Raw genomic sequence first — 72,089 nt, 5'->3', positions numbered from 1 at the left:
ATGAGCAGATGCAAATTATTATACACAGAATGGATAAATAACAAGGTCCTACTGAATAGCACAGGGAATTATATTCAATATTCTGTGATAAATCATAATAGAAACGAATATTTAAAAAATATATGTATATGTACAACTGAATCACTTTGCTCTACAGCAGAAATTAACACAACATTGTAAATCAACTACCATAATGAAAAAAGAACACTGCTATGAATACTAGCATTATCATGAATGATTGCAATATATTATTATTATTTTCTTAATTCTCCTAAAATAATATCCTCTGAATGAATAAATCACATGTTAAATGCTCTGTACCTCACACTGGAATCTTATAGAGTTTATTTATCTTGTCTTTTATAGCTTTGCACATCTAGGTTTTAAAGGAAAATTTCAGTTTTTGAATTTTCAGTTGCCTCTTTGCTGCAGTGACAAGCAGCAAAAGAACCCTGAGAGAAACAGAAAGACTTCATCAAGATACTTTTTAGTATCTGTGTCAAACTTTCCTTAAGATCTCATGTCCTTGGTCAAACCGGGTCTCCAGATGGCACTGTTGTCAGAAAGACCTAAGCAAATAGATGACCCAAATATATTTTTACATTTGTGCTTCAGTTTATACATCACTTGTTTCCCTTTTGAAATGTTTTTCAGGTCATAGCAGCTTTAAGATCCCTCTTCAGCAGTTACTTGCCATTCTTGCCCTATTCTTCCTATTTTCTGTGTATTAGATACTTTTTCAGTCTGGAATTTATAGTTCCCAGTGCAATCAAAGACTTTGTTGAGAATCCACTTTTCCTTCCCTGGTAAAGTTGGTTTTTGTGACAATGAAAGCACTTAACTATTTTGTTTTACAGAATTTTTACTCAACAAAATTGCTGTAATCGACAAAATCACATATCTCTGTGGACCCACAATAGTGTGTCTTAAAAAAAAAATTCTTTAAGAACATTTAATGTTAGATATACCCTCTTTACAGAGTTTTAGTTTTTAAATTTTAACTAATGAGACTTTTTAAATTTTATATTGGTGTGTAGTTGATTTGCAATGTTGTGTTGATTTCAGGTATACAGCAAAGAGTTCCAGTGATACATATATAAATCTATTCTTTTTCAGATTCTTTTCTTTTATAGATTATTACAGAATATTGAAGATAGTTCCCTGTGCTATAGAGTAGGTCCTTGTTGGTTATCTATTTTATACATATGTGTGTATATGTTAATCCTAAACTCTTAATTTATCCCCTTCCTGTTCCCCTTTGGTAACCATAAATTTGCTTTCTTTGTCTGTGGGTCTATTTCTGATAAATTCATGTATATCTTTTTTTTTTTTTCCACTCAGCAGGCATTTTGGGATCTTAGTCCCTTGACCAGGGATCAAACCTGGGTTCCCTCAGTTTTAGTGCCAACTCCAAGCCAGTGGACCACCAGGGAATTCCCTATTATTTATTTGTTTTAGATTCTGAACATAAGCAACATCCTATGGTGTTTGCCTTTCTCTGTCTTACTTCACTTAGCGTAATAATCTCCAGGTCCTCCATGTTGCTGCAAATGGCATTACTTCATTCTTTTTAAGGACTGAATAATATTCCATTGCTTATATGTCCGCATCTTCTTTACCCATTCCTCTCTGATGGACATTTAGGTTGCTTCCATGTCCTGGCTATTGTAAACAGTGGTGCAGTAAATATTGAAGTGCATGTATCTTTTCAAATTACAGTTTTCTCCAGATATATAGGGGCTTCCTCGATAGCTCTGCTGGTAAAGAATCTGCCTGAAATGCAGGAGACCCCAGTTTAACTCCTGGGTTGGGAAGATCTGCTGGAGAAGGGATAGTATACCTACTCCAGTATTCTTGGGCTTCCCTTGTGGCTCAGCTGGTAAAGAATCCATCTGCAGTGCAAGAGACCTGGGTTTGATCCTTGGGTTGGGAAGATCCCCTGGAGAAGGGATGGTTACCCACTCCAGTATTCTGGCCTGGAGAATTCCATGATTGTATAGTCCATGGGGTCACAAAGAGTAGGACACAACTGAGTGACTTTCACTTTCACCTTCACCAGATATATGCCCAGGAGTGGGATTGTTGGATCATATGATAGCTCTGCTTTTAGTTTTTTAAGGAACCTCCGTACTATTCTTCACAGTAGCTGTACCCATTTACATTCCCATCAGTACTCAAACTGGTTACAGATTTTTTAAAAAATATAAATTTATTTATTTTAATTGGAGGTTAATTACTTTACAATATTGTATTGGTTTTGCCATACATCAACATGAATCCGTCACAGGTATACACGTGTTCCCCATCCTGAACCCCTCTCCCTCCTCCCTCCCCATACCATCCCTCTGGGTCATCTCAGTGCACCAGCCCCAAGCATCCAGTATCATGCATCGAATCTGGGCTGGCGATTTGTTTCATATATGATATTATACATGGTTCAATGCCATTCCGAAATCATCCCACCCTCACCCTCTCCCACATTACAAGTGTGTTCATTTCAGTTCAGTCATTCAATCATGTCTGACTCTTTGCAATCTCATGGACTACAGCATGCCAGGCCTCCCTGTCCATCACCAACTCCAAGAGTTTACTCAAACTCATGTCTATTGAGTTGGTGATGCCATCCAACCACCTCATCCTCTGTCATCCCCTTCTCCTCCCACCTTCGATCTTTCTCAGCATCAGGGTCTTTTCAAATGAGTCAGTTCTTTGCATCAGGTAGCCAAAGTATTAGAGCTTCAGATTCAGCATCAATCCTTCCAATGAATTTTCAGGACTGATTTCCTTTAGGATGGACTGGTTGGATCTCTTTGCAGTCCAAAGGACTCTCAAGAGTCTTTTCCAACACCACAGTTCAAAAACATCAATTATTCAGTGCTTAGCTTTATAGTGTGTTACCTATGGGCATAATCTTGAACAGCAAGTCTGTAAATAGAGTGTGTTTGTTTGTATTTCAGAGTATTTCTGAATTCTTCTCCAGGAGCCTCCTTTTTGTAGCATATAAAAAAGCTATATCTTTCAATAGCTTTTGCAAACATCAAATATCCAGATGATAAGCAGAAGCAGGCACTTTTGAGAAAGTTAGCCAAACATTGTGTGCTTCCTTTCCATGCAAATGATCATATACCTCTGTTCTAGGACTTACGTTAGGGTAAGCATTGTGAGGACAAGAGGGCAAGTGTTTTCTGGTGTACACTAATTTGCAGAATTTATTCATTCCTGTTTCTTACAAATAGCATCTCATTAGCATGACAAATACAAAGCCTAATGGCATATTCTTAGTTGGATAAGTGATCCAGACAGTTTCATTAATAAATGATCGCAGAGTATTGCTAGGTTCTGCCTCCAAACCACCTGCCCTGGTTCTAAACCCGTGCCACTGTATCTCAGCCTCTTCAACAGCAATTTTGTGTTAAGGCTTTGGTGGAAGATCTCCTGGAGGCCCCAGTGAAATGCCCGCACTGCCTGGGAGGAACAGGAAGCCTGTTTCATTACCATAGACTGGCAAGCTGCCAGCTTCAGTCACTTTACATCTACTCACTGAGTTCCTTTTCTGTGTAAGGCTGTGTAGTCAAATGAGGAGAGAGGTGGCTCCCCGAGGACATGTGGATTGTTAATATTCGATGGTCACAAAGGAAAAAAAAATATGAAGCAGGATGCCCCAAGGCCCAGAGATACCTTCACAGATTGCTGCAGTGGGGCTCACTCATAGAGCAGTGTGTATGAGTGGGGAGTAGAGGGTGATTGTAAATAATACTGAAATGGAGGCAATGGAATTTTTCTTTTCCTTTTTTTCAGGATTTTAATTTTGTATTAGAGTTCAGAAGGCATAAAGTATGTAGGATATAGTACATTTACTTACACATGTTCATACATTTACAGACTGTCCACAAGCCTAAAAGTTCTGATAACTATTTGTTGAATGGATAGAAAGATTCTAGAAAAATGCCATCCTGGCCTGGTGCTCTGTGATGACATTTGTGTAGTCTTTCTATTCATTCAACATATAGTTATCAGAACTTTGAGGTTTGTGGACAATCTGTAAACATAACATCAGGTAAATGAGTAAAGGCAGATAAAAGGAACAGAGAAAAAGACAGTGAGGTGGGAAGATGGGCAGTGGTAGGTGACAGGCTGTGAGTGCTGGGCGAGGTGGTGGTTGCTATTTTCTTTAAGGACGGCAAGTGAGGCTGGATGGAAGTAAGGGACCAAGCTTGCAGCTGTGGGAGGGAGCAGATGGAGCATTCAGAATCGGAACCACAAGTTCAGTGATCAGTGGCAAGAAAGCACTTGGTGTGTCCAAGGAAGAGGAAGGAGGCCAGTGTGGGGAGCTAGGAGGAGAATTTAGGAGAGGGAGTTAGAAAGGAAGGAGGTGGGGGGCACATACAGAGAGCCTGGAGACCTAGTATAGACTTGGGATTTTACTCTGAATGAGCTGTCAAGAAGCAACATTAGAACTAGACATGGAACAACAGACTGGTTCCAAATCGGGAAAGGAGTACATCAAGGCTATATATTGTCACTCTGTTTATTTAACTTACACGCAGAGTACGTGCGTGTGCATGCTAAGTCACTTCAGTTGTGTCTAACTCTTTGGGTCCCTGTGGACTACAGCCTGCCGGGCTTCTCTGTCCACAGGATTCTCCAGGCAAGAATACTAAAGTGATTGCATGCCCTCCTCCAGGGGACCTTCCCAACCTAGGGGTTGAACTCGGGTCTCTTACACCTCCTGCCTTGGCAGCCGGGTTCTTTACTACCTGTGCCACCTGGGAAGCCCCCTATATGCAGAGTACATCATGAGAAACGCTGGGCTGGATGAAACACAAGCTGGAATCAAGATTGCCAGGAGAAATATCAGTAACCTCAGACACTCAAATGACACCATCCTTATGGCAGAAAGTGAAGAACTAAAGAGCCTCGTGATGAAAGTGAAAGAGGAGAGTGAAAAAGTTGGCTTAAAGCTCAACATTCAGAAAACGAAGATCATGGCATCCGGTCCCATCACTTCATGGCAAATAGATGGGCAAACAGTGGAAACAGTGACAGACTTTATTTTTGGGGGCTCCAAAATCACTGCAGATGGTGACTGCAGCCATGAAATTAAAAGAAGCTTGCTTCTTGGAAGAAAAGCTATGACCAACTTAGATATCATGTTTAAAAGCAGAGACATTACTTTGCCAACAAAGGTCCATCTAGTCAAAGCTATGGTTTTTCCAGTAGTCATGTATGGATGTGAGAGTTGAACTATAAAGAAAACTGAGCACCAAAGAATTGATGCCTTTGAACTGTGGGGTTGGAGAAGACTCTTGAGAGACCCTTGGACTGCAAGGAGATCCAACCAGTACATCCTAAAGGAAATAAGTTCTGAATATTCATTGGAAGGACTGATGCTGAAGTTAAAACTCCAATACTTTGGCCACCTGATGTGAAGAACCAACTCACTGGAAAAGACCCTGATGCTGGGAAAGATTGAAGGTGGGATGAGAAGGAGATGACAGAGAATGAGATGGTTGGATGGCATCACCGACGCGATGGACATGAGTTTGAGTAGGCTCTGGGAGTTGGGGATAGACAGGGAAACCTGGCATGCTGCAGTCCACGGGGTCACAGAAAGTCGAACACGACTGAGTGACTGACCTGAATGCAACTGAGCTGGTCATTGATTGGAGGATGTTCAGCTGGTGAATGATAGCATTGGACATATTTTAAAAGAATACACTGGCTGCTGTGTTGAGATTAGGCTAGATTATGTTCAAGGACAGAAGCAAGAAGATGGAAAGTATTACAAAAATCTAAGAGAGAAATGATTGCAGCTTTGATCCAAGTAGTCTTGTTGGAGGAAGTGATTAGAGGTCAGCTTTGGGATTTTTGTTTGAAGGTAGGATTGGCAGGATTTGCTGTTCTTTACTTTGGACATTACATGTCAGTACTTTTTTCCTTTGAAGGTGAAGGTGTGTGGGATGGGCTCTGAGCAGAGAGAACATTGGTCGGTGGGCTTTCTTTAGCCAGAACTTAGGAATCTAAACTCAACACTTACAGTTATGTGGTCCTGGAGTTGTTTGTAAAATATCCAGAAACTGAAATTCCCTCCTCCATGACTGCAGTCTATTCTGGAGAGTCCACTCTGACAGGGTATATTTAGGAGCCATGAGCTATTCTGAAGAGCCCCTTGTTAACAAAAGCAAGATCCAGGTAGGGTTAAAGCATCCATGTTGGACATTGTGCATGCTACATTTTCCTCTAGTTCCAATATAGTTTAAGAATTCAACGTCTTCTCTAATCTTTTGGGAGTTATGGTGGTTAATTTCATCAGTCAACTTGGCTGGGCCATGGGGTGGCCAGATGAAACATTATTTCTGGGGTGACCGTGAAGATGTTTCTGGCAAGATTAGCATTTAAATTGGTGGCTCAGTAAAGTAAATTATCCTCCTCAGTGTGGGTGGGCATCATCTAATCTCTGGAGGGCCTGCATAGAACACAGAGTGGTAGGAGGGAGGGATTGGTGCCTTCCTGCCTATCTGCTTGAGCTGGGACATCAGAATTCCCCTGCCTTGGCCCGAGGTTTATTCCACTGGTTCCTGGTCCTCAGACCTTGAGACCCAGACTAGAGTTACACCTTGGACTTTCCTGGATCTCCAGTTTGCTGATGGCAGATTAAGGGGCTTCACGGCTTCCATAGCCGTGTGCTCCAAGTCCTCAAAATAAATCTCTCTCTCTCCCTGAGAAGCAATATGCAGCCGCTGCTGCTGCTAAGTCGCTTCAGTCGTGTCTGACTCTGTGCAACCCCATAGAAGGCAGCCCACCAGGCTTCCCCGTCTCTGGGATCCTCCAGGCAAGAACACCACAGTGGGTTGCCGTTTCCTTCTCCAATGCACGAAAGTGAAAAGTGAAAATGAAGTCACTCAGTCGTGTCTGACTCCTAGCGACCCCATGGACTGCAGCCCACCAGGCTCCTCCGTCTATGGGATTTTCCAGGCAAGAGTACTGGAGTGGGTTGCCATTGCCTTCTCTGGAAGCAATATGCTATTGGTTCTATTTCCCTGGAGAATTTTGACTAATATAAGAATCCTTTAAGCTGGAGGAGATTTCTAGTTGAAGACAGAGTCATTTGAAAGTCAAGAGGGATTCTTAAATAAATTTTAAAGCAGTCAGAGCTACCTTTGATCCAACTTCACTTTCAGGGGTTTCTTTCTGTCTGTAGCTATCTTTTTCAAGTATGTGTTCTATCACATTCACATTTATCTTAGCCTTACCTAGCTGCAATTCCTGGCTAAAATATTTACTCATTATTTACTCTATTTAACAGACATCAAACATTAGACATCAAAATCTTATTTGACCTGCAGAAAATTTCCAGAAGTGGAGCTTTGTGACTGATGGTAACACAGTAATTTTTATTTTGGGTGGGCGGCAGATACCTCTGCCGTGTGCCCACAAATCATATATTTTTTTTGCAATCATTTATTGCAAGTGAGATGCACGGTTCTGCTGAGCACAGATGCTAAATCCAAAGGGCCATTTCTTTATCAACAAACGTCTACTGAGAGCTGCCCGTGTTTCAGGCCTGGTGCTCAGTCTGGGGTCACAGTTATAGTGAGACACTCAAGACAAGGATTCACGTATCATGATTTGTTAGGGAGTATTCCTGGGAAAACACTTCTAAGGGAGTGGAAAGGTCACTTCTATGGTGAGAAAGGAGGTCTAGTCAAATCTTCAAAGAAAATTTCTTAAATCTTGTTTAAAATCTTTAAGATTAAAAGAAAACAACTAACTCTTTGAGGACCAATGAAGCCATTTTCCTGTATGGCATGTGGGGTCCTATTTATCTGGCCAGATACCAAACCAGTGCCCCTGCACTGGGGGTGCAGAGTCTTAACCACTGGACTGCCAGGGAAGTCCCTTTTCTTTTGGTTCTGCTCGAAGGAGACAATCTGTACAGCTACTACAGCTCATCCAACTATTAGACTCAAATTCACATGATCAGCTGAAGTGCACAAAAAGGAAAACTTAAAGAATCAGGCTAAGAACAAGACCAGAGAGGGTTAGCAATGCTACAAGGCTTGAGAGATACTGGGGCCCTGGGAAAATGTAGCTTTCTCCAAAGGGCTGTCCCCCTACAGTATTAGCCAAAGTCATTTAGGGGGTAACTTTGGGTCAATTTCATAAGGAGCCCCTGGAGACACTGGTCAGTTTAGTATTGTCCTGAACTTGGAGCAAGGAAGATGCTCCAAGAAGGTAAATTCCAAGATACTTCCTTTTCTCTTATTCAAGCAGGCCAAGTGAGTTCCAGAAAGCTCAAAAAGGTGCAGGAGTTTGATGTTAGGAATAAAAGTTCACCTAAATACTCGTTGGCCTGAAAGAGGTGAAGGGATCAGAGGGCAGTTAGTGGAGTTCCAACAGCACCCTCTTCAGACTACCCATTGCACCACATGTTGAACTGATTCCACACACAGAAGCACTTTGGGCCAGAGAGGCAGACTGGTGCTTAGAACTGTGGAGGGGGTCTAACTGAATAAGCTTGCCACCAACTGGCTGCTTGATCTCCATGAGGAAGGGCACCATACTGAAGGTTCAGTATCTGTCTCTGGGGCTGACTGGTTGGGTCTTCAACAGCCTCCATCACTAGACCAGCTTTGAGTGAGTGGCAGCACAGGTGGTTGGGTCCATGGGTAGCCTCATATCTGCTGTGACCGGGTCTGCCATACTGGTATTGGGAAAGCCAAGGACAGAGGCTACCTGACATTCACATGAGACATTCCACCCACAGGTTATTTATCTCATGCTCTGCAGTGGATGCTATCCTGTGGACATCGACATGCAGAGCAAAAGTTCACAGATTTTGTGTACATTTGCACAGAACTGCCCAAGCATCAGGGTCACTTACACTGTAGCCTAAGCCTGATGCAAACCCCTCTCTTGAGCAGAGAGCATCAGACAGTAAAAGAGATGAAACAACTTTCCTAAGTGCAAAACCTGAAGAGGGCTACCAACTTCTGTTCTTTATCCTAGTGGTAGCTGGAAGAGGTATAAGGTATAATAACTTGTTCTTTATTTTGCAGAGGATCTGTCACTTGTTCCAAGTCACCTACTGCCTAAGAAGATCACTGATGTGGCAAGTCCTTGAACCTTAGTGGGTTTTAATCTCCCATCCCATGTAGCACCTTTGCTTATCAGGCACCCAGAATACTGCTAAATTAGTTTTGTGCATTGAGTACAGTTATGAGGTCACTGATTCAGTGAGCCAGTGTGATGCTCTGCGGAATATCTAGCTTCTAAAAGCCTTTCTGAGTCATTGTTAAAAGGAAGAACTCTACCCATTTACTTGAATGAAATCTTCTGATCCTTCTTATTGATAGTTGTTGAAAATAATGCATTTGTTTTAGAAAAAGGTACTATCAGTGGTACAGCTAACACAACAAGAACTACAACTTAGTTGTAGTCATTTGCCACAGTGAACTGGCTCTTCCCAAGGGCCAGATGAGTCCAATAAAAGGAATGTGATGGAAATTACCCCTCTGTATATTTTAAATCTTTGAGCGAATCACTAGTTTCTTACATTCCAGATGGCGTGGCTGTGGTATTGTTTCTGATTTGTTATCTTTGGGCCCAAGTTCAGGGGCTTATACTTGGATTTTTCTAATATGATGGACTTTATTCCATAGGTCAAAGAATCAATGTAATCATTGCTGGCTGCTAAATACATTATCCTGTGACTGTGTTCAGGATCACAGAAATGCCACTGAGGGGCCAGGGACACAGTGTGAGAATGACTTGGGTCAACACCACATTATCATCTGGCCCCCATCTACCCCTGCTCTTATAAGTGTTCTATGGTGATGTTTGGAAATTCCTGGTACCAAATTTTAGTGTAGACACAGGATTTAAAGTCCAAGGCACATGTAGGTACCCCCTGTTTCCTAGTGTGCTGTTATTTGTGTAAATGTTCATAGTTCTCTTTGGGGAAGAATGAGAGACTCAGTATTGTATTTCCTTGCTGTGGATTGCAGGATCCTCCTTCAGGGGGACTTGCTTTTCCCTTTAAACAATGGACTCTATGTCTGAGGACTGACTCAAGTCTGTACGTTAGGGAGGGGGCAGTAATTTGTTCATTAGTACAGATGACACCAGCCTTCTGTTCATCTGCTCTTCATCTTCTTGAAGAACACTTTTAAATTAAACATCTTTTATTGTATATTATCAGGCAATGCCCTTGTTGTCTGCTCATCTATCTTGTCCTAGAAATACCATGGCTTATTAGAGATCACCATAGGGACTTGCAGCTTTGATGTCTACTGTGGTAACTGTTCTCCTTGCCTGGTGATGAAGTGCTGCCATCTTCTACCTTTCCTACCAACACAAGGCCGTCAGTTCTATAACAGCATCCTACCTTCACTCCCAACCTACTGAGAAAGATCACCAATAAGCTTATCACGGATGCCTCCTCACTGAAGGACACTTTATATGTGCACTCCCTGACTCATAGTGGAGGGGTATCCTCCAGAACTTCCCAGGGTAGATAGCCTCCTGGTGGAGACTTAGATGTTGCATAACTACCTTGGCCCCCTGTTTTGAGCCTGCTGATTACGTTCTCAAGTTCCACCAAAGGAGTTCTGGTATTTTTACCTCAGTTAATGGGATTTGCTGTTTTTTTCAAATTTCCTGGGAACAAAGCAAGCAAAATACATCAGGACTGGCTGTTGCTTGGGTGTTAAGGTCAAGAGCATACCCTCAAGTGCAAACTCTCCGCATGCACCCTTCTGGTCTACCACACTTCAGTGACCACTTCCAGGCACACCTTTCAGTTCCTCCCATGCCTCTAAGTCAGGCTCTGTATTTCTTTGAGTAAATAATTCCTTTCATCCCTTAGCAGAAGCATACTTTGCTAATAAGCTCATGCTGGTCCGATAGTCAGGAAGGGAGCCCATCTTGACAGGCAAGTATAATTTTGCTAAGCACTGGTTTCAGTTGAGGCTTCTGCAGTCTGCAATTGACAGGCAAGTATAATTTTGCAAAGCATTGGTTTCAGTCGAGGCTTCTGCCGTCTGCAGCCAGAGGAAGCTGCTGTTCTCCAGTTAGAAGAATGGAAACACTTTTTCAGCTCAGGGTTTTAAGGAAGTTGTGGGGTTCAGTGATTCTGGGTGCATCCAGGTATCTCTGTCCCAAGTCCCAGGATCCTATCCCTTCTCCATCAGAATCTGCGTTCAGTGTGAATAACTTGCCAAGCTGCACTCCAGCCTCCCTGCAGCTTTGCTGCTCTCTCTCCAGTCTTAGTCGTGGTCCTCAGCGTGTTTTCCCTGCAGCTACAGACAATGATGTCTCCTCAAAGGCCATCATGGAGAACTTGTGGCTTTCAAACTATGTTCTGAACTAGTAATTGGCTGATCTAAATTTGTAATTTTCTTTCTACGGCCCATTAATGGGATTTCATAATAACTAGGAACCCTACAGTTCTTGTAATTACCCTCCCTACCATATGTCCCAAATGCTAGAGATATTGTACAGTCCAGGGAACCACTTCCTCTCATATCTCATTCTAATTTGCCACATCCAGAAGTTTTAGCAGTAGCCCCTGTTTTGTCACTTTATCCGTCACTAATAGTGGGGTTCCTATTGCCATCTAGCCAGTGGGTCAACCAACTCCAGACTCTTATCTTGAGTTTCAGTCAGATCATTTTTGATACCAGCTGTCTCAGGTTGGCATTTCCAGGAGCAAATCCTGAGATAAGGATTTTTGTGAAAGTGACTTATGAAGAAGTGTCTCAGGGAAGATTGGCAGAAAAGTGGGAAGGTGAGACCAGGAAAGGAAAGATAGTCAAAGGTGAGGTGCCAGACAAAGTATCACAGTCAATGGTGAGGTTCCAAAGAACCACTGGGAGAAAGTTAGACTCCTTCCTGCAGGGAAGGTCTAGAGATGCCTCAGGGCAGTCAATGCTAAGAGGCAGTGGAACCAAAGTGTTTGTGCTTCTGCAACTCTGGACCAATGGTGAAGGTGGTTGTCACTACTGGAAAATCAATTTCCAGGCAGGTGGGCACAAGAAAAGAGTTCTTCTGGTCTTCTGAAGTCCATCCTTCTGTAAAGAGATATGGTTCCTGGCTGTTGGAAGTGAAATTGCATTGCTGGACATTCTAATATGCACAAAAATGTAAAGAATACTAAGAGGATTTGGGGGAATCACTGAGGCTATCTTTCAGACAATAGACAAACAGATAATTAATTTTCAGAGGGAATGATATCTATTGATAATATTGTTCAGCATAAATAATACTCCTTTCCACTACCTTTGGACATTATTCTCCAGAGTAGATTTTTAGCCTCCAAATTTCCAGATAGTCTCTCACTGTTGAACTCTGTTACTTAACTCACTCCTTCTCTTTACCTCCTTTTCATTTTTTTTCTTTACTGTACCCATTAAAAAATCTATGCAATGATGAATTATTGACCATTTGTGCATATTTTTGATGTTTAATCTTTTTTCTGAACATAACTTTTAATAATTTTATTATTTAAACTATTTTTAAATGGTTGTCTTTGTTCAAAAGAAACTTGACTAATATGAAGCAATCATTCGATAGAAATGTATTGAGTACTTTATATATGCACGATAATGTCCAGTACTTTGGCCACCTCATGTGAGGAGTTGACTCATTGGAAAAGACTCTGATGCTGGGAGGGACTGGAGGCAGGAGGAGAAGGGGACGACAGAGGATGAGATGGCTGGATGGCATCACTGACTCGATGGATGCGAGTCTGAGTGAATTCCGGGAGTTGGTGATGGACAGGGAGGCCTGGAGTGCTGCGATTCATGGGGTGGCAAAGAGTCGGGCACGACTGAGCGACTGAACTGAACTGAACTGAATGTTCTAGCCACTGATGTGACTAAAACAAACAAAATTGGCAAAAATACTTGCCCTCTAGTATGGATTCAAAGAACTAATATATACTATGTTCGATGGAGAGAAGGTAGATCTGAATGGGGGTGGGGGGGATTTTATGCATATGTGTGTGTATGCTGATGTGTGTGTGTGTCTTTGGAGTATGATCAGAGTGAACTCCTGGATTTGGGTGAGAAGGGGTCTAAAAGAAATGTACCAGACAAAGGCTATAATGAGCACAGATGCCTTGAGACAGGAGCGTGTTGGATGGGGTCAGGGAACACACAGGAATCTGGTGTTAGAGCTGGAACTGGCTTCAGTGGAACAGACCAGGAGGAAAGCTGGGCTGTTGAATATACAGGATTTTAGGGGCCATTTTAAGGACTCGTTTTTTTACTCTAAGATGGGAGGTCACAGGAAAAATTTGAAAGAGAGTGTCATGATCTGACTCATATTTTAAAAGAATCACTTTTAATGCTTTGTGAAAAGACGCTCTAGGGACAGAAGCTGGTTAGAAGGTTGTTGCAACTGTGACAATAAGAAGAGGGGGATAGCATTGGATAAGTGAAAACAAGTCAAATGGTGGGGAAAATGGTAATAGGATTTGCTGATAAATTGTATGAATTAGATACAGAGTTTATAACTTGACTGGTAGGAACATTTCATACTTTTAAATATTCATCTCCAATTCCTATTTCCTCTAATGCTGTACCATAGTTTTTAACTTTAGGGACGACAAATTCACTTACAGAGAGAAATGCTAAAACTAAAAGCATATCTGTGTGCTACTAATAACTTAAGAGTAGCAATTAAGCAAGGAAGCATAGTTTTAAGTTGTAGAGGAGCTGCACAGAAAGCAAGAATTATCCTTCGTTTTATGAACTATTGGATTCTTGATAATAATGAAGATATGAGGTTAAGATAGATAGTGCATGTCATAATACATCTGGAGAGATTTTCATATATGAAACACCTGTGAAAAATACACTTGCACACACATTAATTCTGTACGTGACTTCTTCAGACACTAAGTATGCTAAGAAGAAATAAGGTGAAATCAATCTGGGTGAAAATCTGTCACTGAAGTTTTACCAAGGAGGTACTTTATAACTGCTTTGAGAGAAGGGCAACCCATACAATAGGGAGCCAGGCCAACGAAATTAGTCAGAAGTGGAAATGGGCAAGGTGTGTAACGGGACAAAGGTTGGCCTGATGAGAGTGGATGAACAATACTAAAATAAGTATGAATGACTTTTCCCGAGATAAACAGCTGTGTAAGAAGCATTAGTTTTAGTTTCTTTTCCTTGTATGACTGAAAGACTCAAGGATGCTTAATCTGATTTGGTTTGCAGAAACTTTGAAAATCTAATAAGTGGTAGGAAATGAACATTAACACAAAATTTTACATTTGATCTAAGGAGTTTGTAGATATTCTGAAGCAGGAAGATCCATGGAAACCAGGTGGCAAATGCTGAGTGTTTTGCTATTAAGCAGCAACTAGGCTTTAATATCTCTTTCCTCCTGAAATATTTCAACTAACTTTGCCAGAAACCTTATCAGAATTAGAACATCATAGATCCAACTGAAAATTACAAAATGGACTGACTGTGTGGCTGGAGAATAATGAGTAGATCTCTAAATTCCTCCATTTTTTGAGCATAAAGAAGGGAAAAGATGCTTTGATATCTTTAAACACTTGATTATGTCCCTTATATAGAAGGGTTGCTGAATGTATTGTTATTTATGCATAGATGAAGTTTTTTAGTGAAATATATTTAATTTTAGAATGGAGATGAGTAAGGACATTTAAGGAAAGCTTAGGAAAGATCCATCAACTAGCAATTTTAAAGAATAAGCTAAAAATTGAAATCCAGCTTTTCCGTACCATAGTATTCTGCAAGTAATCACGGCATCAGGCTATAGACCACTAGGGCAGCGAGTCATGGTTGCTTTTTTGCTAGTAAATTACATATTACCTATGAGCTGTTTATTTATTTACCTATTCCAGGCTCTTTAAAATGCACCCTTGGTAGAGCTCTCTGGGCACAGGTACAAAATAATAATGGCTTGGTAAGCTGTGTGCTCTGGAAACGCTGCAAGCAAGTAGATTCAGGTGGAATTGACACAGCTGAACTGGTGGCTGTCAGTGAGGTGTGGGCTGACCTCCAAGGATGTAAGTGTCAGCTCAGCGAAGCACTCTGTGAACAGAGTGAGACGAACAGCAATTATCTCTTTCGGAATAGCCATCTTGGGAACAGTCATTTTCTCTCTTCAATTTCTGGGTTGAAAACTGTACTGCATGCTTTAGGGAGACGCCTTGAGTTTTATGTAGTACCTTATTCTTTTGCATGGCACCCTGCCTTGGATATCCATATGGCAACCAGGTGAAATTGATCTGAGCCAAGACAAAGAAGCAGGCTGCACTGATTTGACTAAGACCTGAAAAATAAGTGAAAAAGGTACAAAGGCAGTGCCCACATTATTTACTCTGACATATAAAATAGCTAAAATATATGGTTTTGGGGATCACGCAGGTCTGAGTTCTGGTCTTGGCTTTGCCATGTACTAGGTACTTACTCGGAGAAGGCAATGGCACCCCACTCCAGTACTCTTGCCTGGAAAATCCCATGGACGGAGGAGCCTGGTGGGCTACAGTCCCTGGGGTCGCTAAGAGTCAGACACGGCTGAGCTACTTCACTTTCACTTTTCACTTTCACTTTTCACTTTCATGCATTGGAGAAGGAAATGGCAACCCACCCCAGTGTTCTTGCCTTGAGAATCCCACGGATGGGGGAGTCTGGTGGGCTGCCATCTATGGGGTTGCACAGAGTTGGACATGACTGAAGCGACTTAGCAGCAGCAGCAGCAGCAGCAGCAGCAGGTACTTATGGGCATTAACTTCTTGAGTGTTGGTATTTTCATCTCAAAAATGGAGATAATAGTATTTTATTCTTAAGGTTATTTTGAGGATAAAACAAGTAATTTATATGTAAAGCAGATTGCCTACTATATAGCAAGCTCTCTATGTATGTGTCTTTTGTGGTCAGTGTGACCTTGGGCTCACCTCACTACTGTGAACACCTGGATGTGGTCCCCTAGGGTTTCCCCCTTTCTAGAAACTGCTAAGGATGTGTGGGACTCTTTACTCTTCTTGACTGCTCTTGCGGTGGTGGTAATGTCCCTGCTTCTCCGAGTCCAAGAAGAAAAACCCTGTGCTCATTGTCAGGGCTCCATGCAAAGAGGTGTGTTTCTAGCCTGGTCTCACAGTTTGCAGCTTAGATCAACTTTCCCCATGAACATGGCACTATGAACATTTTTGTTCAAAAATTTCATGTTTAGCTTTCATGTATGAATAAATTTAGAAGACCACAATTTTGCTGCCTATACTGGTTAAGAAACAGAGTCAGCTGAAAACTGATCATGGGCGTTTCCCAGTGTGATGAAACAGTCCTTCAATATGATTTAAATAAAATTTAAAATGAGTTATCTTGTATATTTTTTGAAAATAAAGACATCTTTATTTTAAAGTAATATGTGATAGACAATCTTTCATCACACTCCTCTAAAGTAATTGCTGCTAAAAATTTTACTTTATATCTTAAGATGCATCTGCAAGTATAAACTGTATACTTTATAATACTGTATACTTTATAATACAGTATACTGTATAATGTATATATTTTATTTAAATGTAGTTACACTAGACAGTCTAATACCTAACCTGTTTTTTTACCTCAACAAAATATTGTGGATGTCTTCCCATGTCAATATAAAAGTCTATCTTGAAAAAAAAATGTTAAGTAGTATTCTATTATATGGATGTATCCTTATTTATTCACTCAATCTCTTATCATTGGACATTTTGATTATTTTATCCATTTACTACAGAGCATTCAATGAACATCTCTGTATAACATATTTTTATACTCATAATTTATTTCTTAAATAATAAGAAAGGGAATTTTAGTATCAAATGGTATGCACATTTTTAATATTGGTAGAAATAGCCCTCCAGAAATGTTGAATATTTTATATTTCTTTTCAAAATGCATGAGATGTCCCATTTCCCCACACTTTTGCCAACACTAGGCTAATTTAAAAAAAAAAAAAAGTTTTAATTCTTTGTTAAATTTGATGTGTCCTTGTAAGCTATGCTACATCTGTATCAGAAGTCAACAGTGTGAACATGAGAGCCAAACATTTCGCAAAATAATGTGGTCTGTTAGTCCTTCTGTACAGACTTTCCTTTTCATACAGCAGACTACAGGTTATTTCCATGAGAAAATATTTTCTATTTTCCAGACCACTGGAAAAAATATCAGGCTTGTAAACTTTTTTGATACAATGACTGAATTTCTCAATAAATATTTATTCCACATATGACTAAGTGACTGAACTGAACTGATCCGTGATTTCATATCAGTTCATTAATCTGGCTTCCATTAAAGGTATTGTGATCTATTTTTAACATTTTAGGAGATGTAAGAAGTTATCTCAGTAGGTTAACTTTCAAAGACTTTACTAAAAGACTCCAGGAAAACTTGAGGGCTCTAGACAGGCTACATACAATGCATTTATTTTGTCGGAGGCTGTATTTATCTCGAGACCTCATTATCTGGGAAAGTGCCATGGCTCTGTGGCTTGAACTCCTGAGGGAGATATTTTCACCCACCATAATATCAGCTTCTCAGTTTTGAAAGTGGAATATGAATCACAAATTTATACTCTTGTCTCCAATTTGTGAAAAGATAGTGCATAGAGAAAATGAAAGCAGTAAGTGGATGAAAAAGCTCTTGCACTTGTCTCCAGCACGTAAAGACTCTGTGCCAGGCGTTCACCACATGCTCATGTTCAGGAAAACTCTGTTCATTAGAAAGAGTATTTGAATAATTCTGGCCATCAGATGAGTAAAGGGAGGATATAAAAATGCTCCGCAAGTCTCTGCAGAAGATATCATTTGACAACAGGCAAGCTGTGAAAGAGGAGAGTGAAAAAGTTGGCTTAAAGATCAACATTCAGAAAACTAAGATCATGGCATCTGGTCCCATTACTTCATGGGAAATAGATGGGGAAACAGTGGAAACAGTGTCAGACTTTATTTTTTTGGGCTCCAAAATCACTGCAGATGGTGATTGCAGCCATGAAATTAAAAGACACTTACTCCTTGGAAGGAAAGTTATGACCAACCTAGGGTAGCATATTCAAAAGCAGAGACATTACTTTGCCGACTAAGGTCCGTCTAGTCAAGGCTATGGTTTTTCCAATGGTCATGTATGGATACGAGAGTTGGACTGTGAAGAAAGCTGAGCACCAAAGAATTGATGATTTTGAACTGTGGTGTTGGAGAAGACTCTTGAGAGTCCCTTGGACTGCAAGGAGATCCAACCAGTCCATTCTGAAGGAGATCAGTCCTGGGTGTTCATTGGAAGGAATGATGCTGAAGCTGAAACTCCAATACTTTGGCCACCTCATGCGAAGAGTTGACTCATTGGAAAAGACTCTGATGCTGGGAGAGATTGGGGGCAGGAGGAGAAGGGGACGACTGAGGATGAGATGGCTGGATGGCATGACTGACTCGATGGCCGTGAGTCTGAGTGAACTCTGGGAGTTGGTGATGGACAGGGAGGCCTGGCGTGCTGCGATTCATGGGGTCACAAAGAGTCGGACATGACTGAGTGACTGAACGGGACTGAATTGAAGTTTCAGCCTTCAGTTAAAGGGCTACTTTAATCCTTACAGAATATGAAACAACTGTGACCCTTGGCAGGTCCCTGAGCATGTATTGTTTAAAAGTGCTTCTCTTCCTCATTCCCTTTCCGCCTTCACTTCCTTTTTTCCCTCTGGAGTAAATTCATGCATATCAGTTATGGCACGATACTGAAATGTTGTTTTTATCTTTTCACATTTTGGAAGAGTTATAATAAAAAGTTTTCTTTTCCTGACTGATATTTAGAAAGTCTTTCATATCATGGTAAAGAAATTTAGAAAAGAGTAAAGGAGAAAAATGGAATCTTTTCTGACATCATGCAGTTATTTTAGTATAATTATGTTCATGCTGCTGAACAGTACTTACCATATTGTGCCTTCCACCAAGTTATTTTCTTTGCACAGAACCACTGTCTTATTCCCCTCTTTATTTCCCAAGAACATTTTGCACAGAATGAGGCATAAATAATTTTAAGAAATATGTTTAATAGCATCTAAAATAATAAATCACCTCAGTACAGTTCAGTTCATTTCAGTCATTCAGGCGTATTGAACTCTTTGCGACCCCCTGGACTGCAGCACGCCAGGCTTCCCTGTTCATCACCATCTCCTGAGCTCGCTCAAACTCATGTCCATAGAGTTGGTGATGCCATCCAACCATCTCATTCTCTGTTGTCCCCTTCTCCTCCTGCTTTCAATCCTTCCCAGCATCAGGGTCTTTTCATGAGTCAGTTCTTCACATCAGATAGCCAAAGTATTGGAGCTTCAGCTTCAGCATCCATCCTTCCAATGAAAATTCAGGACTGATTTCCTTTAGGATTGACTGGTTTGATCTCATTGCTGTCCAAGGGACTCTCAAGAGTCTTCTCCAGGATCAAAACTTTAAAGCATCAGTTCTTCAGTGATCTACCTTCTTTATGGTCCAACTCTCACATCCATACATGACTACTGGAAAAATCATAGCTTTGACTAGATAGACCTTTGCCAGTAAAGTAATGTCTCTGCTTTTTAATATGCTGTCTAGGTTGGTCATAGTTTTTCTTCGAAGGAGCAAGCGTCTTTTAATTTCATAGCTGGAGTAACCATCTGTAGTGACTTTGGGGCCCTGAAAAATAGCCTGTCTCCATTGTTTCCTGATCTATGAAGCGATAGGACTGGATGCCAAGATCTTCATGGTTTGAATGTTGAGTTTTAAGCTAGCTTTTTCACTCTCATCTTTCATTTTCATCAAGAGGCTGGTTAGTTCCTCTTTGATTTCTGCCATAAGGGTGGTGTCATCTGCATATCTGAGGTTATTGATATTTCTCCCGGCAATCTTGACTCCAGCTGTGCTTCATCCATCCCAGCATTTTGCATGATGTACTCTGCATAAAGTTTAATAAGCAAGGTGACAATGTATAGCCCTTATGCACTTCTTTCCCAGTTTGGAACAAGTTTGTTGTTCCATATGTGGTTCTAATTGTTGCTTCTTGACCTGCATAGATTTCTCGGGAGGCAGGTAAGATTGTCTGGTATTCCCACCTCTTTAAGAATTTTCCACAGTTTTTTGTGACCCAAACAGTCAAAGGCTTTAGCATAATCAATGAAGCAGAAGTAGATGTTTTTTGGAGTTCTTGTGCTTTTTCTATTATCCAGTGGATGTTGGCAATTTGATCTCTAGTTCCTCTGCCTTTTCTAAGTCCAGAATGAACATCTGGAAGTTCTCAGTTCACATACTATTCACGTACCATTGATGCCTAGTTTGGAGAATTTTGAGCATTACTTTACAAGAGTGTGAGAAATAAATGTAACCAAGGAATTAAAAAAAAACAACTATACTCTGAAAATGATAAGACATTGATGAAAGAAATTGAAGATAACACAAATAAATGGAAAGAAACACCATGCTCAGGGCTTGGAAGAATTACTATTGTTAAGATGTTTATACCACCTAAGGAAATCTACAGATTCAATACAGTCCCTATCAAAATACCAATGGCATTTTTCACAGAACTAAAACAAATAATCAAAATTTGTATGGAACCACAAAAACCCTCAAGTAACCAAAACAGTTTTGAGAAAGAACAACAAAGCTGGAGGTGTTGTTACTGAGTTCAAGCTGATTCTGCCTGCCACATGAAAGGCCAGTAAGTCAGGAGACAAGGTGTTGGGACAAGGAATAGTGACTTAAACAGGAAAACCAGCAGACCAGGGAGATGGCAGGCTAATGTCCAAAAGAACCATCTTTATTGAGGGTAGAATTCTGGCTTCTTTTATGTTAAGGAAAAAGGTGAAGCCTGAAGGTTTACTATTAAATGGTAAAGGCAAATTTTAGACTTCTTAGAGCCACTTGGCCTTCAAAGAGAGCATAACATTTCTTTGTTCTTCTGCTTTTTCATGTAAGCTTGATCACAAGGTTCCTGCAAAGCATGAAAGTTGTTAGCTTTACTTTTATTTTACCAGACTCATATCTGCTTATTTGCAAGGCTTCTAGGCTGAAAGTAACCTTATTGACAACAAGTAATAGCTATAACTACCCAAGACTGTGGGATGGGAACTTTCATAAGGAAACTTAATGAGCTATTTGGACATCAACAACATTTCTCTAATGTTTAACTCTTGATGGGCAAGACTAAAGTAATGGAATATGGCCAAAGAATGAGGTAGGCAGTTTCAGTGTGGTGTGAGTTCTGTTTTTCCTCTTTACAGTATCAGGCTTCTTGATCTCAAACTACACCACAAAACAACAGAAATCAAAACAGTATGGTACCAGAATTAAAACAGACACGTAGATCAATGGAACAGAATATAGTCCAGATATGAACCTACATTTACATGGGCAATTAATCTACAGCAAAAGAGGCAAGAATATACAATGGACAAAAAAAAGCTTACTCTTCAATAAATGGTATTGGCAAAACTGGAAAGCTCCATGCAAAAGAATCAGAATGGACTCTTCCCTGGTAGTCTAGTGGCTAAGACTCTGCACTCCCAATGCAGGGGCCTGGGTTCCATCTCTTATCATGGAACTAGATCTTACATGTCACAACTAAGAGTTCAGTTGTCACAACTAACGATCCTGCAAGCCACAGTGAAGATCAAATATCCTATGTGCTTTAACTAAGACCCCGTGTAGCCAAAAAAAAAAAAAATCAACCTGGATTACTTTCTAACACCATATACAAAAATAAACTCAAAATGGATTAAAGACATAAATGTCAGATTTGCAACCATAAAACTCCTAGAAGAAAACATAGGCAATACACTCTTGGACATTGATCTTAAGAATTATTTTTTCAGATCTGTCTTCTGAGGCAAGGGAAACAAATGCAAAAGTAAACAAATGAGACTATACCAGATGAAAAAACTTTAGTACAGCAAAGGAAACCATCAACAAAATGAAAAGCAACATATTGAATGGGAGAAGATATTTGCAAATAATACGTCTAATAAGAGATTGATATCCAAAATATAAAAAGAACTCACACAATATAAAAAAGAAATCCAAAACAATCCATTTAAAAATGGGCAGAGGACCTGAATAGACATTTTTTTCAAAGAAGACATACAAACAGCTAATAGACACATGAAAAGATGATCAACATTGCCATTCATCAGGGAAATGTAAAGTAAAACCATGATGAGACATTAACTCACACATCTCAGGATAGCTGTTTTCAAAATGACAGCACGAACAAGTGTTGGCAAGGATGTGGAGAAAAGGGAGCCCTCATGTGCTGTTAGTGGGAATGTAAACTGATGCTTCCACTATGAAAAACAGTATGAAATTTCCTCAAAAAATTAAAAATAGAATTACCATATAACCTAGCTATTTCACTTTTTTGGGTATTTACCCAATGAAAACAAAAACACTAACTAAAAAAGATATGTGGAGCTCTATGTTCATTGTAGTATTATTTATGATAGCTCAAGATATAGAAACAATGTGTGTTCATTGGTAGATGAATAGATAAATTAGACGTGGTACATATATACAATGGAATATTGCATGTGTGTGTGTGTGCTAAGTTGCTTCAGTTGTGTCCAACTCTGTGCAACCCTATGGACTTAGCCCACCAGACTCCTCTGTCCATGGGAGTCTCCAGGCAAGAATACTGGAGTGGGTTGTCATGCCCTCCTCCAGGGGATCTTCCTGACCCAGGTATCAAACCCGGATCTCATGTCTCCTGTACTGGCAGGTGAGATCTTTACCACTAGTGGCACTTGGGAAACCCACAATGGAATATTACTCAGCCATAACAAAGAATGAAACCTTGCCATTTGCAACAACAAATGGAGTGATCCAGAGGTATTATGATAAGTGAACTGTCAGAGAGCATAAGACAAATAATCAATGATCTCACTTATATGTGGAACCTAAAAAACAAACAAACAAACAAATGAACAAACAAAAGAAAAAGAAGGTTGACTCACAGCTACAGAGAACAAACTGGTGGTTGCCTGATGGCTGAGTTGGGGTAAAATAGGTGAAGTAGTTTAAGATACACAAGCTTCTCTTTATAAAATAAATCACAGGAAGGTAATACACAGCATAAAGGATATGGTTAATAATATTGTAATAAATTTGTATAGGGTCAGATGGTTACTAGACTTACCATGGTGATAATTTCATAATGTATTTAAATATTAAATCACTATGTTGTATTCCTGAAACTAATATAACATTGTACATCAACTATACTTCAGTTAAAAATAGTATGTTCAATAGTTGAGTAATTTATGGTTTGCAAATATAGAAGCTACTAGCAGCCTTTCCTTTTAACAAAAAAGGGGAGATTTGTAATAAGAAGGGCCCATATAGAGAAAAAGAAAGTTGATAGATGAAAGCAAAATATACAGGGAAATTTAAAAAAATAGTTGAGTTGGAGAATGAATTAAAAAATGTTGGAAAAAATAGTTTAAAAAATAGTTTAGTAGGAGAATGCATTGAAAGAAGTGGGAAAAAATGGAACTTGATGGTTCTTAGAAAGGAACTTTGGTGAGGATAAGAATCATTTCAATGATAATGTACTCCCCAGAAGATTAGTTTCTTCTGTAATGTGAGAGTAGTGATGATTGATCTCTACTTGAGATACATTCCAATATTCATAGGTTTGTTGGTCTGGAAATTGTCATCTTGTTGAAAATAATGAGCAATATGCCATAAGGCTATTCGTATAAAAGTGTTCACTAATTCAACATTTTTTTTCTTCAAAATAAACCTTCACTAATCAATTAAACAAACAAATCTACCAAGTGTAACCCAAGAACAACCATAGAATCTGGCAAATAAGCACTAAGTAGTTTATACATGAGCTGTTTTCTGACCTACATCATCCAAACTCTCTGCTCCTCTTAGGAGGTGGCAACTAATTCAATTCTGCCTGGCAGAGCACTGTAAGCTGTGGTGCTTTTGAACAGCTGTGGAAAATGGCGAAGACTGTGATTCTTAAAATCTGTTTGGAAGATTAAACAGGGATTTCATGCAGTATTTCAAGTATTTGTAAGCAATTTCTATTTGGAGACTTTTCAACCTTTTTTCCTACCTTATGATAATTCAGCTATAGAAGATCTCTCCGGAAAAAAATTAAGTTTCTGGGACAGAATCTCAATTCTGAGCTAAAAATGTGTTTCAGAACTGCTTCTTAACTCATAGATTACAACCCATACCTGCATCTTTTCCCTTTCCACCCCATTTAACGCAGAGAGATCTTGCCTGAAGAAATATTTAATCACTTCTCTCCTTTGGAATCCTAGTGCTAGGAATATTTGCAGAGAGGATGTGCAGAGTGGGAGTAATGGTTGATAATGTCTTCCATGAGAAGGGTAAATTTGAGACTTCTTACCTAAAATTATACAGTCATAGTATTTCTTTCTTATTCATATTGACTCTGAAGATAGCTAAGGCAGGCTAAAGGTAGGCAGGCAATTTCCCCACCTTGTTTCAGAATGAATTTTTATCCAAAATTCCACAGCTTTCCTGAAAATGATTGAGCAAATTAGGTATGCAGACATTTTAATGTTTCTCCTCTTCCTCCTTCTTCAATATCTATGGTCATGGCAATGTAGGTCAAATGTAACTATCATAATTTACTTATTCCTGGCTTAGAGAAAGATTTGTTGAATGTTTTTTGAATTACAGAGGTTCTATCTAATAGTGATACTGGGTTTTCTCCTAGATGCCAGACCTCTTTCCCAGTCCACTCTCAAATACGCATATTGAAGAGAGGCTACATTATTTTAATCATTTTAAGAGAAAAATTGAAGCCAGGAATGTTGCAAATTGCCAGAGGTCACAGACCTCATGAGCACCTTTATTAAGATTTACACTCAGGTTTTATTGCATTTAAATTTCTTAGTTTATTACTTTGATCACAGTTTTGACCATAACATCTTAATGTCTATAAAAGACCAAATTGTTTATCATGGCAATCAAAATTCAGTAAAATTTGGCTGGAATATATCACTGTAACTTTCTCAGCATGCATGCTAAGTTGCTTCAGTCGTGTCCAACTCTTTGCAACCCTATGGACTGTAGCCCACCAGGCTCCTCTGTCCAAGAGGTTCTGCAGGCAAGAATACTGGAGTGGACTGCCACGTGCTCCTGCAGGGTATCTTCCCAACCCAAGGATTGAACCTGAGTCTTCTGCATCTCCTGCTTTGCAGGCAGATTCTTTACTGCTGAGCCACCAGGGAAGCCTCAACTCTGCCAGAGAAACCCTGAATTCCAGCCTTACAAGTTCAAGTCAGAGCAGAAAGCAGTGCAGCAAAAAAGACCATTGCCCTAGCATTTGGTTGAAAGGAAGTCAGTAAACACATATATGTGGGGAATGTGAGTATTTCCAGGCACTTTTTTTTCTGATAGACACTCTATAGAGTGATTTTTCAATGATTATTTTTCATACATGGCCAAGTAGGTTTGTTCATTGTCTATATTTATCTCCTTTGTCACACTACTGTACACATTATCTTTTGCACATACTGTAAACATTCTTGACTGTTGCTTTCACTAAAGTCACTTTCCTCATATTTAAGTTCTCTGTTTTCCATTGATTTCCTGAAAAATTTCCAAAACTCACAGCTCCTCTTATATTCTATATTCTATATAATGCCCACCCTACTCTCCTCAGTTCAAAAGAAATCTCTGTTCCACTAACTTGGTATATACATTATGCTGTTTTCCATATCCACATCTTTTTAATTTAGAAATGACTTTAAGCATTCAGAAAAATAATAATACTATGAACTCATATATTCTTCACTTAGAATTGCCAAATGTGAATACTTTACCGTATTTGTTTCCTTCCCTCCACACAAATGGGCTTCCCTGGTGGCTCAGTTGGTAAAGAATGCACCTACAATGCGGGAGACCCAGGGTTAGTCCCTGGGTGGAGGAGATCCCCTGAAGGAAATGGCAACCCACTCCAGTATTCTCGCCTGGAAAATCCTGTGGACAGAGAAGCCTGGTGGGCTACCGTCCATGGGTTGGCAGAGTTGGACACTACTGAGTGACTAAACCACCACCCCAATTACATACACATGCATTATAATTATAGTTGAACACCAAGGGACTGAACTGTGTGAGTCCACTTATATATACATTTTTCCCAATAAATACATAATACACAATCCATAGTTGGTTGAATTTGGGCATATGGAATCACAGATACATAGGGACAATCGTAAAGTTATACACAGCTTTTCTACTGTGCAGGGGTTGGCGCTGGTAAGCCCTGCATTGTTCAAGGGTCAATTGTACTTTCTGAACCATTTGAGATTAAGTTGCAAACAGTAGCTGCTCTACTGCTAGATGTTTAGCAATTATTTTCTAAGAAAAAGCTATACACTTATGTCATCATAATTCAATTAACATACTTGGAAATTTTAACTTTCATATGGAATTGTTCTTTCTGTAACAGTGGTTTTGATTTCTGGCACTTTTGGGGGATACTTTCTTAGAATTTTTTTCTCTTGGCTGACATCACCCATTTGTTCTTGCATGTTGTCCACTTCTCCCATTAGAAATTTTGGAATATTAATCAAAATTATTTAAAATTCCAGGTCTGTTAATTCCAAAATCTCTGTCATATCCGAGTCCTGTTCCGATGCTTAGTTTGTGCCTTAAGGTTCTTTCTGAATTTTTAGTATGTCTTATAATTTTTTGCTGATAACTGAATGAGATGCACTGGGAGGTTGTTGTTGTTATTGTTTTTGACTGGGAGGTTTTGATTACTGATTCAATTTTCTTACCAGTAACAGTTTTGTCTGGACTTTGTGTTTCTTCAGGACTCAGACTTGGTATGTTTTATGATTCTAGGAGCTTATCCATTGCTTCTAAGTTGTTCATATGTTGGTGGATAATTGTTCAAAGTAGTTTCTCATGATATTTTGTGTGGTATCAGTTTCTTCCTTTTATTTATAATTTTATTTACTTGAGTCTTCATTTTTTTTTAGTCTAGTTAAATATTTGTAAATTTTATTTTTTCCCCCAGAAAATCCACTAATTTTACTGATTTATTTCTTTTGTTTTCCATTCCCTAGTTCATTATTCTTCTATAAGCTTTATTATTTCCTTCCTTCTTTCAGCTTTGATCTTTTCTTCTTGTTCTAGTTATGTGAGGTATAAAATAAGGTTTAGGTTATTTATTTGAGATTTTTTTCATTATTAATGTGGGCATTTATTGCTAAAAAAATTCTCTGCTAGTACTGCTTCTGCTAATTCCTATATGTTTTGATATATTGTATTTTCATTTGTCTAAATATATTTTCTAACTTCTGCTTTGGTTTCTTCTTTGATCCACTGGTTGATCAGAAATGTATTGTTTAATTTCTACATATTTGTAAATATTCTAGTTTTCTTTCTGCCTTTAATATATAGTTTTCATTACAGTTTGGTCCTAAAAGATACTTGGTATAATTTTGATCTTCTAAAGCTTGCTAAGTCTTTGGAGAAGACTCTTGAGAGTCCCTTGGACTGCAAGGAGATCCAACCAGTCCATTCTGAAGGAGATCAACCCTGGGATTTCTTTGGAAGGAATGATGCTAAAGCTGAAACTCCAGTACTTTGGCCACCTCATGCAAAGAGTTGACTCATTGGAAAAGATTCTGATGCTGGGAAGGATTGGGGGCAGGAGGAGAAGGGGACGACCAAGGATGAGATGGCTGGATGGCATCACTCACTCGACGAATGTGAGTCTGAGTGAACTCTGGGAGTTGGTGATGGACAGGGAGGCCTGGCGTGCTGCAATTCATGGGGTTGCAAAGAGCTGGACACGACTGAGTGACTGAACTGAACTGAAGTCTTGCTTTGGGGCCATTAGCCATCATATGATTTATCCTGGAGAGTTTTTTCTGTGTTTAAGAAGAATGCGTATTCTACTTCTGTTGCATAGAATTGTCTGTATAAATCAACTAGGTGCATTTCAACTATAGAGCTGTTCAAGTCTTCCATTTCTTCATTGATTTTCTGTCTGATTGTTCTGTTATTAAAAGTGAAACATTCAAGTTTTCTACTATTACCATATTGTTCTATATTTTTCACATCATGTCTGTCAATGTTTGATTTATAGATTTAGTATTGTGATATGGGGTTCACATATTCTTGTTTTTAAGTTTTCTTATCTTTCTCTTAGCCCTTTAAAATTTAACATCCTACTTCCTTCTGGCCTTCATTCATGGTTTCTACTGAATACACTGTTCATTTTCTTACAGGGCCACAAGTATGTGACAGATCTTTTTTCTCTTGCTGCTTTCAAGATTCATTCTTTGTCTTTGATCTTTGACAATTTGATTATAATATGTCTCAGTGTTTATGTCTTTGGGTTTGTCTTTTTTGTTATTTTTCAGGCTTTCTGGATTTGGTTGTTCATTTTCTTCAATAGGGTTGGGAAGTTTTCAGCCATTATTTCTTTGATTAAGCTTTCTGTTTTTCTCTCTCTTTTTTCGTCTCTCTTCTGGGATTCTCATAATGTCCATTGAATGATGTCTTATAAGTCTTTGTCTATTGAATGATGTCTCATAAGTTGCTTAAGCTTTCTTTACTCTTTTTCATTCTTTTTTTCCTTTGCTTTTCTGAGTGGCTTCTAATGATTTGTCTTTGCATTCCTTAAGCCTTTATTATGCACAGCAGCAGAGGATATGAAGGTTAGACAGCATCACCAACTCAATGCACATGAATCTGAGGAAACGCTGGGAGATAATGGAGGACAGGGAAGCCTCACTTGTTTCAGTCCACGGGGTCACAAAAAGTTGGACACACCTTAACGACTGAACAATAACAACCAAATGCTGGCTCTAACTTTTTGCTGAACCCCTCTAGTGAATTGTTGTTGTTGTTCAGATACTTTACTATTTAAATCATTCTATGATTTGTTTGGTATTGGTAAAATATTTTCTATCTTTTTGTTTAAATTCTCACTTTGTATAAGCATTGTTCTCTTGACCTTGGTGAGTGCCTTTATGATGGTTATTTGGAATTCTCTGCAAGGTAAATTATATAACGCCATTAAAGTCAGTTTCTGGAAGTTTATCTTTTAGAAGGATAAGAGTATGTAGCATATTTTCCTGCTTCTTTATTTTCTTTGGCTCTGTTTGGTGTGCACACATTCAACAAAACATCTACCTCTCCCAGTCTCCACAGACTGACTTCATAGAAAAGAAGACCCTCTACCATCACCCAGCCAGAGATTCTGGGGGTGTTCGCAAACCTTCATGCTAATCCAAACTCCTTGTTACTAGCAGTCCCCAGCTGTTTTGTGTATGCCAGGTCTCACCAGTACTCTGAGACAAATGACAGTGAAGATATTTCCTTGGGCACTTCCCTGAAAAGCTGAATCATTGGATTTTCTGTCCAACTCTTTCCCTCTGTAGGGAGGATGGAATATGGTGTGTTTCAACCGCTTGCCCTGTGTTGAGTTTAAGTGAAATACTATGGTAACTGTAAGCCCAAACATCTGTCTCTGTTCTTACAAGCTTCCTAGGTGGCTAGACTCTCCCGAGTCTTGTCATCACCCTGAGATAGGCAAGACAGAAGCCGGTCCTTTGTGAAGCCCACAGAAAATTTTGGGTATTTGATAAGTAGACCAATTCTTTTCCTTCCCAGGGAGATGCTGGGAGCTTGGAGGTTTCCTCTCAACTGTATGGTGCTGAGCTGGAGGTAGGGATTACACTGAGAAGATGTCTTACATTTGCCTACCATTTCAGTGTATTTGATTTCATGCTTGCCTGGTGTGCGTGAGCCTTTCATCTAGTTTCTGGATTTTCCATGAAGGGAATTTGTCTGTGAATTGTTGTTGAATTGGTGTGTTCCTGGAGGAAAGGATGGTCCAGAGCTTCCTTCTGCCGTCTTGCTGATGTCCTATATCTAGGCCTTGATCTTTTAGTAAGCCTGTGCCCTTGGGATGGGACCGTCACAAGTGCTTCTCAAAATTTTTCCCCCTTAAGTAAGATAGGAAGGCTATAGGGGGCTGGAGATGAATATTTTCTTTCCCTCAAGTTAGTTAGGCTCTGGTTAAAAACCCAAGTGGATTTGGCTCTTGCAAAATAATTTTTCTTGGGGAGGGCTATTGTTAAGCAGAACAGAATGCTCTGAGTTCATTCCATGTTGGCTACTTTCCCTGCTCCCTGTCAGAAGCATAGGATATTTTTCTGTGATCTTCACTCTGAGAACCCGGTGGCATTCCCGGATGTAATTAATTCTAATTGTAGGAGCTCCAGATGGCCAGTAGGCACATGAGACGATGTTCAACATCACTAATTATTAGGGAAGTGCAAATCAAAACTACAATGAGGTACCGCTTTACACTGGTCAGAATGTGGAATTTTTCTTAATATGAGTTTGCCTGTTATTTCTTCAGGATAAAATTTTGAGTATGGTTTTTGGGCAGAAACATTACTTAAATGAGTTGTGTACTTCTTTGAGCATCATTTACAGGAGACACATGATGCCAATTTGTTCAATAATTAGTTATAATAACTTTGATGAATTAATCAAAATTAGAAGTTTTCTCCACTTCAGAGATTTTCTTATTCTATCATTCATTCTATAATTACTATTAATATTTGACATTCGACTGTAAGGAAGAGTTCTATTTCTTTATTTTTAGTATGAATTCAAAGATTCTTGTAATCCATAAATGTTCATTTTGATGTCCAAATTTCACCAGATTTGTCTAGTGGGGGTGGCTCAAGGGTAAAGCATCTACCTGCAATGCAGGAGACCTGGGTTTGATCCCTGGGTCAGGAAGATCCCCTGGAGAAGGAAATGGCAACCCACTCCGGTATTCTTGCCTGGACAGAGAAGCATGGTAGACTACAGTTCATGGGATCGCAAAGAGTTGGACACGACTGAGTGACTTCACTCCTTGTCTCACTCCTTGTCTAGTAGGAGCAATTTCAAACTGACTACTATGTCCTTTTGATGTTTCTCCATAAGTTTTTTTTTTTTTTAAACTTCCTTAGCAGCTTACCATAACAATCCAGATTCATCTTGATCTTCCTTGCTAAATCCCTGGAATCAGCCTCTGCATCCCCTCCAAAAAAAATTGTGCTCTCTTTGGTGTGGAAAAGTGTTTAGAAACCAAGATCAAGGCATGCTTTATGTTTTTAATTGTTTCTATGTTTGTCCTTATCTTACAAGGTTCCTGGGTCAGGAGGATCCCTTGGAGAAGGGATAGGATACCGACTCCAGTATTCCTGCCTGGAGAACACCCATGGACAGAGGAGCCATGGGGTTGCAAACAGTTGGACATGACTGAGTGACTAAACACTACAAGTGTCTTTGAAGGACTTTGATGAAGTTCACCCAGTGTCTGATTACATATGTTTACATATTCCATAGAGTTTAGTAAAGCAACTGTCTTTTACAGTATATTAGAATGTGGTCCACTGGAGAAGGAAATGGCAAGCCACTTCAGTATTCTTGTCTTGAGAACCCCATGAACAGTAGGAAAAGGCAAAATGATAGGATACCAAAAGAGGAACTCCCCAGGTCATTAGGTACCCAATATGCTACTGGAGATCAGTGGAGAAATAACTCCAGAAAGAATGAAGGGATGGAGCCAAAGTAGAAACAATACCCAGTTGCAGATGTGACTGGTGATAGAAGCAAGATCTGATGCTGTAAGAGCAATATTGCATAGGAACCTGGAATGTCAGGTCCATGAATCAAGGCAAATTGAAAGTGGTCAAACAGGAGATGGCAAGGGTGAACATCAGCATTCTAGGAATCAGCAAACTAAAATGGACTGGAATGGGTGAATTTAACTCAGATGACCACTACATCTACTACTGCAGGCAGGAATCCCTCAGAAAAAAATGGAGTAGCCATCATGGTCAACAAAAGAGTCTGAAATGCAGTACTTGGATGCAATCTCAAAAATGACAGAATGATCTCTGTTCGTCTCCAAGGGAAACCATTCAATATCACAGTTATCCAAGTCTATGCCCCAATTAGTAATGCTGAAGAAACTGAAGTTGAATGTTTTTATGAAGACCTACAAGACCTTTTAGAACTAACACCCCCAAAAGATGTCCTTTTCATTATAGGGGACCGGAATGCAAAAGTAGGAAGTCAAGAAACACCTGGAGTAACAGGCAAATTTGGCCTTGGAATGTGGAATGAAGCAGGGCAAAGACTAACAGAGTTTTGCCAAGAAAATGCACTGGTCATAGCAAACACCCTCTTCCAACAACACAAGAGAAGACTCTACACATGGACATCACCAGATTGTCAACATCGAAATCAGATTGATTATATTCTTTGCAGCCAAAGATGGAGAAGCTCTATACAGTCAACAGAAACAAGACCAGGGGCTGACTGTGGCTCAGATCATGAACTCCTTATTACCAAATTCAGACTTAAATTGAAGAAAGTAGGGAAAACCGCTAGACCATTCAGGTATGACCTAAATCAAACCCCTTATGATTATACAGTGGAAGTGAGAAATAGATTTAAGGGTCTAGATCTGATAGATAGAGTGCCTGATGAACTATGGAATGAGGTTCGTGACATTGTACAGGAGACAGGGATCAAGACCATCCCCATGGAAAAGAAATGCAAAAAAGCAAAATGCCTGTCTGGGGAGGCCTTACAAATAGCTGTGAAAAGAAGAGAGGTAAAAAGCAAAGGAGAAAAGGAAAGATATAAGCATCTGAATGCAGAGTTCCAAAGAATAGCAAGAAGAGATAAGAAAGCCTTCTTCAGCGATCAATGCAAAGAAATCGAGGAAAAGAACAGAATGGGAAAGACTAGAGATCTCTTCAAGAAAATTAGAGATACCAAGGGAATATTTCATGCAAAGATGGGCTCGATAAAGGACAGAAATGGTCTGGACCTAACAGAAGCAGAAGATATTAAGAAGAGGTGGCAAGAATACACAGAAGAACTGTACAAAAAAGATCTTCAAGACCAAGATAATCACGATGATGTGATCACTCATCTAGAGCCAGACATCTTGGAATGTGAAGTCAAGTGGGCCTTAGAAAGCATCACTATGAACAAAGCTAGTGGAGGTGATGGCATTCCAGTTGAGTTATTTCAAATCCTGAAAGATGATGCTGTGAAAGTGCTGCACTCAATATGCCAGCAAATCTGGAAAACTCAGCAGTGGCCAGAGGCCTGGAAAAGGTCAGTTTTCATTCCAATCCCAAAGAAAAGCAATGCCAAAGAATGCTCAAACTACCGCACAATTGCACTCATCTCACATGCTAGTAAATAATGCTCAAAATTCTCCAAGCCAGGCTTCAGCAATACGTGAACCGTGAATTCCGTGATGTTCAAGGTGGTTTTAGAAAAGGCAGAGGAACCAGAGATCAAATTGCCAACATCTGCTGGATCATGGAAAAAGCAAGAGAGTTCCAGAAAAACATCTATTTCTGCTTTATTGACTACGCCAAAGCCTTTGACTGTGTGGATCACAATAAACTGTGGAAAATTCTGAAAGAGATGGGAATACCAGACCACCTAACTTGCCTCTTGAGGAATCTGTATGCAGGTCAGGAAGCAACAGTTAGAACTGGATGTGGAACAACAGATTGGTTCCAAATAGGAAAAGGAGTACGTCAAGGCTGTATATTGTCACCCTGCTTATTTAAGTTATATGCAGAGTACATCATGAGAAACACTGGACTGGAAGAAACACAAGCTGGAATCAAGATTGCCGGGAGAAATATCAATCACCTCAGATATGCAGATGACACCACCCTTATGGCAGAAAGTGAAGAGGAGCTAAAAAGCCTCTTGATGAAAGTGAAAGAGGAGAATGAAAAAGTTGGCTTAAAGATCAACATTCAGAAAACTAAGGTCATGGCATCTGGTCCCATTACTCCATGGGAAATAGATGGGGAAACAGTAGAAACAGTGTCAGACTTTATTTTTGGGGGGCTCCATAATCACTGCAGATGGTGACTGCAGCCATGAAATTAAAAGACACTTACTCCTTGGAAGAAAAGTTATGACCAACCTAGATAGTATATTTAAAAGCAGAGACATTACTTTACCAACTAAGGTCCGTCTAGTCAAGGCTATGGTTTTTCCTGTGGTCATGTATGGATGTGAGAGTTGGACTATGAAGAAGGCTGAGCACCGAAGAATTGATGTGTTTGAACTGTGGTGTTGGAGAAGACTCTTGAGGGTCCCTTGGACTGCAAGGAGATCCAACCAGTCCATTCTGAAGGAGATCAACTCTGGGATTTCTTTGGAAGGAATGATGCTAAAGCTGAAGCTCCAGTACTTTGGACACCACATGCAAAGAATTGACTCATTGGAAAAGACCCTGATGCTGGGAGAGATTGGGGGCAGGAGGAGAGGGGGACGACCGAGGATGAGATGGCTGGATGGCATCACGGACTCGATGGATGTGAGTCTGAGTGAACTCCGGGAGATGGTGATGGACAGGGAGGCCTGGCGTGCTGCGATTCATGCGGTCGCAAAGAGTCGGACACGACTGAGCGACTGAACTGAACTGAACTGAACTGAGGGTTTAGAACTGGAATGTGCCCTTAGACATCCCTTGCTCAATGTTCCATCTTATACGTGAGAAAAGTGAACTCAGGTTAAATAAATGCTTTGACTCAGACCACTCACTCATTGGTGACAGATTTGATCTTAGAGTTTCACTCTTTTGGCTGCCAGTTTACTTATCTTTCTGTCATATGACACATGCTCAGTAATAAAAGTGTTTGCTTATTATTGTTGTTTAGTCACTAAGCTGTGTCTGACTCTTTGCAACCCCATGGACTGCAGTATACCAGGCTGCCCTGTCCTTCACTATCTCCCTGAGTTTAGTCAAATTCACATCCATTGAGTTGGTGATGCTGTCTAACCATTTCATCCTCTGCCACTCCCTTCTCCTTTTGCCTTCAATCTTTCCCAGTATCAGGGTCTTTTCCAGTGAATTGGCTCTTTACATCAGGTGGCCAAAGTATTGGAGATTCAACTTCAGCATCAATCCTTTCAATGAACATTCAAGGTTGATTTCCTTTAGGATTGACTGGTTCCATCTGCTTGCTATCCAAGGGACTGGTGGTGGTGGTGGTGATGGTTTAATTGCTAAGTCATGTCCGACTCTTGCGACCCCATGGATGGTAGCTTGCCAGGCTCTTCTGTCTGTGGGATTTTACAGGCAAGCATACTGGAGTGGGTTGCCATTTCCTTCTGCAGGGGATCTTCCCGAGCCAGGAATTGAACCCAGGTCTCCTGCATTGCAGGCAGATTCTTTACCGACTGAGCTATGAGAGAAGCCCATCCAAGGGACTGTCAAGTGTCTTCTCCAACACCGTAGCTCAAAAGCATCAGTTCTTTGGTGTTCAGCCTTCTCTATGGTCCAGCTTTCATATCTGTACATGACTAGTGGATAAACCACATCTCTGACTATATGGATCTTTGTGGCAAAGAATGTTTCTGCTTTTTAATAGGCTGTCTAGGTTTGTTATGGCTTCCCTGGTGGCTCAAATGTAAAGAATCTGCTTGCAATGCAGGAGACCTGGGTTTGATCCCTGAGTTGGGAAGATATCCTTAAGGAGGGCTTGGAAACCTACTCCAGTATTCTTGCCTGGAGAATCCCCATGGACGGAAGTGCCTGGCTGGCTACAGTCCATGGGGTTGCAAAGAGTTGGACACTACTGAGCAACTCAGCACACAGGTTTGTTACAGCTTCCCTTTCAAGTAGCAAGTATCTTTTAATTTCCTGGTATTAGGGAAATTAAATAGTCTTTTTTAGGCTTCGGAGACAGAGCAGAGCTCTGACCTTGCTTCTAACCTATCTGGACACTGCCCTGATTGGGAGTGATTGTGAGTTACTGCCTGTTGCAAGTGCAAGACTTGAAGCACCATAGATAAGATGGGGCAGAAATCTTGATATTGTTGAGTCCCTGGAAGGGGCCTGGCCAGCCAAGCCCCAGGGCTAACTACATTCCAAGTTTTATACAACAAAACAAGCACCATTAACATGAAACCAGAGCTGCAATTTGGTCACAGATTGCTGATGATATCTGTTTACATCCTGGGATTATAAGTGGGAACCCTGAACTGCAATCTTTGAAGTCTCACCCGTGGAGCAGACTCGCTGCCTGGAACATTTTCCCCGTTGTGACACAGGACTTCCCAGAGCTGTTTAAGTCTGGATGTTGGTGAAAACCCAATTTGCTTTGGCTGCAGTCATCATCCACAGTCATTTTGGAGCCCAAGAAAATAAAGTCTGTCACTATTTCCATTTATTCCCCATCTATTTGCCATGAAGTGAAGGGAGCAGATGTCATGATCTTAGAGTTTTTAATGTTGAGCTTTAAGCCAGCTTTTTCACTCTCCTCTCTTACCTTTATCAAGAGACTCTAGTTCCTTTTTGCTTTCTGCCATTAGGATGGTGTCATCTGCATAACTAAAGTTGTTGATATTTCTCCTGGCAATATTGATTGCCTCTTGAGCTTCATCCAACCTGGGATTCGCATGATGTACTCAGCATAGAAGTTAAATAAGCAGGATGACAATATACATCCTTGACACACTCTTTCCCCAGTTTTGAACCAGTCCATTTTTCCATGTTCACTTCTAACTGTTGCTCTTTGACCTACATACAGATTTCTCAGGAGTAAGGTAAAGAGGTCTAGTATTCCCATCTCTTTAAAAATTTTCCACAGTTTGTTGTGATCCATGCAGTCAAAGGCTTTAGCATAGTCGATGAAGCAGAAATAGATGTTTTTCTGGAATTCTCTTACTTTTTCTATAATCCAATGGATGTTGGAAATTTGATTCCTAGTTCCTCTACCTTTTCTAAATCCAGCTTATGCATCTGGAAGTTTATAATATAGTATTAGCTTTAAAATACTGACACTCAAAACAGTATACCCATTTCTAGAATCTCTCCTTATAAAATAATCTGAGATGCAGATGAAGATTTATTTATGAAGTCATTCATATCAGCATAGTTTTAAAACAGCAAATGTCTGTCATATATTAAATATTAAACATTACAAAATAGATATTATGAACTATTTATACCATGGAATATTATGCAACCAATAAAAATAATTTTTAAAATCACTCATTAATGTTTACATTAAAAACTACATTAAGTAGTGTCAAAATGGAGCGCAACCCTATGATCCTTGCCCATGATGTCCTCAATCTGTCTTTTGGTTGTGGAAAAACTTTAACCAAAGAATAAGTTTAATCAGAGAAGTAAGAAGATGCAAAAACAAAGAAAAACAGTCAAACAAAACCTAATAATAATAGTTTTGTCATTAAGCAAAGTCAAGTACCTTTAGTTCCTTCTCCAGGGCTATGGATAATATTCTGAGCCACATCCTATGAACTGTCTTGTAGATGCTGAAGCATGATGCCCAGACTGTTGCCTTGACATAAGTTGCCACAATTCTGAGAATTGGCCTCAAGCAAATGGGAACAAACCAACCCTGGAACTGAGGATTAATTGTACTTAAAACAGTCAAGATGGTGCTGGTCAGACCACCACATGACCAATTCAAGATGACTGTCAGAGCTGACTGTTCTATTTCTGCAGGTAATCCTCTGCCTCCGTCTATAAAAGCTCTTGTCCACTGATTGTCCAGAGGGAGGCGGAGTCAGCCTTTGGACATGAGTTCACCCTCCTCCTCAGTTGCCAGCATCCAACATATAGCAAGCGTTCCTTTCCACCAATCTGGCCCCTTTATTGGCTTTTAAGCAGTGAGTAACCAGACCCCACTTTCAGTTACAATATGAATTCAATTTTGTAATATGCAAAATATGTTTATCTCTGTATATATATATAATAAATGTAAGCACACACACACACACACAAATTCAAAAGGTAACATATCTTCATTGTAACAAGGTTTCTTAATAGGATTACAATTACTTTTCCAAATATTTTTCTCTGTATTCCAAATACATTCAAAATTAAGCTAATGTAGTCTCCTATGAGTAATATTAAAGATGAAAAAATAATTTCAATCAGCTTTTCAAAGTGCAGTCTATCCACGTTTACATATAATTATGTTGTTCATAAGTCAGCATTTCTAAAGTAGTTAAAGGAGTTCACATTTTCCCCCCAAAAGATGAAGATTTCCTTTGCAGTTTTACTTATGGTAAGCAGTTTATTTCTTTCCCCATCTTGCTTACCTCATAATTAAAAAGTAAACTTCATACTAGATTTAGTTGTAATCATAAATCTAAACTGATAAAATCAAAGCTAATTATCTAATAATGAGTTTAATATATTGTTAATAATCCTTAAAACTTTCTTTTAGAGAAGTAATATCAAGTTTCTCCCTATTCAAAATAAATTTAATTTAAATAATGTATTTTCAAGATTGCTATTTAGAAATAATTGGCAAATTTGCAGTCAAAGTTAAGGTTTTTCTATATTTATGTCCTTTAAAGATATGCAATGCCATCATAGTATCAAGATTAACTTGAATTTTCTTCAAAACTTTTTCCCTTTTCCACTTTAAAAAGACATGATAAGTTTCAAATACTATTAGCAGATGTTATCATCATAGCTTTTTCTCATTTGCCAAATAACTGCAAATGAGCAATCAATGTAGAAATCCTCAGCACCAAATCATCTACTTTACATATTCATACAGTGAAGGCAAATATATGATTAGAGTTGGGTCATGTATTTTGAAGGTTCAGATTTTTTTTGTGTGTGTCAAATATTATACACAAACATATCCCAAATATGTGTATGAGAGGCAGAAAATAATGTCGAATAATTCTGAATTACTGAGAAAACTATAGATGTTGTCTTCAAATACATTTCAATCTCAAAATATTTTATAGAAGCAATTTTGAGATAAAAATGCTGTAGCTTTTTTAAAAAACAACTTCACTAGTTGTTTAGAGAAGTTTTACATGAGTTCTTAAGAAAGAAGAGAGTAAGAGGGGCTTTGAACAAGGTTACACAATTTACTTTCTCTATGAATTTTCTGCTACCCTCTGGGCCTTAAAAAGTAGAAGTTGGACGTTGACAGTAATTATTTTTGGATTGCACTGCATGAAGGCAGCTGCACAAAATTCTATACTTCAAAGAAGTGCAGCCATGTGCCACTTTGAACAACCATCATGTATATAACTTGAGGTGTTCAGGGATGCCTGTATAGAGATATCTGTGTAGATAAATGGTTTTCCCTAAGTGTTAGATGTAACCACACGCATGTTCATTTGAAATTTTTTTTAAAGAATAGAAAAGTTGTGACTGTGACCGAAATAATCTGTTGAAAATACTGAGTCAAAATGAGATTTTAAGTACACCATTAGAAGGAGTTAAAAACCATAAGTAGTACTAAGATAGATGTTGAAATTTTTAAACAGGATATTGGTAAGATGGCTTTCTTTTGACTCCTTATAAAGGCAACCCTGCTCAAACTCAGCTCTGAATAATTTGGAAAGAGTTTTACTTTCATTTTTATGCACCAGAAAAATATGAGTATAAAACTAACTTCTTTCTAGTGAGAACTGTCAAACTGAAAGCAGCAGGTTCAATTCTCTTAAACTCATTCACACATGTGCATTTTACACACGTACACCTGCATGCACACACACACAAAACACATGAAAAAGTTTCCATATTATTTTACCAAAGTAAAACCATTCAAAAGCTTGACATTTTTTCATAAAACATTTCTAAGCAATTTTTGCAGCAGGCATTCTAATAGAGTGTGGATTTAAGGATGAATAGGATATGAAGAAAAAAAAAAGATCCGGCCTTAGAGAAACATGATCTAGTGATTGAGACAGATATGTGATCAGTTTAATTCCTAACAGTTCGGAGTTTGCTTTCCTGAAAAACATAGATATTGGCAATATTCCTGGAAAGATCAGTATCTTACGGAAAATAGAAGGAAAGCAACAAATATGAATGCTTTTTCAAACCAATATGAATACAAGTAATAGAAGCCACCTTCTTCAAAAATAGAAGAAAGACTTGACTGAGATAGTAACATTTTCCCAGGCCACATTTCTCTGCTATTCAGGAAGTAATAATGTGTCATCAGAATTGCAAAGAAAAATTTGTTCATAAGTTTTGTAGTTTTTGTTTTGTTTTGTTTTTTCTTTTAGTATTGATATCAGGCTTTAATTTGTGTCTTTCATAACTGTTGTTGTTGTTATTCAGTCGCTAAGTCACGTCAAACTCTTTGTGACCCAGTGAACTGCAGCACATCAGGCTTCCCTGTCCTTCATCTCCTTGAGCTTGCTCAAACTCACGTCCATTGTTTTAATGATGCCATCCAACCACCTCATCCTTCAAGAAGAAGGTTGTCCCCTTCTCCTTCTGCCAGCAGATTTCCCCAGCATCATGTTCTTTTCCAGTGAGTTGGCTCTTCACATTAGATAGTCAAAGTGTCAGAGCTTCAGCTTCAGCACCAGTCCTTCCAATGAATATTCAGGGTGGATTTCCTTTAGGATTGACAGATTGATCTCCTTACTGTCCAAGGGATTCTCAAGAGGCTTCTCCAGCACCACAGTTTGAACGCATCAATTCTTTGGTGCTCAGCCTTCTTTATGGTCCAACTCTCACATCTGTACATGACTACTGGAAAAACTATAGCTTTGACTATACAGACCTTTGCTGGCAAAGTGATGTCTCTACTTTTTAATGCACTGTCTAGATTTGTCATAGTTTTTCTTTCAAGGAAGAATTGCGACTATGGAATTAGTTAAAGTTTTGAGATACTAACTGAGACCACTTTCCTTTGGGCTTTCTTATCTCTTTATTCTTTTCATGGAGGAGAGATGTTTGAGCCAAGGAAAGTCAAATTTTTAGTTTTAAGTCCCCAAATATGCCTTTGAATCCCATATAGGAAAGTAGGAAAGACAACATTCTTCAAGGCCAAAACTTTCATTGACCAAAGCCAGGTTTTCTGAGAAACAAATCACTTCTATGTAGGGAAAGCAGCAAAGAATTATGGCGACTCTTATTCTATTAAAAGTAAATGTAGTAATTTGCTTATGCCAACTAACGTACCTTCAGCAGTGGCCACAGGACTGGAAAAGGTCAGTTTTTATTCCAATCCCAAAGAATGGCAATGCCAAAGAATGTTCAAACTACCATACAAATGTGCTCTTTTCATATGCTAATAAAGTTATGTTCAAAATCCTTCGTGCTAAGCTTCAGCAGTATGTGATCTGAGAACTTGCAGGTGTAAAACCTGGGTTTAGAAAAGGCAGAGGAACCAGGGATCAAATTGCCAACATTTGTTGGATGATAGAGAAAGCAAGGGAATTCCAGAAAAACATCTACTCTGCTTCATTGACTGTGCTCAAGCCTTTGATTGTGTTGTTGTTCAGTTGGTCAGTCGGGTCCAACTCTTTGTGAACCCATGGATTGCAACACACCAGGCTTCCTTGCTCTACACCATCACCCAGAGCTTCACCATTACCATCACTCAAACTAATGTCTATTGAATCAGTGATACTATCCAACTGTCTCATCCTCTGCCATCACCTTCGGCTCCTACCTTCAATCTTTCTCATCATCAGGGTCTTTTCTAACAAGTCAGCTCTCCGCATCAGGTGGCCAAAGTATTAGAGCTTCAGCTTCAGCAGCAGTTCTTCTAACGAATATTCAGGATTGATTTCCTTTAGGATTGACCAGTTTGAGTTCCCTGCAGTCCAGGAGACTCTCAAGAGTCTTCTCGAACACCATAACTCAAAAGCTTCAATTCTTTGGCATTCAGCTTTCTTCAGGGTCCAACTATCACATCCATACCTGACTACTGGAAAAACCATTGCTTTGACTAGATAGACCTAGGTCAGCAAAGCAATATCTCAGCTTTTTAATACATAGTCCATGGGGTCACTGATGGTAGGACAAGATTGAGCTACTTCACTTTCACTTTTCACTTTCATGCATTAGAGAAGGAAATGGCAACCCACTCCAGTGTTCTTGCCTGGAGAATCCCAGGGACGGGGGAGACTGGTGGGCTGTCGTCTATGGAGTCACACAGAGTCGGACACGACTGAAGCGACTTAGCAGCAGCAGGTATGTCATGGTTTTTCTTCTAAGGAGCAACCATCTTTTAATTTCATGGCTGCAGTCACCATCTGCAGTGATTTTGGAACCCAAGAAAATAAAGTCTTTCACTGTTTCCATTGTTTTTCCATCTATTTGCCATGAAATGATGGAACTGGATGCCAGGATCTTCGTTTCTGAAGGCAGAGTTGTAAGCCAGCGTTTTCACTCTCCTCTCTCACTTTTATCAAGAGGCTCCTTACTTTGCTTTTTGCCATAAGGGTGGTGTCATCTGCATATCTGAGGTTATTGATATTTTTCCCTGTAATCTTGATTCTATCTGTGCTTCATTCAGCCCCGCTTTTCCCATAATGTACTCTGCATAGAAGTTAAATAAGCAGGGTGACAATATGCAGCCTTAATGTACTCCTTTCCCAATTTGGAATCAGCCTGTTCCATTTCTGGTTCTAACTGTTGCTTCTTGACTTGCATACAGTTTTCTCAGGAAGCAGTTAAGGTGTCTGGTGTTCCCATTGAGAGAGTCAGTTCCTAGGCAGGTTGATAGGAAGTCCTGGGTCCCCAGCGAGGATATGGGGGTCTGGGGCCCTTCAAGAGGAGATAGGGGTCTGGAATTCTGAAGGAGGAGGAAACAACAAGCTTTTTTCCTACATTCCTTAGTAAGGATTATATAACAATAATGTAAATCTGCTTGAGGACATATTTCTCTTTCCTGAAAACCTTCTGATAAATCCTGTTATCTTAAAATGGATATTATGAGAGTGGGTCTACTAAGATCTTTCCAACCTTGAGACATTCTTTTGATTTATTGCAATAACCAATTAAAAAGTATATAATTGCCTTGCTAAGACTAGGGATTGGGGCACTCTCCATCTCCGTTCTGATGTCTATGTTGGAAGCATTCTCTATCCCTTTTTATATTTTAATAAAGCTCTGCTACACAAAAGCTCTTGAGTGATCAAGCCTGGTCCCTGGTCCCGACGCTAAATTTACTTTGGAGATCAAGAATCTGACACCATTCACTGTAACCTATCACCATCTCTTTAAGAATTTCCCACAGTTTGTTGTGATCCCCACAGTAAAAGGCTTTAGCATAGGTAATGAAGCAGAGTAGATGTTTTTCCTTTTTCTATGATCCAATGAACGTTTGCAATTTGATCTCTGGTTCCACTGACTTTTCTAAATCCAGCTTGAATAACTGGAAGTTTTTGGTTTACATACTGTTGAAGCCTGGCTTGGAGAATTTTGAGCATTACTTTGCTAGCATGTGAGATGAGTGCAAATGTGTGGTAGTTTGAATATTCTTTAGCATTGGATTTCTTTGGGATTGGAATGAAAACTGACCTTTTCCAGTCCTGTGGTCACTGCTGAATTTTCCATATTTACTGGTGTATTGTGTGCAGCACTTTAGCTGCATCATCTTTAAGGATTTGAAATAGCTCAGCTGGAATTCCATCATCTCCACTAGATTTATTCATAGATGCTTCCTAAAGCCCACTTGAATTTGCACTCCAAGACATCTGGCTCTAGGTGAGTGATCACACTATCATGGTTACCTGAGTCATTAAAATTTTTTTGTGTGTAGTTCTTCTGTGTATTCTTGCCACCTCTTAATATCTTGTGCTTCTGCTAGGTCCATATCATTTCCGTCCTTTATTGTGCCCATCTTTGTATGAAATGTTCCCTTTGCACCTCTAATTTTCTTGAGGGGATCTCTAGTCTTTCCCATTCTATTCCTTTCCTCTATTTCTTTGCATGTCAGGAAGCAGCAGTTAGAACTGGACATGGAACAACAGACTGGTTCCAAATAGGAAAAGGAGTACGTCAAGGCTGTATATTGTCACCCTGCTTATTTAACTTATATGCAGAGTACATCATGAGAAACACTGGGCTGGAAGAACCAGAAGCTGGAATCAAGATTGCCAGGAGAAATATCAATCACCTCAGATATGCAGATGACACCATCCTTATGACAGAAAGTGAAGAGGAACTAAAAAGCCTCTTGATGAAAGTGAAAGAGGAGAGTGAAAAAGTTGGCTTAAAGCTCAACATTCAGAAAACGAAGATCATGGCATCTGGTCCCATCACTTCATGGGAAATAGATGGGGAAACAATGGAAACAGTGTCAGACTTTATTTTGGGGAATCCAAAACCACTGTAGATGGTGATTGATTGCAGCCATGAATTTAAAAGACGCTTACTGAACTGAACTGACTGATTTCTTTGCATTGTTCACTTAGGAGATTTTCTTATCTGTCCTTGCTCTTCTTTGGAACTCTTCATTCAGTTAGATATATCTTTCCTTCTCTCCTTTGCTTTTTGCTTCTCTTCCTTTCTCAGCTATTTGTAAGGCCTCCTCAGGCAACCATTTTGCCTTTTTGCATTTCTTTCTCTTGGGCATGATTTTGATCACCACCTCCTGTTCAATGTCATGAACATCTGTCCATAGTTCTTCAGGCACTCTGTCTATCAGATCTACACCCTTGAACCTATTTGTCACTTCTACTGAGTAATTGTAAAAGATTTGATGTAGGTCATAACTGAATGGCCTAGTGGTTTTCCCTACTTTCTTCAATTAAAGTCTGAATTTTGCAATAAGTAGTTCATGAACTGAGCCACAGTCAGCTCCTGGTCTTGTTCTTGCTGACTTTATAGAGCTTATCCATCTTTGATTGCAAAGAAATAATCAATCTGAGTTCAATATTGACTATCTGGTGATATCCGTGTGTAGAGTGTAGAGTGTTCTCTTGTGTTGTTGGAAGAGGGTGTTTGCTATGACCAGTGTGTTCTCTTGTCAAAACTCTGTTAGCCTTTGCCCTGCTTCATTTTGTACTCCAAGGCCAAACTTTCTTATTACTTATTACTTATTGATTCCCTAATTTGCATTCCAGTCCTCTATGAGGAAAAGGACTTTTTTTTTTTGGTGTTAGTTCTAGAAGGTTTTGTAGGTCTTCATAGAACTGTTCAACTTTAGCTTCTTTGGCATTAGTGATTGGGGCATAGACTTGGATTACTGTGACATGGAATGATTTGCCTTGGAAATGAACAGAGACCATTCTGTCATTTTTGAGATTGCAACCAAGTACTGCATTTCAGACTCTTTTGTTGACTATGAGGATCACTCCATTTCTTCTAAGGTATTCTTGCCCACAGTGGTAGATACAACTGTCATCAGAACTAAATTCACCCATTCCGGTCCATTTTAGTTCACTAATTCCTAAAATGTAGATGTTTACTCTTGCTATCTCCTATTTGACCACTTTCAATTTACCTAGATTCATGGACCTAACATTCCAGGTTCCTATACAATATTTCTCTTTACAGCATCAGATTTTACTTTCACCACAAGATGCATCCACAACTAGGTACGGTTTCTGCTTTGGCTCAGCCTCTTCTTTCCTTCTGGAGCCGTTTCTCTGCTCTTCTTCAGTAGCATATTGGGCACCTACCAACCTGGGAAGTTCATCTTTCAGTGTCATATTATTTTGCCTTTTCATCTGTTCATTGGTTTCTCAAGGCAAGAATACTGAAGTGGTTTGCCATTCCCTTCTCCAGTGCATCACGTTTTGTCCAAACTTTCCATCATGACCTTCCCATGTCGGATGGCCTTACATGGCATGGCTCATAGTTTGATTGAATTAAACAAGGTTGGGATACATGTGATTAGTTTGGTTAGTTTTCTGTGATTGTGGTTTTCATTCTGTCTCCCCTCTGATGGATGAGGATAAGAGACTTATGGAAGCTTCCTGATGGGGGAAACTGGCTGTGGCTAAAATTGGGTCTTATTCTGCTCTGGTGGGGAGGGCCATGCTTAGTAAATCTTCAACCCAATTTTCTGCTGATTGGTGGGGCTGTGTTCCCTCCCTGTAGTTTGGCCAAACTGAGGGTAATGACAGTAATAGTGATCTCCTTCAAAAGGACTTATGCCAGCACAGCGTGTGTCCCACGACTGTTGTAGTCAGAGCCCCCGACTCTGTGGCAGGCCACTGCCGACCCACACCTCTGCCAGAGACTCCTGGACCCTCACAGGCAAGTTTGGCTCAATATCCAGCATAATATTTCTGTAATACTCTTAGCTTCAGTTTTCTCTGAGTGAATGTAATGACAGTGCATGCCCGTGTGCTAAGTCACTTCAGTCATGTCTGACTCTGTGTGATCCTATGGGCTGCAGCCGGCCAGGCTCCTCTGTCCTTGGGATTCTCCAGGCAAGTATACTGGAGTAGGTTGCCATGCCCTCCTCCAGGGGATTTTCCTGACCTAGGGGCCCAATGCGAGTCTTTTCTGTCTCCTGCACTGGCAGGCAGATTCTTTACCAGTAGTGCCACCTGGGAACCTCAGTAATAGTGCATATCCAAAAGAAAAAAAAGGTTGGTCATACTGAATGCTTATAGTTAGTGTTCAGTAGGGGACCTGACAATTATTAACACCCAGTGGTAAAGTTATTAGTAGTATTTAAGTATGTGAAAATAACTTAAAAATACTTAATAAGTATAAGCTTTTATTAATTTATAATTCAGATAATAAGCCAATTATCCAATTTGCTTAGGGACTTTGTTTCTTTTCATGGCATTTTGGCATTGCTTTATGTACAAAATATTGAATTGCTTTTAGTAATAAAATGTATTTTGAATATAATCATGGACATAGAGATCATAGTATTAAAAACACATTTGCTTGCATTGCATATTACCATCAGAGTGTAGTATGTTATATTGAACATGCCTAGTTATAGTTTCCTTTTCTTTTCTAAAATATGCAGTCATTTTAAAAAGTGAGTTGATGAAGACTCTCTCTTGACCAAACATGATTTGGGCTCTTCTGAGTCCTCTTTTTGACTTACTCTCTCCTTGGCTTATTTAGTCAGGTTTTAGAAAGAATCCTGCTGGGTCATTTTACCAAAAATCCCCCATGATCTGATCAAATTCCCTAGCCCCTCCCTGGTATCCTGTCATCTTTACCTGCCTTCTGCAAAATTCCTATCAAGTTGGCTCAGCCCTAACCCCCCAGACTTGAGGTTTCCTCAGTAAATTTCCGTCATTGACTCCCACCCTGCTCCTCGGTTATAAACCTCCTGAGTTGAACTTAATCTCTTTCCTCTACTACGAAACCCACTGTATTAACCCTCCTTGCCATCTTTAAAATTGTCTGAATAATTTTTTTTCTGTATAGAGTTTAAGATCATGAAGTGGTCACAAAAGATTGAACTCAAATTTGAATTGCTGATATTTCAGCAATACTTCAGCAATAATGCTACAGCAATAATACAACAATAATTACTATTATTCACAGAGATTACTGAATAGCAGAGGAAGAAATCTGCATTTTATATATGGGTTGGGCAGTGGTTCTTTCAAAGGAAAAAGCTGAAACAATGACTCTGATCTTTGGTCCTGAAGTTTTAAAGGCAGGAACACAAATGGTTGTTATTAACACAGGCTTGGGGAAGAAGAAAGAAAGAAATTAATGTTAAATTTCCAATATTGCTCTGTCTGCATGGATACTCTGGAAAGAAAGAAAGAAAAAAAAATGGAGGGGACAGTACAAATCTGCATTTCCCCTATAGAAAGCCTCTCCTGCTATTTTCATTTGGCCTCAAGGTTTTAGAGAGATCAATACTGATACTTTTCAGGGAAGGAAATAGGAACATGTGCCCTGGTGGAACTGCTTAGAATATTGAATAGTTTTTGACATAACCTGAGTCAGAGGCAAGGCATTACTCTCCAAGGAGAGAATTGCTACTACAGTGTGAAGCTCATGGTGAAAAAAGAAACTAAATGAAAGTTGGAAGGAGAATGAGTAGAGGTTTTTACTCCTCCCTACTTCTCAAGTTCACAAATAGGATGGTGAGTTGAGAATACAGGAGCTCAAAAAGAGCACTTTCCTCTGATGAAAACTGTTTCCCAGCCCATCATCACTATGGCAAAGGGCAATGAAAATGCCTCTCCCTCTATTTTAAATCAAAATTCATTCTTTAGGGTAGTATTTGCTTTTTTCCCTCTTTCATTCGATGGTTGCACTGCTGACATGAATTCACAATGGTTACTAAAATATTCGCTGCAAAGAGCCGGTGTGAAACAGTCTCATTTACTGCTACTCTTTTACTCATCTGGATTAACCTTTCTCCAGCAATCACAGCATTGTAAACATCCCTCAGCATTAAATAAAAAACAGCAGTGTGCAGGCTTAAACGATTGCTTCAGCTTTTTTTCTGGCCCAATGCGTGACTTGTTTTATTTAGCAGTTTCTGCATTCCCCCACTGTTTAACAATCATGCATAGCTGAAAGCTTCGCCTTCACTTTCTTTCCCTTGTTTAATGAGGCCTAAGATAAAACACTCTCTCCTCCCATTTTTCCCTTAAAGGTCAAGACTTGAATCAGAATCAGATTTGTAAGGTCAGTGTTCAAATGTTACTGCTTTAGCCTGCACAGTGCCAAGAAAAAAATGGAAGTCAATTGCAGAGAGGCAAAAATTAAGTTAAGGTTGACTTGAAAAAAAAATCCAACTTGTATGTATTAATGCAACATTGTGGCTGAGAATTTAAACTCATAAAAGTCAAGAAAGTCAAAATTATGATCCTCCCAACTATTGTTATTCATTCCTTGCACACATGATAGTATTTTATGTACTGTATTTGCTGTTATATTTATGCCCTTATATAGAATATGCCAAGTTATAGTTACTAGGGGAAACATAACTTTTCATTTCTAACTTTCCTGCATTTTAATTCTTCAGTACAATTAGCATTAGCCTTCTCTTCCCTTTCCCCTTATTTTATTTCTCAAAGGAAAAAAAATGAGATGACCACGTATCTCCCTCTTTTAACTGTTCACTGACCTTTTGGACTTATACATTTGTGGGTCAGGTTGCAAGTAAGGTAGAAAATTTCCTTTGGGAGAAGAGCTTTCTGCAGCTTGCAGACAAAAAACCCAGTGATTTTTCTTTGTGGAGGAGGACTGCAGAAAGTTGGCGGAGCTCTCCAAGGTCCTGATGCTCTATCCGTGTACTGTTCATAGCTTTGTATATCCTGCTTTATACTCAGTTTGGCAAATAAAATAAAATTTAAAAGTTAAAACATAGTCAATAGTAGAGAACAGGTCTGTGAAGTTTCAGAGCAAAGTTTTAAGAGAAAATAACCAGTTTCTACTAGATTGGATATTGTTCTATTTTCAGAAGAGAAAGTGCTTCAGAATATTCGGTACAGATAATCCAAATCCAGCATAATTGAACAGAGTAATTAATACTTGCATAGATACAAGAGGTTTATTCAGTCATTTTTAGGCTCTATTTATTTAGCAGAATATGGCTGGTGGTAGAAGAGACTTTGGAATCAGATGGATCTGTATTCAAATCTTGATTCTGATACTCACTTGATTTCTGGTCCCATTTGGACAAGTCACTTAACATTTTGGAGCCCTGATCTCCTAGCTTTTTAACCTGGTAACAATTTCCCCTTCTTGTAGGATTCTATAAAGATTACATGATAAATTTAAATAATCTGTCTCATGACAGGTGCTCATAAAAGTATAGCCGAATGATTAGCAGCAAGATACTAAAACCAGACTGCCTGTGTTTGCAGTCAAGCTATGCCACTCAACTGTGTGACCTTGGGCATACAGGTTAATATCTTATTTCACTTTTCTTATCTGTAAAGTAGGGATAATAATGAAATTCTTGTGAAAATTGAATGAGTTAATTTATGTAATTTCTAAAGGCAGTGCCTTGAGTATATTAATATTGGATTAGTAAATGGCAACCCACTCCAGTGTTCTTGCCTAGAGAATCCCAGGGACAGGGGAGCCTGGTGGGCTGCCGTCTCTGGGGTCTTGCAGAGTCGGACACAACTGAAGCGACTTAGCAGTAGTAGCAGAGTATATTAAACACCTTATTGATGTCAGCTAATAATACTGTTGCTTCCTTCTAGATATTGAGTGTCACAATCAAAAATAACTTGAGTGATTTATTGCTTATTAAATAGTTTTCAAATTTTCCAAATTGCCACTTTTGTTTTCCAACATTTAGAATTTCCTTCTATGATAAGTAATTCACTTTCAGCTTAATTCTAATATATGGTAAAACTAATGGATATCTATTTCTAGTTAGAATTGGAAACAAAGGCAAACTGCTAAATAAAGTGAAAGTGTTATTCTTTCAATTGTGTCCAATTCTTTGTGATCCCATGGACTGTAGCCCACTGGGTTCCTCTGTCCAAGGAATTCTCCTGGCAAGAATACATAGTGAATGGATAGCCATTCCCTTCTCCAAGGCATCTTCACAACCCAGGGATTGAACCCAGGTCTCCTGCATGGCCAGCAGATTCTTTAGCATATGAACCACCAGGGAAGCCTAACTAGTTAAGGTATGATGCCACTAGTCACCATTACAGCTCCTTTAAAAATCTTTTTTTTTTTTTTAATATAACTTTTTGGAAACTATTAACTTTACTAGAGTTGAATTTTGATTTAACCTACTTAAATCATGACTTTGCATAAATTACTCATGAAATAAGTGGCTCAAATTTCACATTAATTATGTTGATTTTTCAGTTACATTGTTACCTTGCTTATGAACAATATACATCAGTTCTTTTTCACGATCATTACATCTTATAAATATATCTCCCTTCTTTGCCTTTGGTTTTGCAACTTTTAATCAATACTTACTCTGTTTTAATCACAATTTCTTTACTTACCAAATATATTTCCCTTGGCACTTGCTTCCTTTAGGTCTCAAACATGCAAATTATTCATTTCTGGATGCTAATGGAGCATTTTGATTTCCTTGGACAAGATTCCTTGGATAGATAATTGTTTTCACTCTCATTTGTCATTTTATTTAATTAATTCTTACTGAGCACATACATTAGCCAGAGACTTGGGGCATTTAAAGCATGTGCTATGCCTTCCTTGTTTGGTACCATTAAAATGTCTATATCATTGCTCTCACATGATATATATATCAGTATAATATATGTCAAATATAAAATTTATTTATATATAAAAAAGAAACAGGTAAAATTAATTTTGATAAAGTATTTTATTTGGTCCAATACATCCACAATTTTATCATTTCCATGTATAATTTATATAAAATTATTGATGAGATATTTGCATTCTTTTTTACACAGTTAATTTTAGTTTATAGTTATATTGAAGTATAATTGACAAAATTGTAAGATATTTTGAGTATCCAATGTAATGATTTGATATACATAAAAATTTATGAAAGATTTCCTCACAGAATAATAAACTGAATTGGAAGTATATTCCTGGAGTCTAAAGTGTAATGACTTTTTTTTCTTTAAGAAAGTAACATACAAACATACAAGCTCAAAGATAAAGTACACGTAGGCGGGAAACATTGGTAGTGAAGGATGTTTCATCTTCAAGACACTCAGATATTCAGGTATCCAGGAAATCACCTTTAAAAAACCCAACAATAATGGCTTGAGCAGCCCTACACATGGGAGTCCCAGAGGTGTTTCAGAACACTGGTTATAACATTACATTTCAAGGTAAGTCTTGGTTCCCATGGAAATCTTCAAGTGTGTACTGCAAGTCAGGCATTTTAAAACCTTCAGTTCAGTTCAGTCGCTCAGTCGTGTCCGACTCTTTGCAACCCCATGAATCGCAGCACGCCAGGCCTCCCTGTCCATCACCAACTCCCGGAGTTCACTCAGACTCGCGTCCATCGAGTCAGTAATGCCATCCAGCCATCTCATCCTCTGTCGTCCCCTTCTTCTCCTGCCCCCAATCCCTCCCAGCATCAGAGTCTTTTCCAATGAGTCAACTCTTCGCATGAGGTGATCAAAGTACTGGAGTTTCAGCTTTAGCATCATTCCTTCCAATGAACACCCAGGACTGATCTCCTTCAGAATGGACTGGTTGGATCTCCTTGCAGTCCAAGGGACTCTCAAGAGTCTTCTTCAACACCACAGTTCAAAAGCATCAATTCTTCGGTGCTCAGCCTCCTTCACAGTCCAGCTCTCACATCCATACATGACCACAGGAAAAACCATAGCCTTGACTAGACGGACCTTAGTGGGCAAAGTAATGTCTCTGCTTTTGAATATACTATCTAGGTTGGTCATAACTTTTCTTCCAAGGAGTAAGCGTCTTTTAATTTCATGGCTGCAGTCACCATCTGCCGTGATTTTTGAGCCCCCCAAAATAAAGTCTGACACTGTTTCCCCATCTATTTCCCATGAAGTGATGGGACCAGATGCCATGATCTTCGTTTTCTGAATGTTGAGCTTTAAGCCAGCTTTTTCACTCTTCTCTTTCACTTTCATCAAGAGGCTTTTTAGTTCCTCTTCACTTTCTGCCATAAGGGTGGTGTCATCTGCATATCTGAGGTTATTGATATTTCTCCCGGCAAGCTGAAAGGGGACCAAAAAAATAAAAAGGGAAATGAAAGTCTGAAAAAAAAAAAAAAGACAGTGATATAAAGAGAGGCCAAGATAATATACATTGAGACAAAATACACAAACTTTTTTGTTAGTTTGTTTTCTTCTGGGAGTACTTACCCATGTTGCTTCTTTTAGGCAGAAAATAAGCATAAAACACTGTAGTGAAATTTAAGTTACTTAGCATGTTTCCATTTTACTAAAATGTTTTTCTTCAAATCGAAAGAAAAGTGATCGCTTACTTCCCCAATTTGGTAATGCAGGTGTGTCGCAACCTGGATGCAGTCACAGAGGTAGCTGGCTTTTGTAAGTGCATAAGCTGGTTTTAGGAGCAGCAGAATGAAATGAGCAGAAATGTTCAATTCCTTCTTAAGACATCAATTGCTCCATTTTCTTCATTGATGGTTGTAGCTCTTTCTATCATGGTGTAAGGGAAGGGAGCTTCCCAGGTTGCTCAGTGGTAAAGAACCCACCCGCCAATGCAGGAGACATGAGACATGGGTTTGATCCCTTGGTTGGGAGGATCCCCTGGTGGAGGGCACAGCAACCCACTCCAGTATTTTGCCTGGAGAATCCCATGGACAGAGGAATCTGGCAGGATATAGTCCATAGGGTTGCACAGAGTTGGACATGACTGAAGTGACTGAGGACACATGGACATAAAGGAAGGGACTTGGTCCCTCAAGGGTGTAAGAAGATTGATACTATGTATAAAATAGATAACTAATGAGGACCTACTGTATAGCAGAGGGAACTCTGCTTAATGCACTGGTGACCTGAATGGAGGAATGTCCAAAAGGAAAGAGATATCTGTATATGTATGCACAAATCATTTTGCTGTACAGTAGACACTAACACAACATTGTAAAGCAACTAAACACCAATAAAAGTTAATTTCAAAAGAGAATCTCTATACTAGTTTATCATACTAGTCTTTTCTCTTTTATTGTTGAGTGGAGGGGAGAGCTGTACTAAAATTCCCTGAAGACAAGTGTGGTATAAATCTGTAATGGGGTAGCGAGGGGTCCGAAGGAGAGAAGCTCTTCAACCATCATTTTCACTGTGAAATCAGACAAGAGAGCCGAGTGAAAATTAACTTGAAGTCTTAGAAACTGACACGTGTCTTCTGTGATTTAGAGGAGAGTGATGTCAAGTCTGGTGTTGAAATAAGAAACATGGCAGACAGGCATTTTTATGTTGTCTGTAATTGGACAAATGAAAATGATTTGTTGAAGGTGATGCTAACAACAACAAGCCAAAGTCAAACCTTGAGCCAGGAGGCAAAATAAAGAAGAGAGAAGGAACATATACCCAGGTTCAGTTTATGGGGGGCAAGATTTTGTGCCAGAGGGAAAATTCTTGTTAACCACAAAAATGAAAATGGAGAATTATCTCTCTGGCTGAGTTTTAATTTTTATTGGTATCTCCTCTCTTGTGTAGCTGACTGTTTCACTAAACACTCCCAGCTTACTATGCATTGCTATTGCAGGTCGTATTTAAAAAACTACCTATTTTCAATTATGATAGCAAACATCTTGCCATCCTGTTGGAGTGGAGATAACTTTAGTTTTCAAATATAGGCAAGCAGTTTAGCAATAATTTTTTTTAGTAGTAATTAGGGTTATATTTTATTTCCCATTATCCCAGACACCCTTCATCTCTGGGCCACACTCAGCATAGACATAATCACACACCTGCCTCATTTACACTTATCTTTGCTATCAGCTCCTGCCTCTTCCTGCCAGCCAACTTCCTCCTGGGCTTAACCTTGGGGACTTGGGAATCCATGGCTCTTTGAGTTAGAACTGAACATTTTCCTCTGGCCATAACTAAAGAGCTTTCATATTAAAACAAACAATCAAAAAATAAAAATTAACCATAAAGAAAATAGGAAACTAAGAATATTTAATTTCACTTAAAATTTCTAACCTGATGTTAAAAGATTCTTTCATTTTATGTCCCCAGTTTTCCACATGGCCCTATTTAAAACATTCTATCCCAGGAATTCCCTGGTGGTCCAGTGGCTAAGACTCAGTACTCCCAATGCAGGGGGCCCAGATTCAATACCTGCTCAGGGAACCAGATCCCATTTACTGCAACTAAGATGGAAGATCCCACATGCTGACCCAGCACAGCCAAAATAAATAAACATTTCAAAAATAAAATGTTCTATTCCAGTGTCAGACAGTATGTTAGACCAGGCCCCTCTATGTGAAGAGAGATACAGTAATTATGTCCCAGTAAGGCTTACAACTTGATATTGAGCAGGCCTGAGCTAATTCCACACAGACCTTGGGCAAAGGCTGGATGTCCTTACCTGTATTTCTAGACAAGCTATCCAATGATGTCTCATTCTGAGAGAAGATGAGGGATGGAGTGGGAGAGTGTGGAAAAAGCACTTAGGATTCTGCAGAAAGGACAATTTCTAAGAGCAGCTCAAACAAAAGAGCATTCCTCCTTTTTTTTTCCCCCTCAGAAAATAATTTCGATTATCTTTGTCCATTGCGATAAGAGTTAAAGAGACTTTTAACAGATGAAATTTATAGATCTTCTACACGTCTTATTGTGTAAAATAGTGATGGAAGCCTTCTTTTGACTTTTAGAAATTGTTTCCTGTATAGATAGTAATTATATGCTTCAATATGCAAGAATACCAAGGATAGTCATCATAGATTTTCCCTCCCATTTCTCTCCTTCAGGCATACAGTTCTCAGTGTAGCAAACCAATATTATCAGTTCCTTATGTGTCATTTAGTTATTGTTGGTTAACTTTATTATTTCATATTTTCCCTATTTTTTTACAAAAACGTCTGCATACTACACATACTACTCCACACTTTGTGTTTTTTTCAACCTGGTGGCGTATCTTGATGGTCAGTTTATTTGAATATACAAAGAACTTTATTCTAAATGACAGTATAGTATTCCCTTATGTATATGCCTTAATTTAACAAATCCACTTTATGTGAACTTTTAGGTTGCTTGCTCAATTTGTTCTTAAAAAAGATGTTACTTACAGTGAATGTCTTTTTCTAAGTGCATGAGTATATCTATAGGATATATTCTTGGAAGTGGCATTTCTGGATGTATACATATATAAATCTGTGATATATTGAGATTATCTCCCATATAAGTTTTGAAACTGTGGACTCATCAGCATTGTATCCCAGTGTCTGTTGCTCTGTGTCACCTACAGCATGTTATTAAATCTCTGGGTCCCTGCTAGTCTGATAATAAATACTGGTATCTTGGTATCATCGTACTTCCATTATAAATGAACTTGGGCATTATTTCATTTATTTAAGAGGGATATTTACTTTTTGAAAGTGAACTGTGTGCTCATATTTTTTGCCATTTTTCTAATTGTTATTACACTTTTGAAGCTGATTTGTGGAAGCTCTGTATATTAAATGAGAGATAAATCTTTAAGACATGGTTGTATTTTTCTTCCAGTTTTTCATGTTTTCACTTTTCTTGTTGAATCTTGCCATGCAGTTATTTACTACATAGGTAGCTAAATTTATCCATTTAAAAATCTTAGGACTTTAAAAATTATGATTAGAAAGGACTTCCCCCTCTGAGATGATGGTAAATTCTCCAAAGATGTCTAGTACTTCTGTAGTCTTCCCCATCCCCCTTAGAAACACATCTCCGTACACCAGCAAAAAACCCCCTGCACATCCTAAAGGTGGCATTTGTATAAATATGGAAAGGAAAAAGGAAGCTTCTCTGGCATAGACACAACTGAAGCAGAGTGTGTGTGTGTGTGTGTGTGTGTGTGTGTGTGTGTGTGTGTGTGTGTGTCTTCCCTCTAGGCTCTCAGAGGTTTCTCCTTGAATCCATTCTCTGAGGTCATCTGGTCCTGCCCCTTCTTTCCTCACCTACAGCTCTTGAAACTGAAGGCAGCTGAAGTTGACAAACGTGCTATACAGGTTATAATTGAGGATAATGTCTCTCCCCTGCCCACAGATACTACTAAAATGAGAATGTAATATTAGTTTGTGCAGTGCTGTAGAAAGCAATTGGAGGCACATACACTGTGGAATAGATCTGATATCATTAACTTTAAGGTTAAATGCCTTCTCAGTGAGTTACCTGCACCAGTAAATTAAATCAAACATTTAATGTTAGCTATGCGGGTTACTTCATTTATGAAGGTTAAATAGCTGAATTTCAATATAATTTTTTAGCTTTGAGATGGTGGAGATCTGGAAAGAATTCCTGTTGTATATACCCTTCTAAATTGCTTAAGCAAAATGTCTATGCATATTAATGTCTTATTTTCTCACCTTTTCAATGTGGTATGAAATGCCTGTGGGGGGCAACTAATATAAATTAGCTACTTATTTGACTAGTTAAAAGACCACGAAGCAAACAACAACAAAATAATGATCACCCTTCTTTGTAATAAGTAACACAGTGGATAAAGAAAATCCTAAATACTGATTACACCAAGAATGCCAAAACAATTAAAAAAATTCTTCCCCAAGTTAAGAGGTTTTTCAGAGCTTCAGATATTTTAATTTTATCAATGTCAAATATCTCCATTAAGGTTGCATATGCCTGTTCAGCCACTTCAGTTGTGTCTGACTCTTTGCGACCCCATGGACTGTAGCCCGCCAGGCTCCTCTGTCTATGGGATTCTCCAGGCAAGAATACTACCATTTCCTTCTCCAGAGTATCTTCCCGACTCGGGGATCAAATCCATGTCTCCTGCATTGCAGGTAGACTCTACATCCACTGAGCCACTTGGGAAGCCATAATATTGCATGTGTATGTGTGCTAAGTTGCTTCCGTCGTTTTTGAGGGCTCTTTGTGGCCCCACAGGCTATAGTCTGAGGCCTCTCTGTCCATGGGATTATCCAGGCAAGAATACTGGGGTGGACTGCCATTTCCTTCTCCAGGGGATATGCCATACTTAAATTAAGGCTCATGAGATCATTCCAGATAACTGTCCAGACTCTAAATTCAATGACAAGTGTTCTTATAAAAAGAGAGAAGACAGGAAAAAACACACAGAAAGCCATGTGAAGCCAGAGGCAGAAACTGGAGTCAAGCTGCTATGAGTGAACAAATACTTGGAGGCACTAGAACTTGGAAGAGATTAGAAAAGATTCTCCCCTAGAGCCTTCTGAGGGAGTGTGACCCTGACAACATTGTGATAGCCTTTATTAAACATATGATACACTACTGTCCAAAGTTACCATTTTTATTATAGCAGAATTGCACTTTTCTCAGACCCCACTTGATGAAATGCAGAGACCCCTTTCTGGCAAAGATATCTAGTGCAATAAGAAAAAAAATGTCATCATAGTCTGCCAAAAAAGTCCATCTGTGTGGACTCTCTGAGTGAAATGCCAGTGGATTAATGAGAATGCTTGTACAAGGAGGGTAATTTCAGTAGTCTTTAGCTGAAGAAGGACCTCTCTTTACTGTGCGGTACTTGTAAGCTCTTCCAGATTAAAAGGAGTAGATATATTCATTGATTTTAATAATGGGTTATTTTTTTAAAAAGAAACTCTCAGGGAAGTAAGGAAACAGGAAATGATGTCCACAGCTTTGGAGAGGCTGGACTTTCTTCCAGGCCAATGATGATAGATGATCATTCCAGCATCCAGATAATGAGACACAGGAGGGTGAGGAGCCAGAGCAGAAGCCTTTGTAATAGTTCTGGGGGAAGTGGTGGGCTGGGACCAGGATGCTGACAGTGGGGAGAAAGACATACATTTGGGCACCAGGGAGCAGGCCTGGGGCCTTGCTGAGGTTCCTGGACTGGTGTGAGAAAGAGTGGGAATGCGGCACTCATGGCTTATTCAACGCAGTCACACACTCACATAAACCCAGCCTCTAGCAGTTGGAAAATAATGACTTACAATTCCTGCTGAGCACTGTATTGAAGCCAGGAAGTGTAAGTACAGTATCAATTATTTATTAACCACAAGAATTGGCTTCATAGTGTGATATTGTACCCTGTGATTTTTATCCATGACCATGGGGTCTTCATTTTGGAGGGATTCACAAGTGTCATGGACTTCAGAGCCCAAGGTTTTCTGGGAGGTTTGTAGAAGAACTGTTGAAGGTGGGAAGGGAAAAAGTGTGCAATGTCTCCCACTGTGGAAATGTCACAGAATGAATATTAATCTGACTTAATATTGCATGGAGTCAATTTTTTCTGTAAAAGCTAAAGTTACTTGTAGGAAAACTTAGTATCACATATAAAACAGACGTAGTCTTGTTCCCTGATTTCTTAAGACTTCATTGTGTGTTTTTCCTTTACTGCCTAGCTTCTTGGGGGTGAGTGAAGCATGAATTTCTGTCCTTTGACCTCCTCCAAGGAAAAGTCATAAAATGCCAAGTTATAACCTGTGCAAGGTTCAACTCAACAGTCTTTAAATGTAATAGCCAAAAGCAGGAATTCATTGTTAAAAAAGAAGAAATGAAACAGAATGAAATGAAACATCAGTCTCTAAACTGACTGCATTAAAATGGAACCTATGTTTCATGGCTCTTTTTAGATTCAATGGTTAATCAACTATTAACATTTTCTAGTTATTTTATTTTATGCGTGTACTTTACTGCCACATGTTTTAGAATTATAAAATAAGCATATAAATAACCTCTAATGTGAGCAAAAACCTTTTTATTAGATTAGCTGATGACAGAAACAAGTTTTCTTAAAAGGGCAAAGGAGTTACTTGAATTTTATGTGACTTAATCAGCCAGATTTCTGGGTGTGATTTTTTAAAGATGCTTTATCATTATTCTGGCTGAATTTAACTCCTAATTCCTAATTGCATGCATGGAACTAAGAGCAATATGTCTATTTTTGATATGGAGAGAGAAAAATTCTCTTTTCCTCTTTCCTGTTTCCTTCCTTAGGAAATTTAAAGCTTATCAATGGCAAAATGAATACTAGATATTTTTCTAGTTTGGATATAGGAAAGAAATTTAGATGTGGCATAAATGTATATTAGTTGAGGCCATATATATGGTCCCCTGTTAGTGTTTTGCATTCTGGCAGACCTGAATTTTCATAATTTATGTTGGATCTGCTAGCTGAGTGCCATGTTTCACAGGCATTCAGTGCTGGCCAGTACAATGTACATTTGCAGTGAACCAGCTTATTTTGGTGCCACGTTCCCTTTTCAGAGAAGCAGTCCATATCTTCCTGCTCATAGATATTGACCACAACAAGCATCTTGATACCACGCTGTTATTTTCCTTTGCAAAAGTAGCTCAGGGCAGTAATGAATAGCAAGCCAAAGTGGTTAAATCAGATTTGCTCTTAGAGACAAAAACAAGCTTATAGAAAACAACGTGTGTGTGTGTGTGTGTGTGTGTACACGTGTGTGTGTCTGTATGTAGCAGGGGTGGGGAGAAAGAGAGAGATGTTTTACATTCTGGTTTTTTTCCCCCAGATCTTAGATCTAGTTCTTCATGAGGCTTGGTTACATTTGTGTTGTTGTTGTTCAGTTGCTAAGTTGTGCCTGACTATTTGCAATCCCATGGACTACAACACGCCAGGCTCCTCTGTTCTGCACTATCTCCTGGAATTTGCACAAATTCATGTCCCTTGAGTAGGTGATGCTTAAAAAAATTCCTCCTTTGTGACCGAACTAATTTGAGTGGATTTCTGTGTTTTACAACTAAAAGCAACTTGACTAAGACACAGGAATGGTGGCAGAGTGGTTTGCATCCCTCTTTTTGGCATTCCTCCTTCTTATTAAGTCAAGTCAAACATAAAACAGTAAGAGGACTGATTGTTGTAGCATTTCAATGTTATATGAAGATGTTCTAGTATTGACAAAAACTCTCACTAAGCTTGAGTCATGATTCTCTGAGCCCTCAACAGATAAGGCCATGAACATGGGCTTTGTCCTTAGATGATTTAAGTTCATCAAGAATCTTGTTAAATCAGATTATCAAAAATTCCTCACCCTCTGTATCTGATAAAACCCCTTACCCCTCACCCTGGGTGCTTCAGCACTCTGCTCTAGCTTCAATAAGAAAGCTGAGTCAATCTAGTAAGAATCTCTCTAGCCTAGATATTTCCTCTTGATAATTTTCCACCCACTATTCCGTGGATAAGTCTTCTCTTGCTCTTGTTCTATTCAGAGTTGAGCCCAATTTCTCTCTGTTAGGAAATCATTGATCAAAACTGCCCGTCTTGCCCAGGCATAAGAATAATTACTTACATAAGTTGTCTCACAACAGAAAGTCCTGGTAAGGAACACAATGCTGCTGCCAAAAACCTAACTGGGAGGATTTTGGAGGGGCCCAAAGAAGGGAGGAGACAGGCCATAATCTGTCCTGCCACTCTCTCAGAAACCCTCACAGGCGGAAACCATCTTGACTGAGAGATGTGTGCTTTGCCAGGAAGGTTCTTGAGTCAGAACAAACTTGGGCACAGGCAAGATGCTACCTGGAAAGCTAATCCCATTATCATAACACCTGAGACTGCGAGTCATGTGGCAAGCAGTTCTCCTGTGTTCCTTTACCCTGCTACTCTCCTCCTAGGCTCCCAGTGATGTCTTTTGCTTTGTTAGTATGTGTGTCTCCTCAGACAGTTCTTTTCTGGGTGTTAGACAAGAGCCCATTCTTGGGTCCTAGAAGTGGTTCCCTTCTGGTAATATCCCCTTACTACAGGACTACCACTGCAGGATCCTCTTGGTTTCCCTGGTGGCTCAGCTGGTAAAGAATCTGCCTGCAATGCGGCAGACCTGAGTTCAATCCCTGGGTTGGGAAGCTCCCCTGGAGAAGAGAATGGCTACCCACTCCAGTATTTTGGCCCGGAGAATTCCATGGACTGTATAGTCCATGGGGTCACAAAGAGTCACGCATGACTGAGCAACTTTCACTTGCAATAAATTTTTCCTTGCTGTTTTTTTAAATAAGTATCTAAATACATATTTTAAAAACTACGTACCTACATGGACTATGCTCATCTCAAACTTCTTCAGTTCCGTTCAGTCACTCAGTCGTGTCCAACTCTTTGCAACCCCATGAATCACAGCACTCCAGGCCTCCTTGTTCATCACCATCTCCCGGAGTTCACTCAGACTCACGTCCATCGGGTCCTTGATGCCATCCAGCCATCTCATCCTCTGTCGTCCCCTTCTCCTCCTGCCCCCAATCCCTCCCAGCATCAGAGTTTTTTTCATTGAGTCTTCTCATGAGGTGGCCAAAGTACTGGAGTTTCAGCTTTAGCATCATTCCTTCCAAAGAAATCCCAGGGTTGATCTCCTTCAGAATGGACTAGTTGGATCTCCTTGCAGTCCAAGGGACTCTCAAGAGTCTTCTCCAACACCACAGTTCAAAAGCATCAATTCTTTGGTGCTCAGCTTTCTTCACAGTCCAACTCTCACATCCATATATGACCACAGGAAAAACCATAGCCTTGACTAGATGGACCTTAGTGGACAAAGTAATGTCTCTGCTTTTGAATATGCTATCTAGGTTGGTCATAACTTTTCTTCCAAAGAGTAAGCGTCTTTTAATTTTATGGCTGCAGTCACCATCTTCAGTGATTCTGGAGCCCCCCAAAATAAAGTCTGACCCTATTTCCACTGTTTCCACATCTATTTCCCATGAAGACCAGATGCCTTTTCATCCATAACAGAACAACAGCCTCTCTCTTGGATTGCAAAAGATCAGAGCCATCCGGCCATCAGGGACCGGATGCCATGATCTTCGTTTTCTGAATGTTGAGCTTTAGGCCAACTTTTTCGTTCTCCTCTTTCACTTTCATCAAGAGGATTTTAGCTCCTCTTCACTTTCTGCCATAAGGGTGGTGTCATCTGCATATCTGAGGTGATTGATATTTCTCCCGGCAATCTTGATTCCAGCTTGTGTTTCTTCCAGTCCAGCGTTTCTCATGATGTACTCTGCATATGAAGTCTTTTAAAGAAATGAGTTTCCAACAAATCTCTGAGAAGGAGTGCTTGACCCTTTGAGAAAAGGGCTTCATAGTCTTTTAGTGTTATTTAAGAAGGGGAGACCCATTCATTGTTGAAGAATAGGTGAAATGGCAAGGCAGGAAATTGATAGGGCCCACATGGGGTCTCACTTATAAGATGGCTGTTATGTCTACTTTGCAAACGAAGAATAAAATCACAATGATCTGTGAGACTGACCAAATTGCCCAAATGGCATCCTGTTATCTCACTGGTGCTTATTTTCTCAAAGCTGCAAGACTACCAGATTCCAGATCTCCAGCTATGTGATCATCCCTTCAGAGAATTTTTCATTGGAGAATATAAGGACTCCATCAGAAAGGGAGAATGCTGGTTTTCCTTAAGAGCCAGTCACCCTCTCTTTTTCCTCTAATAAATTTTCTTTTTCTTGCCTGACTGCCTGGCTCACTCTCTTTTTCTCTGCACTTGCCTTACAGAAATGATTAAAGAGGAGTGGTTGATGGCAAAGGTTAAGGGTTTTATTATCACAACCTGATAAAAACTTGGTAACCTCTGAATTAATTTTGGAACAAAATGAGACTACATCAAAATGCCAACTGAGCATTTAGCACACTCTATCAAATCTTTCCTGAGACTTTACTTTTCTGAGTAACCCAAATCAGGACTTGGTGAGGCTAGGGCACGTGTCAGAAAATGCCGTAAGCAATGTGGTTTTCCTTCTCTTTTAGAGTGTGATATTAGGATCCATAACACTGTTTGGATGATATTTTGTGCCTATTATCCCCCCAAATGATGCTAAAGTGAATTCATTAATTTTTAATCTGAAAACACTTTAATTAATTCAGAATGTGAAAGGTTAGTTTGAAAATAAGGTATGATACAAAAGGGATGGCAGGCACCCTGGTGTGCAGCAGATTGGCTCCGATCTTTTGCAATCCAAGTGAGAGGCTGTTGTTCTGTTATGGATGAAAAGGCTCATTATCTCAAAGATAATTGCCCAGATGCCATACCAGTGAGGTCACACTAAACAGGGCTGTGGTTTCTGAACCAAATATTTGAGCTAATTAACAGTTAAAGGTGTAGGGAACTATTTTTAATGTGTTGTAGAGAACGACCAATAAATATTTCCTTTAACCAAAAGATTTAACCATTCCAGGAGACTGGATGCAGCTACATCATGAATTTGCAATAACTTGGAAGAAAAGCCTTTTTTTTTTTTCTTTTCCCATTTTAGAATGTAGTTAAATGTTCACTGCTCAAGTTTTGTTGGACATTTTTCCAAATGTGCAATACTTCTGTCAACTTTTAAAGAAAGTCATGCAGCATATGGGAAATAAAATTCATATTTTATGTCATGACAAAAAAATTTAACATTAAAAATGTTTCTCTGTCCTTTGCATGCATACTAAGTCACTTCAGCCATGTCAGGCTGCTTGCAGCCCTGTGGATTGTAGCCCACTAGGCTCCTCTGTCCATGGGATTCTCCAGGCAAGAATACTGGAGTGGTTGCCATGCTTTGCTCCAGGGGATTTTCCCAACCCAGGGGTCGAACCAGCATCTCCTGTGTCTCTTGCACTGGCGGTGGGTTATTTAGCACTAGTGACATCTGGGAAGCCTCTTGCCCTTTGCTCAACATAAAGAGCAACATTCTCTTATCATCAACAAAACAATTCCTTGGAAGATAACATTACTTCTTGATCTTGTAAGCAGTCACTTGATGACCGCTACCATGATGATGATGAGATCTGGATGATGTAAACTGACATTAACACATCATTTGATATATAGCCTTCTATCTCCAAAAACTTATACACCTGTGCCTTGGAGATTTCTGAGATGCTCAGAACTTTCTGAGATGCTCTTCCCAGGATACAATCCTCAAGTTTGGGTCGAATAAAATTTTCCATTTCTTTCTTAGATTGACTGATTAATTTTTCATTGACACTTAAGAGGAGAGTTGTAAAATATCTTAATATCTTTAGGTTCTATTCTACATTTTTAAGATAAGTCTTTATGTTACAGGGCTTATGAATATATTTGAAATGTTGAAGCACTAGACATTGAAATTTTCTGGAAAATATGTTTGTAGAAAACTGCAATTCAATGGGTAAAAGTAAGGCTGGAAAAAAACATAACTTGTGAGAATCTGACCTCATAGTCTGTCTCTGACTCTTCCAAGGAAATGCTATGCTTGCTTGGTGTTTTGAATTGCATCATCTCATAAAGACTCTGCAGGTGGTGCTATCTGAATTGAAATTGAATTTTATAGTTAGTCACAAGGGCTTTTTCTATTAGGAAAGCTATTAACACTTTCAAAACTAACCAAGTTGAATGTAGATTGTGTGATTTGTATGTGATAAAGATCAAGGCTGACCGTTTCCATAATTGTATGTGTAAATTTGTCCTATTCTATTTTTGCAAAAATTTCTGGAGTAGACAATAAAGAGCAGCAATCACTACAGTAAAGAGCCAAGTGTGAAATTTTGAGCATTTGCAGATAGACACAGGAATGGAAAATTTGCCCATAAGGTCTGGTGTGGGATATGGAGTCAACTTGAACACAAGATGAGACAAATTAACATCATAGAACTGGCACAGTGAAAGAATCTTTTTATTCAACCTGAGACTGACTTAATGCTTTATCGATTATTCCTCTGTGAGGTGGCTTAGAGCTTCAGTACTGGAATTGTAGATGATTTTGTTGTTTATTGACATAAGTGAATTGTAAATAATTAAAAAATATTTTGCATAGTTATCAATTACATTGAGTTGTTTCTTGGAAGAGATTGCTTGTAATTGACCCCATTCTCTCCTTTTGGGTGACAACCCTCCTCTGCATGACACAGTGACACAGTGAGTCAAGATCAGTGGTCCATTTACTTGGCCACAGAGGTTGATTCAGGGATATGCCAAGCTACGTTGGATTTGGAAGAAACTGATGGGGAATTATCTATTTTATCTCTTTTGTGGGATTACAAGATTTTGCCTGCAGAGATGTCTCCATCATTGTCACTTTTTACAAGGAGAAAGCCTGAGAGATGAGGCTGATGCCCAGGGTTAGGCTAGCCCAAGAGAATCTTCAGTTCAGTTCAGTAGCTCAGTCATGTCCGACTCTTTGAGACCCCATGAATCGCAGCACGCCAAACCTCCCTGTCCATCACCAAATCCTGGAGTCTACTCAAACTCATGTTCATTGAGTTGGTGATACCATCCAGCCATCTTATCCTCCGTTGTCCCCTTCTCCTCCTGCCCCTAATCCCTCCCAGCATCAGGGTCTTTTCCAATGAGTCAACTCTTCACATGAGGTGGCCAAAGTATTGGAGTTTCAGCTTTAGCATCAGTCCTTCCAATAAACACCCAGGACTGATCTCCTTTAGGATGGACTGGTTGGACTTCCTTGCAGTCCAAGGGACTCTCAAGAGTCTTCTCCAACACCACAGTTCAAAAGCATCAATTCTTTGGTGCTCAGCTTTCTTCACAGTCCAACTCTCACATCCATACATGACTACTGGAAAAACCATAGCCTTGACTAGACGGACCTTTGCTGGCAAAGTATTATCTCTGCTTTTCAACAGGCTATCTAAGTTCGTCATAACTTTCCTTCCAAGGAGTAAGCATCTTTTAATTTCATGGCTGCAATCACCATCTGCAGTGATTTTGGAGCCCAGAAAAAAATAAAGTCTGACACTGCTTCCACTGTTTCCCCATCTATTTCCCATGAAGTGATGGGACCAGATACCATGATCTTCGTTTTCTGAACGTTGAGCTTTAAGCCAACTTTTTCACTCTCCTCTTTCACTTTCATCAAGAGGCTTTTTAGTTCCTCTTCACTTTCTGCCATAACAGTTTTGTCATCTGCATATCTGAGGTTATTGATATTTCTCCTGGCAATCTTGATTCCAGCTTGTGTTTCTTCCAGCCCAGCGTTTCTCATGATGTACTCTGCATATAAGTTAAATAAGCAGGGTGACAATATACAGCCTTGACACACTCCTTTTCCTATTTGGAACCAGTCTGTTCCATGTCCGGTTCTAACTGTTGCTTCCTGACCTGCATATAGGTTTCTCAAGAGGAAAGTCAGGTGGTCTGGTATTCCCATCTCTTTCAGAATTTTCCACAGTTTATTGTGATCCATACAGTCAAAGGCTTTGGCATAGTCAATAAAGCAGAAATAGATGTCTTTCGGGAACTCTCTTGCTTTTTCCATGATTCAGCGGATGTTGGCAATTTGATCTCTGGTTCTTCTGCCTTTTCAAAAATCAGCTTGAACATCTGGAATTTCACAGTTTACGTATTGCTGAAGCCTGGCTTGGAGAATTTTGATCATTACTTTACGAGCGTGTGAGATGAATGCAATTGTGCAGTAGTTTGAACATTCTTTGGCATTGCCTTTCTTTGGGATTGGAATGAAAACTGACTTTTTCCAGGCCTCTGGCCACTGCTGAGTTTTCCAAATTTGCTGACATATTGAGTGCAGCACTTTCACAGCATCATCTTTCAGGATTTGAAATAGTTCAACTGGAATTTCATCACCTCCACTAGCTTTGTTCATAGTGATGCTTTCTAAGGCCCACTTGACTTCACATTCCAGGATGTCTGGCTCTAGATGAGTGATCACACTATTGTGATTATCTTGGTCTTGAAGATCTTTTTTGTACAGTTCTTCTGTGTATTCTTGCCACCTCTTCTTAATATCTTCTGCTTCTGTTAGGTCCATACCATTTCCGTCCTTTATTGTGCCCATCTTTGCATGAAATGTTCCCTTAGTATCTCTAATTTTCTTGAAGAGATCTCTAGTCTTTCCCATTCTGTTGTTTTCCTCTATTTTAATACATAGAAAATTCCTGGCTCCAGTCGCAGAGGTCCTCAGGGCTGCCCTGCTTTCCTGTAGTACTTCTCATCTGTGGCTACCACAGGAGATATGGGATTTAGGACACATTGAGGCAGCAGATAGATGTCATCTCTGTCTGCCATGCCTCCTGCACAGGGTAAAGCAATTGGAGATTTATTCATCATGGACCGAAACTCCAAGATGAGAATAGCAGGACAATTAAGAGGGGGCTTGGCCCTGCTTAGACTACATATTTCTCATTCTCAATGTCAGGAGATCTTCTTGACTACACATGCTCAGAAATGTTCCTTGGAGGTCAAAGGGGAGTGATGTCAAAAGATGTTCTACCCATATGCCTCTTCAGTAGAATCCATCTTGGCTAAGAGATGCATGTACATACATAGGAGGATCCTGAGATTTACCTCATGTGGACTGTGAACGTGGAAAATTAAAATGACTGGGCAAAGGAAACCCAGAAGTGATTTAAACTACCCTAAGTGATTTAAACCCATATGTGATTTAAACTACCCTAAGGGCAAAACTCTCTGAGTCCACCCATGTGTCTGTTAGGTAGTTAGAATAGAAAACAGGAGTCCAAAATGGCTGTGGCTAAAAGACAAGGAAGGGAAAAGCCCGCAAAAATAGAACAAATGAAGGTCTGAGGACCGGAGAGAGGACTTCAGGCAGAACAGCAGTCCTGGCCAAGCCCAATTTACATAGGGCAGGCCCAGGGGGAAGAAAAAACATATAAAAAGAGGAGCCAAAGGGCTCTCTCTCTCTCTTTCCTGTGGGCTGGGGCGCTCTTCTCTTTGCGTCTTTGAATCGACCTGCTTTCACGCCTCGAAGATGGATTTTCCTGCTATCTTCTAAATAAAATAGAGCTGTAACACTGAGTTGTAACACTGATTTGTCTAAGAGCTATAACACAGTCTGTCTGTGACAAGCTGAGGGGGCCTTAATGTCCGTTACTGCAAATCTTTGTTGTGACAAGACAAAAACTGAGGCGCATACACTCACCTGACATCTATGGTGCCGTGACTCGGATTTAACCTGGCTGAAACAACCTCCTCGGTAGAGGCCAAGCACAGCAGGAGCCCAACTCAGTGAAGCTCCCATGGTACAAGCGGAATGTGAAGAAAACTCAGTGCTGGAATGCAGGACAGCAAAAAAAGAACTCAGCAGAAATCTCATGCAACTCAGCCTCAGATTCCAGAAAACCTCCGGTTAAGGTAGGAGGTCCTCACTCCTATGGCTGGAGAGACATGCCTAACAAAATCTTAATTCCATTCAGTTCAATTCAGTTCAGTTTAGTTCAGTTGCTCAGTCGTGTCTGACTCTTTGTGACCCCATGAATCACAGCATGCCAGGCCTCCCTGCCCATCATCAACTCCCGGAGTTCACTCAAAATCACGTCTATCAAGTCGGTGATGCCATCCAGCCATCTCATCTTCTGTCGTCACCTTTTCCTCCTGCCCGCAATCCCTCCCAGCATCAGAGTCTTTTCCAATGGGTCAACTCGTCGCATGAGGTGGCCAAAGTATTGGAGTTTCAGCTTTAGCATCAGTCCTTCCAAAGAATACCCAGGGCTGATCTCCTTCAGAATGGACTGGTTGGATCTCCTTGCAGTCCAAGGGACTCTCAAGAGTCTTCTCCAACACCACAGTTCAAAAGCATCAATTCTTCGGTGCTCAGCTTTCTTCACGGTCCAACTCTCGCATCCATACATGAGTACTGGAAAAACCATATCCTTGACTAGATGGACCTTTGTTGGCAAAGTAATGTCTCTGCTTTTCAATATACTATCTAGGTTGATCATAACTTTTCTTCCAGAGAGTAAGCGTCTTTTAATTTCATGGCTGCAATCGCCATCTGCAGTGATTTTTGAGCCCCCCAAAATAAAGTCTGACACTGTTTCCACTGCTTCCCCATCTATTTGCCATGAAGTGATGGGACCAGATGCCATGATCTTAGTTTTCTGAATGTTGATCTTTAAGCCAACTTTTTCACTCTCCTCTTTCACTTTCATCAGGAAGCTCTTTAGCTCCTCTTCACTAATTTTCTGCCATAAGGGTGGTGTCATCTGCATATTTGAGGTTATTGATATTTCTCCCGTCAATCTTGATTCCAGCTTGTGCTTCTTCCAGCCCAGTATTTCTCATGATGTACTCTGCATATAAGTTAAATAAGCAGGTGACAATATACAGCCTTGATGTACTCCTTTTCCTATTTGGAACCAGTCTATTGTTCCATGTCCAGTTCTAACTGTTGCTTACTGTCCTGCATATAGGTTTCTCAAGAGGCAGGTCAGGTGGTCTGGTATTCCCATCTCTTGAAGAATTTTCCACAGTTTATTGTGATCTACACAAAGTCTTTGGCATAGTCAATAAAGCAGAAATAGAAATCTTTCGGGAACTCTCTTGCTTTTTCCATGATCCAGCAGATGTTGGCAATTTGATCTCTGGTTCCTCTGTCTTTTTGAAAACCAGCTTGAACATCTGGAATTTCACATCTGGTTTACATATTGTTGAAGCCTGGCTTGGAGAATTTTGAGCATTACTTTACTAGCGTGTGAGATGAGTGCAATTGTGCAGTAGTTTGAGAATTCTTTGGCATTGCCTTTTTTGGGATTGGAATGAAAACTGACCTTTTCCAGTCCTGTGGCCACTGTGAGTTTTCCAAATTTGCTGGCATATTGAGTGCAGCACTTTGGCAACATCATCTTTCAAGATTTGAAAGAGCTCAACTGGAATGCCATCACCTCCACTAGCTTTGTTCATAGTGATGCTTTCTAAGCCCCATTTGACTTCACATTCCAGGATGTCTGGCTCTAGATGAGTGATCACACCATCGTGATTATCTTGGTCTTAAAGATATTTTTTGTACAGTTCTTTATATTCTTGCCACCTCTTCTTAATATCTTCTGCTTCTGTTAGTTCCAACAATTTCTGTCCTTTATTGTGCCCATCTTTGCATGAAATATTCCCTTGGTTTCTCTAATTTTCTCGAAGAGATTCTAGTCTTTCCCATTCTGTTGTTTTTCTCTATTTCTTTGCATTGATCGCTGAGGAAGGCTTTCTTATCTTGCTATTCTTTGGAACTCTGCATTCAGATGCTTTGCTTATATCTTTCCTTTTCTCCTTTGCTTTTCACTTCTCTTTTTTCCACAGCTATTTTTAAGGATTGTTAATTTCTTTACAGTGTCTCATTTCTTGTTTCCTTGAATCCCCCTCAAACAGGTAGGTGGCAGTGGGCACAACTGAGGGACTCTCGAGAGGCTACTCTTCGGTATGTCCCAAAGGCACTATCTGCTGGGCCCCAGTAGCTGTTATCCAAGCCGGTGGGGGTTCTTCTGTCCTTGCTGTTATACAAGCCAGTGGGGGTTCTTCTGTCCTTATTCTTCTCTGTGCCAAGAATCAGACCAATGAAAACTATGAGCACAGGTCCGAAATTTAGCAGATTTTCCACCAGGCTATGAAGGGGATTCCTTGGCACATGTTTCCCACTGCTTTTTCCTCCTGTCCTTCACCTCTATCCTGGGACTCGAGCCCTGCCAAAAAGTAAGAGGTGGATTTGTTAGGATTCAGAGAGAAGCCATGCTTCAGGGTGTGGGCCATTGCTGAGGACAAGGGCTCTGGTCTGATTAGGTTTTGGGAGTGGAGTGAATTCATATGCTAATGAGTGGGAGGATCATCACAGCCATTGGGGAACCACCCATTCCTCCATCTTTTGACAGTGCCTTAGAGCTCTCCTGCCACCTCTGGGTGTGTCTTTTTGCTTACAGATTTGGGATTAAGATTTACTTGAATTTGACTTGTCATCTTGGACCCAATTGATTTTAATTGGTTTACATAATGGCCTTGTACTATGTCATTCTTTCAAAAGTTGTGCTCTGCCTCCTTCCCTCCTGTTTCATGCTCTTTTCCTCAGCCCTATCTGGGCCCAGAATGTTGCCTCTACAATCTTCTGGAGGGACAACCAGAAAATAACTGGCCTTGGGAGGGAAATACTGTATAATATCCAACTCCTTAATCCTACCCAGAACTGGTCACAATGGAGACCTTGGGGACGCCCAAACTCCAGTCTGGGGGTCCCAGGAGGTCATCACGCCTTGACCTGCCTAGGGATCTGGTCCTCAAAATGTTGTCACGCCTCAACCTGCTCAGGGATCCGCCAGTCCCAGGGGTCCCAGGACATCATTACGCCTCGACCTGCCCAGGGACCCAATTCTCTGCCGTCACGCCTCGACCTGTCTGGGGATTCGATCTCTAGGAGGTTGTCACGCCTCAGCCTGCCTGGGGATCTGAGCCCTGACCCGGGATGCCTGGCTCTCAGGTTGCAACAGTACTGAGTAGGATAAGCTTCAGAAAGACTCCCTAAGGAAGTCCACCCATGGAAAGTGAAGGAGGCCTATTAGTTTTTTCTTTTCCTTTTCCTCCCTGTCATGACTGTCTTTCAGATGGAAAATAACCAATCCACTTCCCGGCAGACGCCCTTTAGATGCATCCTTGATAACCGGAAGCTGTTCCATCCTCTAACTCTGAGGAGGAGTTGCTTAAAATTCTTTTGTGCCACTGCGTGGCCACAATATCCACTGGGAGATGAGGAACATTGGCCTGAGGATGGGAGTTTAAATTACAATACCATCCTGCAGCTAGAATTATTCTGCAAAAGACAAGGAAAATGGACAGAGATTTTCCAAATTTTCCAAAATTTTCCAAATTTTCTTTTGACTAAGATATGAAGGAACTATGTCTTAAGTATGGGATTGTTGTATGCCCTAAAATTGAGCCTACTAGTCAAATGGTGTTAGGCACAGGCAACCAAGAGGAGGAACCCTTGCCCCAAAAAGGCTTACCTCCCATGCTCCCAAAGAGACTGGAGCCTCCCATAGCTCCCGAATTGTCTGGTGCTTCTT

The 72,089-nt window shown here is 39.7% G+C and overlaps 1 long non-coding RNA gene across 1 annotated transcript; it reads right to left on the bottom strand.

The window, feature by feature from the left end:
* Positions 1-19,623: 19,623 nt before the first annotated feature.
* LOC120870996 lies at positions 19,624-42,154 on the bottom strand. Its single transcript, XR_005722917.1, has 2 exons — positions 42,119-42,154; positions 19,624-19,684 (listed from the first exon to the last, which is right to left on the bottom strand). It is a non-coding gene; the product is annotated as an uncharacterized LOC120870996 (long non-coding RNA).
* Positions 42,155-72,089: the final 29,935 nt, after the last annotated feature.

Source organism: Oryx dammah, unplaced genomic scaffold (assembly GCF_014754425.2).
Source record: "Oryx dammah isolate SB20612 unplaced genomic scaffold, SCBI_Odam_1.1 HiC_scaffold_12, whole genome shotgun sequence".
Taxonomy (NCBI): Eukaryota; Metazoa; Chordata; class Mammalia; order Artiodactyla; family Bovidae; genus Oryx; species Oryx dammah.
Note: the sequence above shows the minus strand (reverse complement) of the source record. Positions and strands in the feature narration are given on the sequence as shown.